The sequence below is a fragment of the Ambystoma mexicanum genome, chromosome 2q, assembly GCF_040938575.1.
Source record: "Ambystoma mexicanum isolate Mex_15411 chromosome 2q, UKY_AmexF1_1, whole genome shotgun sequence".
In the NCBI taxonomy this organism is placed as follows: domain Eukaryota; kingdom Metazoa; phylum Chordata; class Amphibia; order Caudata; family Ambystomatidae; genus Ambystoma; species Ambystoma mexicanum.
Genome location: NC_090924.1, coordinates 514,535,113 through 514,607,201, shown reverse-complemented (window position 1 = coordinate 514,607,201; position 72,089 = coordinate 514,535,113).

The window sequence follows — 72,089 nt, the reverse complement described above, 5'->3', positions numbered from 1 at the left end:
GAACACGTCAGCAGTTCTAGGATGTAGGTCTGCAATCCCTGTGCCTCTGCTTGTGCACACATGTGCATGTGGGCACCAACAAACGTGTCCAGAATTCCGTCATACAATGGGCCATGTCTGCTGGCAAAGGTGCTCTGGGGGCTCATCCCCCTGCAGAAAGGGCATGAAACACATGATTAATGCTTCAAAGTCATCTGTGTGTGTCTCTTCAGGCATCTCATTACTTGACCATGTCAGAGAGTCAAATCAGAAATCACACCATCAGTCCGTCTTTCACATCCAAAGTGTGGAACACTATCTACAGCATGAATTGCAACAAGCACGTGTACAGTAAAGATAAGACACATACTACACAATGCATAGCAATTAATGTACACATTAATCATGAAACACCCCATCTAGCAAAAGCTGAACAGTGGACAATAACACCAAAATCATCCCCACTAGGGGTGTAAACACAAGTCACACAGCACCAGACATGCCACAGATATGACAGTCCAAAGCCCTTGTGTAAAAGTTTGTGACACAGAACCATCCTTGCGAGCCCATGGATAAGGGAGGCAGTAGTGGCATATGTGAGTCAAGGACCCCAAGCAGCAAATACATACACAAGACAAGCCTGAAGGGCCCAGCTGGAACAGACAGTGGATGCCTTCAAAAGCCACAAAGCTACACTAACTATGGAAAACCTACATTACCTAATTAAACTAACTATCAAACAGAAACTTAACTAACTAAACTAACAGAAAAATCAAAAATGGCCACATACGACCCGGGGGGAGGGGAGGCACCCAGGAGGGGGGAGGTACAGGGTGCTGCTCAACATCCACATGCGATGATGCTGAGCCAAAAAAAAAACCTCCATGGGCTCAACGCCTGCACAGTCCGACCTATGTGGGAGATAGATGGTCGTCCGAGTCTGGCTCATCCTGTAAAGGAGGACGTGGCACAGTAGCCTGGCCACGCCTAGCCGCAGCTTGCCCCTCGTTGGCAGCAAGTCTGCCGGACGGGTGAGCCTGGTTCTGTGTGGCGATGTGACGTAGGTCTGCATGCAGAACCTCACGTGATACACGTGCTTCCTCTTGCAAGGTAGCACGTGTAACACGGAGTTCCTCCTGCAAGGCCTGGCTGGACAACTGCTGCACCTCCCGGCAAGCCTGTAGCTCAGCCGAGATGGTACGCTCAAGCTGTGCAAACCTCTTCTCTGCCTGCTGCCTCTGGGACATCATAAGGACACCCAGAGTGGATCTGAGGGAAGCATACTCCTCCCTCAGGGCATCCATGTGCGCCTCTGCGTGAGCAGCAATTGCTTGACGCAGAGATGACATTTCAGCCTGGCGTGCCCTATCTGAGACCGCCATGCCCAGCCTGAGTGAGCGGGCCGTGGACCGTGCCGCCTGCTGCTGGAGAAGCTCCTGCCTAGCAGGGGGGAGCACAGATCGGGCCACACGCTCCATGCTCTCAGCGATGTTCTCCATTGCTGCCCCCTGCCGTTCTGAATTGGCAGTCATGTCTTGCTCCCACTCAGTATACTGCGGTTGCGCGCGGCGACCGCGTTGCCGGGCTTGACCCCTGCGGGACCCAAGGACCGGGGGTCCTCGCTGTTTTGGCACTGCCCGCGGCTGCACGACTACATGCCCCCGTTGACGTGATGTCCCAGGCACATCAGTGACTGGTGTGGAGGGTGACCCTGCGTCCCGATCCACCACGGGCGGAGGAACCAAGAATGTCTGATCCCTCAGTGCAGGGGTCGCAGACAGAGGAGTGTCCACATCAGAATCACTCATCCCTGACACATGGACTTGATGCTCATCCAACTCAACATGGACGTCAGAGTCGTCATCAAGGCTGGAGTCATAGGCAGCCAGAGACAAGATGGACTGTAGCACTTGGGGGTTTTCGTGGCCTACCACCCCACGACCCCCACTAGTGCTGGGTTGATGTAGTGGTAACAACCCTGTGTCTGGCATGACAACACCATCCTCCGCCTCCATTGCGTCATCACCTGAAAAATAGAGAGAAAAAAGGTCACTACACATGTCAGAAACACACAACACACACACACACCGACAGCAAACGCATCAGGCAGACATGTGACACACAACATATAACCTGGCATGCATGCTGGGTCAACTTTGAATTGCTTCTGTGATCAGACCTGTTGAAAGGTGGCAGTTTACATGGAAGTGGGTCTATGCAGTGCAGAAAATGTGTATGCCACTCACTACCTACATGTACAAGGACTCCATGGTGTGTGCCAGGAAATGTGAAGGCAGTGCAATGTCAAATTCAGACATCACGTGCATTGTGCATTCAATGTGTACCATATCTAGAAGCCAAGCACCCCTCCACCCCAGTACCAAAGCAGGGATGCCTAGCATGGTATCAAAAGTCTGACCATACACCTGTGTATTGACAGGCAGTGTTGACTGGCATCAACAGCTTAATGTGATTCAAGTGACAACACTGCAAATGATGCTGGGACAGTAAGCAGGACACATGATGAAAACTCTGGATTCCACCCATGTGTGAAGAAGACACAACAACAGTCGGATAGAGTCATTGGCCATTGAACAGGCTGAGGCCTGTGAGCCACACAGATTGTCAGACCCTAAACATGTGTGCAACGCAGGACTGAGCCACAGTTGACATGGGAAGGCTGATGAGATGGCAGGCAATGTATGTAACCAAGAACCTGTATTACAGTGATCATCCAGTCAAGGACACATAGGGGCATGCGTGCAATGCACATTGAGCATGAATGGGCACTCATGTCCCTGCGGGACATCTGACCTATGCACAGTACAAGTGAGATACCCTGCATCAAGTACTAAGGCTGTACCACACGGCATATGTTTTGCAGATTCTACGCTGGAAGTTAGCATCTACACAGGACGCATGAACAAGAAAGTACACATTGGCAAGATTAAAGAACACCAGTGCAAAGGTGGAACTGGGGTGCAGAGTGGCGGAGGAGGGGCAAGGGAGCATGCCTACATGAAGTCCCCGCATGCAGGCAGAGGAGACATGCATGACGGAAGCATTGCATTACTTACACATCAGAACATGTACACGTCACATGTAGCGGCAATCACGCACAACACATCCCACAAGTGAAACACACACGTCCTCAACAAACACGCATCAACACTCCCTGGACTGGGCATCAAAGTCCAGCATCTCTCCCACTCCTTCGACCAATTCAGGTGGTATGAACTCTGCAATGAGTGCCTCATGCGGAGTGAGCTCTTCCTCCTCTGGTGCAGGCCCACCGCCAGTCATCAGAGTCAAGTTGTAATTAGAGGCACGCTTAGCCTTAGTGCTGCGTTTGATGTCATTCCAACGCTTTTTGCACTCTTGTGCCGTGCGCACCTCATGGCCGAATGAACTGACATGTTCCGCAACATGCTTCCAGTGGGTGTCACGTTGGGCAGCCATATGTCACGGCTGTGGCCCCGCACGTAGTCCACAAGGAAGTCCAGTTCCTGCTTACAGAAAGGCTTCTTCCTCGACGTGCAGGAGGTTGTGGCTGTGTGTGGGGTCCCAGCCTGTGCTGCAGGTGTAACCTTCATCCTCTTGGACTGTGGCGCAGACCCTGGCTGGCTAATGCTGCCCTGACCAGTATGGCCAGTGGGTTCGGTGGATTGAGCCAAGGGAGTGGCAGGTGGAGGGATGACCAAAGGCCTGACTTGTGTCAGTGGCAGCTGGGTGCCCACTAATGGACCCTGCGCAGCAACATCAGCAGTGGCAGGGTCATTGACCGCAACGGTCCTGGTTGGCAGACTCACAACCGGGGTGCTGTTGGGTGCATCTGCCCCTGCACTTGCCAACACCCGACTGTTCGGGGCAGCAGATGACATGACTGCCCCAGGGACACGTGTCTTGGCCTGAGCAGCCCGGCCTGCCCCTATGGTTTCCCTCCTGGCCTGTTGGAGATCTACCAAGGGCTCCTCAAGTGCCAACGCAGCCTGCGCTGGCAGACCATGAGCCTGGGTGGCAGTGTCCACAGTTGCACCTGCAGCTACCACTACCCTTGGGCCCGTGGCAGTCGATGGAACGGACTGCTGGGTCACACGGGCGCCAGTGCCAGATGCAGAAGCTGCATCCCCCGGAACCACAGGGGGTGGTGGCATGACTGCACCGACACATGGCACAACATTGTGCTCAAGTGGCGCACCCCTGCCTCTTCCCCCTCTGTGGCCGCCCTGGACACCCTGGAGTCCCCCTACTCCCTGGTCACCACGGCCACGTCCCCAACCACGCTCGCCACGAGGAGGACGCCCAGCTGAGGTGCCCCTCACCTTTGGTGGCCTCCCAACCATGGCACAGATGTAGTAGTGCCGGCACAGATGGAGTGGTGCCAATGGGAGGTGTACACCACAATTGACCTGGGCAATTGGGGTGATGGGGGTGGGAAGCAAGATGTTAACAGCCCCCCTGCACCTGCAAGGCTGTATGTGACCCCGGTGATGTAGTGACGGGTCACGCAACGCTCAGGCACCCCAAAACTCCAGTAAAACCGTGCACGCAACCCTGCAGCCTACGTGCGTGGATTCAACCTCCCGCAGTACGCGGTGGCACCCAGTAACACGAATAACGCGTACGCGTGGCACACGCATGCTACTATGACATCGAAAATGGGTGCGATACACAGGGGCACCCGCAGTGGGAAAAAGAGCGTGTGCGACTCACCGTCTGACTAGCGCGATGCAGAAAAACACGCGTAGCCAATACCCCCGCCAAAAGAAGAGATACGTCCTTGATAGCTGTGAAGTTGTGATGGCGCGCGAAACAACAGGAAGCAGCAACACACGTGGGTCTCCACGAAAGGCACGTACAGCGAACTGCTGGGCCCGCTCACCTTTAACCCGTGCTGAGGGAAACGCACGCACGCGTCACGTCACTTACGCGCATGGGCCCTTTCCTCGTATTACACGCGGACGTGCAGTTTTTCACGTGTGCTGAAATGCCCATGCATGCCTGTGCGCGTCACGTCACAGGGGCGCTTGCGCTTGAGGGGCCTTCTGTCCAATGAAATTGCGTATGCGTGCAGACGCGCTTACGCGCTAAGGGCCTTTCCTCGAATTACACGCTGACGTGCAGAATTTTCACGTGCCAATTCACTCCGTATCAAGCTGGCCAGGCGTAAGCACACGGAAGACCACGCTCCTGCCCAGAAGGCTGAATTACTGCGCCCCAGAGCCCCGAGCACACTCCCACCTGCCATCTGCTGCTGCCTGACTGCCTGCTGCCCACGTGCCCTGCCATTTGCTGCCTGCACATCAGCCAGGGGTGCTGTTGCTGTGACCACCCCTGCTGGAACCGAAGACTCCTGACTGGGATTCCATCGCTCCACAGCCCAGCCCCAGGACCCAGTTGCCCACCCACTCCTGCCTCTGGGGTTGTCATGTCGGGCACTGCAACATCTGGCACCACTGACAACCCCCGGCCAGAGAGGCAGAGGGGCACCAGCTTCAGTGCCAGGGAAGTTGGTGTCCTGGTGGAGCAAGTCCTGGGGCAGTATGATGCCCTCTTTGGAAGTTCCCGCGCCGACAATGAAGGACGGACTCGGATCTGGACTGACATCGTGACTGCCATCAACGCGGAGGGGGTGGCAGTCTGCGACTTCCAACATGTCAAGAAGCGCTGGGAGGACTTCAGGTCCAGGACCCTGAACAAGGCCCGGCGCCTCTTGAAGGCAGCGGATGCTAAGGGGCGCCGGGGCCACTTGTCGGAAGATCAGATGAGGGTCCTGGAACGCATATCCCCAGCGCTCCACGTCCAGGTCCTTGAGAGACAGACCCGTCTGGATTCGAGTGGTAAGTGTACATGCATCATGATTGTGAGCTGTGCGTGTGGTGATGTTTCAGCAGTGTGCAGGTTGCACATCTGTTTGTATGGGGTCGAGTATGGGTGGGTGTACAGGGCCATGAGGCTAACACATGCGAGGGCTGTAATGTGTGAGACATGGATGGTGCTTGTGTGTGTGGGCTTGCATGCCAAATGCAGTTGTGTGGGCACACATGTTTGGATGAATGTGTATGTAAGTAGACATGTTCGTGATGTCACGCATGTATGTTGTTTTCGGCTGCATCTGTCAGCACTGTGTACATGTGCATTTGTGTGTATTTGACAAGGGTGCAACAGTGATGCAACATGGATGCATGTGACAGCGTGATGTGGAAGCCTGATTGGCAGATTTGACATGGATGCCCATCTCAACACTGCGACACTTGGCAGAGGGGTACACATGCATGCAAGTGTGGTGGTGTGTGTACATGTGTAGTGCACTTCCTGTGTTGCATGTGATGTCTGGCTCAGCTTTGCCTGCTCATGCTGAGGTATGTGTATGGATGGTGCTGGCAGTTGCGATATGGCTGTGGTATGGCTCATGTGTGCGAGTTGAAATGACATGTGTGTTGGGGATTGTGATGGCATGTCTGAGGTTTGCCAAAGCCACTCATGTACAACTGTCATGTGTGTATGTGTCCATTGTACAGTGCCCTGATGCCTGTGTTTTATTTCTCCCTGTCTGCAGCGTCAACTGATGAAGAGCGCGGAGAAGGTGCTGTGGAGAACAGCGGCGGGGATCCCACCGCCAGCCGGAGACTCAAGGCCCGGCTCCCCTCCCATGTTGTCATCTCGTCGGTGAGTGAGGAGTCCGGTGCCACAACCCAGGCCGCAGCTGCCGGGGGGAGGTCGAAGAGGCGGAGGTTGGAGTTGGACTCCTCGGCAGCAGAAGGGACAGCTGGGACCCCACAGGGCCCAACGGGGGAAGATGGCACGGAGTGATCCAGGTTGGTGAGGGGTTTGGTGGAGGAGGAGGCCACTGGCGCTACTGGTGCAGTGCAGGACCAGGGACAGGAGGCAGCACAGGCCGCCGCAGAGGTGCCTGTGTGCAATCCTGTCCCTGATCCTGTCCCTGCATCATCTTGCACCAGCAGGGATGCCTACGTCCAGACCCGTTTTCAGGCAGGGGATGAGCTAACGACAACTGGCCTTCCTCTGCCTGCAGACGTGGCTATCCAGGTCTGGGTTGAGCCTGTCCTGACTGGTGTGGCGTTGCGTCAACGGGCCATGCGAGGTGACGTGCAGTCTTTTCATGAGGACCCTGCACGTCATCTCGAATGGCTCGTTGACCGCGTCGGCCTACTGGGACAGGTCACCCAGGCCGGATTCCTCCGTTTGATGGGGCTTGCTACGACCCCCTCCTCAACTGAACCCCCTATGCGCCAGTCGTCCTCCGTGCCATCTTCCCACCCATCAGTCACCTGGGTGCCCTGTGGAGCTGCCTCTGGCGGTGCGGCCAGGCTGGTGGAGGAGGCATCCCTGCCACAGTCGGGAGTCGGACGTCCAGCAGGGGTGGCCACATCAACGACTGCACCCCAGCCGGCGGAGGACGTGCAGGCAGCAGGAGGCAGTGCACGGGAAGAGGCACAGCAGCAGCAGCAATGTGGTGGGAGCCATGAAGGCTCGGGGCCTTCAACATCGGAGGGGCAGGCATCGGCCGGAGGGCAGGAGGACCCAGGACAGAGAGTGTCTTCCGTGTGGCAGCGGTTGGGCCACGCCATAGATGCGGAGCGGCAGCGGGCGGAAGAGGCACGGCTGACAATGGTCAGGATGGAGAACTCCATGCGGAGGGCCCTGAGGCGGGCCGAGTGCCTCGAGGCAATCCGCAGGGGGTTGGAGGTGGACACGTCGACGGACCTGCGGACCCTCGGGGCCATGGAGGAGGACCGCCTCCAGGACATTGAGCAGGATTTTGATGATGCCCTGGCCCGGGACATCCAAAAGTGAGCCGTCAGACTAGCCCGCTGCCCTTGTACATAGTTATGTAGTTAGTGTTAGGTTTCCTTTGTTTTTGAATTTATTTTGGACCTTTTGGACAATGGGCCACATTTTTGTATATAGTTTTTTTTTATTAGATAGTGTTGTTAGATAGGTTTTATTTCTTTTGTTGGCATAATGGACCCTGGCTAGTTCGTCTGTACATAGTTCACTGTAGGATTTTCTTTTTCTTTCTCAATTTACCCATGGAGCAATGGCTTTCAATTATAATTTTCCATTGGATTTTCTTTTGTGGACTGTGACTTTGGACACCATTCCTTTGGATTATGATTTTTGGTTTTGCTTTTTTTCACGGACATGCTCCTTTTCATTTTTGTACATTCCCATTTCTGTTTCTTTATTTTTGATTCAATTTATGTTTCCTTTAATACATATTTTTTGATCGAACTTCAATGTGTAGTATCATCTCATTGGATTAATGCATATCATGATATGGGTTTTGAGATTCACTGACAACCATTGGGTGTATGTGAGGGACATGTGTTTGTTTCCAAACTTGCAGTTGGTGTTCTGTCATGTTATTGCCATTTTTGAGTGGGTGGATGCAATACTCGGGTGGGTGTTTTGCATTTGGAGATTGACCATGGGGACCAGGGATCTAGATTGTGATGACATGTTTGCTGGGGAACATGAGTTGGACATGGGTGGGGGCCTGCTGGCAGGTGCCCCAAAGTGCTGGGGGGTGGGGATGATAGGGGACAGGAGTGGGGGCCTGCTGGCGGGTGCCCCACAGTGCTGGGGGTGGGAGTGATAGGGGACATGGGTGGGGGCCTGCTGGCAGGTGCCCCACAGTGCTGGGGGGTGGGGGTGATAGGGGCCAGGAGTGGGGGCCTGCTGGCAGGTGCCCCACAGTGCTGGGGGGTGGGGTGATAGGGGACAGGAGTGGGGGCCTGCTGGCAGGTGCCCCACAGTGCTGGGGGGTGGGGGTGATAGGGGACAGGAGTGGGGGCCTGCTGGCAGGTGCCCCATAGTGCTGGGGGGTGGGGGTGATAGGGAACATGGGTGGGGGCCTGCTGGCGGGTGCCCCACAGTGCTGGGGGGTGGGGTGATAGGGGACATGGGTGGGGGCCTGCTGGCAGGTGCCCCACAGTGCTGGGAGGTGGGGGTGATAGGGAACATGGGTGGGGGCCTGCTGGCAGGTGCCCCACAGTGCTGGGGGTGGGCGTAATAGGGGACAGGAGTGGGGGCCTGCTGGCAGGTGCCCCACAGTGCTGGGAGGTGGGGGTGATAGGGGAACATGAGTTGGACATGGGTGGGGGCCTGCTGGCAGGTGCCCCACAGTGCTGGGGGGTGGGGGTGCAGGGGAACATGAGTTGGATATGGGTGTGGGCCTGCTGGCAGGTGCCCCACAGTGCTGGGGGGTGGGGGTGCAGGGGAACATGAGTTGGACATGGGTGGGGGCCTGCTCGCAGGTGCCCCACAGTGCTGGGGTGGGGGTGATAGGGGACAGGAGTGGGGGCCTGCTGGCAGGTGCCCCACAGTGCTGGGGGGTGGGGGTAATAGGGGACAGGAGTGGGGGCCTGCTGGCAGGTGCCCCACAGTGCTGGGGGGTGGGGGTGATAGGGGAACATGAGTTGGACATGGGTGGGGGCCTGCTGGCAGGTGCCCCACAGTGCTGGGGGATGGGGATGATAGGGGAACATGAGTTGGACATGGGTGGGGGCCTGCTGGCAGGTGCCCCACAGTGCTGGGGGGTGGGGGTGATAGGGGCCAGGAGTGGGGGCCTGCTGGCAGGTGCCCCACAGTGCTGGAGGGTGGGGGTGAAAGGGGACAGGAGTGGGGGCCTGCTGGCAGGTGCCCCACAGTGCTGGGGGGTGGGGGTGATAGGGGAACATGAGTTGGACATGGGTGGGGGCCTGCTGGCAGGTGCCCCACAGTGCTGGGGGGTGGGGGTGATAGGGGACAGGAGTGGGGGCCTGCTGGCAGGTGCCCCACAGTGCTGGTGGGTGGGGGTGATAGGGGACAGGAGTGGGGGCCTGCTGGCAGGTGCCCCACAGTGCTGGGGGGTGGGGGTGATAGGGGAACATGAGTTGGACATGGGTGGGGGCCTGCTGGCAGGTGCCCCACAGTGCTGGGGGGTCGGGGTGATAGGGGACAGGAGTGGGGGCCTGCTGGCAGGTGCCCCACAGTGCTGGGGGGTGGGGGTGATAGGGGAACATGAGTTGGACATGGGTGGGGGCCTTCTGGCAGGTGCCCCACAGTGCTGGGGGGTGGGGGTGATAGGGGAACATGAGTTGGACATGGGTGGGGGCCTGCTGGCAGGTGCCCCACAGTGCTGGGGGATGGGGATGATAGGGGAACATGAGTTGGACATGGGTGGGGGCCTGCTGGCAGGTGCCCCACAGAGCTGGGGTGTGGGGGTGATAGGGGAACATGAGTTGGACATGGGTGGGGGCCTTCTGGCAGGTGCCCCACAGTGCTGGGGGGTGGGGGTGATAGGGGAACATGAGTTGGACATGGGTGGGGGCCTGCTGGCAGGTGCCCCACAGTGCTGGGGGATGGGGATGATAGGGGAACATGAGTTGGACATGGGTGGGGGCCTGCTGGCAGGTGCCCCACAGAGCTGGGGTGTGGGGGTGATAGGGGCCAGGAGTGGGGGCCTGCTGGCAGGTGACCACAGTGCTGGGGGGTGGGGGTGATAGGGGACAGGAGTGGGGGCCTGCTGGCAGGTGCCCCACAGTGCTGGGGGTTGGGGGTGATAGGGGAACATGAGTTGGACATGGGTGGGGGCCTGCTGGCAGGTGCCCCACAGTGCTGGGGGTGGGGGTGATAGGGGAACATGAGTTGGACATGGGTGGGGGCCTGCTGGCAGGTGCCCCACAGTGCTGGGGGGTGGGGGTGATAGGGGAACATGAGTTGGACATGGGTGGGGGCCTGCTGGCAGGTGCCCCACAGTGCTGGGGGGTGGGGGTGATAGGGGACAGGAGTGGGGGCCCGCTGGCAGGTGCCCCACAGTGCTGGGGGGTGGGGGTGATAGGGGAACATGAGTTGGACATGGGTGGGGGCCTGCTGGCAGGTGCCCCACAGTGCTGGGGGGGTGGGGGTGATAGGGGACAGGAGTGGGGGCCTGCTGGCAGGTGCCCCACAGTGCCGGGGGGTGGGGGTGATAGGGGAACATGAGTTGGACATGGGTGGGGGCCTGCTGGCAGCTGCCCCACAGTGCTGGGGGGTGGGGGTGCAGGGGAACATGAGTTGGACATGGGTGGGGGCCTGCTGGCAGGTGCCCCACAGTGCTGGGGGGTGGGGGTGCAGGGGAACATGAGTTGGACATGGGCGGGGGCCTGCTGGCAGGTGCCCCACAGTGCTGGGGGGTGGGGGTGATAGGGGCCAGGAGTGGGGGCCTGGTGGAGGCTGCCCCTGCACTGCTGGGGGGTGGGGGTGAAGGGGAACATGAGTTGGACATGGGTGGGGGCCTGGTGGAGGCTGCCCCTGGTGGCTGGGGGTGCAGGGGGACATGCGTTGGTGGGCAGTATTGCAAGTTGACATGTGGGTTGGCTGGGGGGCATGGCCATGGTGGATGGGGTGCCTGCAGGACATGTGCAGGGTAGGCCTCTGTGGTGTGGGCCACCTGCAGGGGCCGTGGAGGGTGTAGAGGGAACACCTGGGAGGACCCACACGTGCAATTCACGTGTGGTTCTCCCCGCGCACCCCTGTAATACACGTACCCTGCTGATTTCGCGTGTGCAACTTCCCGCGCACCCCAAGATACACGTACCCAGGACATTCGCGTGTGAAACTTCCCACGCACCCCGAAATACACGTAGCCAGGACATTCGCGTGTAGAACTTCCCGCGCACCCCTGATATACATGTACCCTGCTGATATCGCGTGTGGAACTTCCAGCGCACCCCGAAATACACGTAGCCAGGACATTCGCGTGTGGAACTTCCCGCGCACCCCTGATATACATGTACCCTGCTGATATCACGTGTGGAACTTCCCGCCCACCCCGAAATACACGTAGCCAGGACATTCGCGTGTGGAACTTCAAGCGCACCCCTGAAATACACGTACCCTGCTGAAATCGCGTGTGGAACTTCCCGCGCACCCCAAGATACACGTACCCAGGACATTTGCGTGTGAAACTTCCCACGCACCCCGAAATACACGTAGCCAGGACATTCGCGTGTGGAACTTCCCGCGCACCCTTGATATACATGTACCCTGCTGATATCGCGTGTGAAACTTCCCGCGCACCCCAAGATACACGTAGCCAGGACATTCACGTGTGGAACTTCCAGCGCACCCCTGGAATACACGTACCCTGCTGATATTGCGTGTGGAACTTCCCGCGCACCCCGAAATACACATAGCCAGGACATTCGCGTGTGAAACTTCCCACGCACCCCGAAATACACATAGCCAGGACATTCGCGTGTGGAACTTCCCGCCCACCCCTGATATACATGTACCCTGCTGATATCACGTGTGAAACTTCCCGCACACCCCAAGATACACGTAGCCAGGACATTTGCGTGTGGAACTTCCAGCGCACCCCTGGAATACACATACCCTGCTGATATCGCGTGTGGAACTTCCAGCGCACCCCGAAATACACATAGCCAGCACATTCGCGTGTGGAACTTCAAGCGCACCCCTGAAATACACGTACCCAGCTGAAATGACGTGAGGTACTTCCCGCGCACCCCAGTGATACACGTAGCCCGCTTGCCGTGCTGGTACAGGGTTAGCGCAGCCCTTTGCACTGGATTGGGGATTTTGATGGCTTTTCCCTGCGCGAGAGGCGTTCTTGGGGGCGTAACTGGCGCTGCTGCAGGGTCGCTGCGCCACTGTGCCCCACGGCTGGTTTTGGTAGCTGGAATCCATGAATACGCTGTGCGCGGAAATGGGTTTTGGCGCACGCGGCTGGCGCAGGGATTCGCACGCGCACACTGTGCGCCAGCCGCGTGCGCCACTTGTGCGCTAAATTCTATGAATTACCCCCTTAGAATCTTCATTGTCTTCTATTTTGTATGATAGGTCTACTGTTTTGTGTTACTTTTTAAAAAAGTTCTGCGGCAACATACACACATGGTTTTGTACTTCAGCTGATGTACTTTTAAATTTTAGTATTTATTTTTTGTATGTGTGTAGTAAAAGTTTGCCATGTGTAGAATTGTTACTAATTTGGTTTAGAGCTATTTCATTCTGTAAGTGGGTTTCACTTCCAAAATATTTTTTCTGAATATAGTCGATTTCTTCTAGTAGGTCTTTTGCTGTACCATGTAGAAGAATGTTATTTAAATTGGCTAGTGCTAAAGCAGGACTTTTAGCATAATACAGTTCATAAACTAGATTTCTTATAGTTGAATGATGTATTGATATCCTTTTGATATCATGGAAGGTGGTTTTGCAAGTAGGTCCTGTAATGCAGGCCAATGAATGTCCTTGTAGTCCTGTGTACTTGCGTACTGGACAGGTATCCATATTTTGCAGTAGTTTAATTTTGATTTTGTCTTTGCTTTTCACATATTGATTAAGGAATTGGCGTAAAGACTTGAAAAATTGTTTGGGAATGTTACACATTGACTTGCATGGCCATTTGTACACTAGACATTCTGATTCAGTTGAATGGAGGGGTAATTCTAAGTTTTTAGGGCATATTTTTGTAAGGAGTACTTCTTGTTCCATTATGGTATTATTAACTTTTTCATAACCTTGACCAATGCTATGTACGGCAATTGTATTTGTTTGCTTTTGTTTGTACGCTTCTTCATTAAAGTATGGTTCTGTGCTCGTAGTGTGAGTCCATTCACCTCCGCAGATACTTAAGAAGTTCTTTCTGTTGACATTTCGTTTATTGAGAATTTTTATTGTAATTTAGTTATTCGTTTTGTTAGTGGTTTCATTTTGTTTAACACTAAAATAAATAACTATGCTACTTTGGAGACAGAGCAACATCCAGATATAATTATAATTCATTGTGGAGGGAACAGTTTAGGACATGTGTCTGGAATTAATTTCTTTGCAATTTGCAATGAAGGAAGGACTTGGAAAGGTCAGGGAGATGTTTCCAAATTCTCAAGTAATTTTTTCAGGAATTGGGCAGAGACAAATGTGGCTTCGTTCTTCTTCATTTGGTTCACAAATGGAGAAAGCAAGGCGCAATGTCAATAAGGCTGTTTGTGCCTTTCTAAGAGATTTTGGCATGTCCTCTTTTCACAATGAAAATATTATGTTTCGTAGTACATACATTTTTCGCAGAGATGGAGTACATCTTATTTTAGCAACTTATGCTGGCAATCAGATTTTTCTAAGAAACATACAAAATGCATTGCGACCTTCTTTAGAATTACAGCATCCATTTTGAAGTAGGTGTTGAGTATTTATAATTTTTGAAACACAAACACCTCCCAAAGGCTCTTTTCAGAGCCACCACTTCCTCCCAGAGAAAATTACAATGCTTATGATAGGGTAGCACCCCAAAATTTTAGATGTCCGTGGACTTCTAAAAAATACAAAGAGCCCCGCTTCATTTATTTTTACTTCTATTTTTTAACTGTGAAAGGCGGCTCTGAAAAGAGCCTTATTATTTTTTTTATTTTTGTTATTTTATTTTTTTGGGGTTTTTTATACATGACACACTAGGAGAGGAGGGGAAAGGAGGGGAAAGGGGGGGACCAACCACAGGGATAAGAAAGGGCGAGCTGAGAGAGGAAGATGTAGAGTGGGTTTTATTTGGGTATTGAGCAGGTCTTCTCGTGCTCTGAGACGATAGTCTCAAAAGCACTACGAAATCGCTCCACCCTGCAGAGTACTGTGTCGCAGTACATACAAACAACTGTGACCCTCGAAAGGTAAGTGTCATCAGCATTATGTATGGCCTGTGAGGCAGCTTGAGGAAGACGCTGTCCCACAGAGGTGTTCCTTGTGGTGACAGGATCGGAAACGGAGGATGAAGTAGCGGAAATCAACCTACTACGTTCCTCGCAAGGTACAACCCTGCGAATGGCCCCAGAGTAAAATGACCTGAGGTGTCGCTTCATGGTTGTGGTCCCAAAGCTGTACAGACCATGCCTCCAGTGACTGAGTACCATTTTGCACTCATTGCAGGTGACTCGGTTCGCACGAGCCTTAGGACCATTCCCATGAATGGTAAATAACTGCCACACCCAAGATTCAAGCCTAGTGCGGGTAGTAGGGATTTCCACTACCTCATTCTCGTCATCCTCTTCTTCCTCCTCTGCATCCTCACTCCTCTTCCCCTCTTCAGGCCCTTGGGGAGGTGGTGGTGGTGGAGGGGATGGGGGTGGTGCTGAAGCAGGTGCAGCACCAGGTGGCAGTAGTTCAGCCATGGATGCCATCTCGATGATGGTGTAATCTGCAGGTGGCAGCAAAAATCGCTGTGTTCTGAAGAATAGCCATAAACACAATGAGAATAAGCGCTAGGGCGTGGTCTTTTATAGGGGTGCTTGTACGCGGTTTGCGGACATGCGCGCTGTCCGCGGACAGATCGAACACAATAAAAGGTTCAAAAGGTTTCAAAAAGTATGTAGAAACTCAGGATTAGTATGTGGGACTTGTGCTATGGTGAGTCTTTATTGAGAAATATTGTGGAATACTAGAAAATGTACTTTTAAATTGTTCGGGGACACGAACAGTGTCCGCATTCAGAACATGCGATCAGCGTGGGCGCGGTCACATGATCGCTCCGCGTACATGTTCGCGAAGGAAGCGGCTGTCCGCAGGACACCAAATGCACGGACATTGGTTAGCGCATGCGTGTTGATGTCCTACGGACGCTGTTTGGGTCCTGAAGTGATTAAAAGTGTGTCACACGTCAAACGAACAGTTACGGACAACCGTTTGTTCTTAGAACAGTTTAACTTCCTTGCGAACAATACGGACAGACATAGCGTCCTCAGGACACCTCCATTTTTGTTTATTTATGAACATTTCAGGACACCGCTTGTGTTCTTAGAACGTTTCAACTTGGTAGCGAACACTACGGACAGGTATAGTGTTCTTCAGGACACCTCCATTTTCGTTTATTTATGAACATTTCAGGACACCACATGTGTTCTAAGAACTGTTTCAACTTGCTAGCAAACAATTCGGACAGGTATAGTGTTCTTCAGGACACCCCCATTTTGTTTATTTACGAACATTTCAGGACATCGCGTGTGTTCTAGAACAGTTTCAACTTGCTAGCGAACACTACGGACAGGTATAGTGTTCTTTAGGACACTTCCATTTTCGTTTCTTGAAGAACATTTTAGGACACCGCGTGTGTTCTAGAACAGTTTCAACTTGCTAGCGAACATTACGGACAGGTATAGTATTCTTCAGGACACCTCCATTTTCGTTTATTTACAAACATTTCAGGACACCACTTGTGTTCTTAGAACAGTTTTAACACTTGCTAGCGAACACTACAGACAGGTATAGTGTTCTTCAGGACACCTCCATTTTCGTTTATTTACGAACATTTCAGGACACTGCCTGTGTTCTAGAATAGTTTCAACTTGCTAGCAAACAGTACGGACAGGTATAGTGTTCTTCAGGACACCTCCATTTTCATATATTTACGAACATTTCAGAACAACGGCGCTGTCCGCGGACACCTAAATTGTAAAAAAAAAAAAATGAAACTAATTACAACACAATATAAAAATTTACGTTTATTTAACATATATTAACAATTTATGACAGAGAAGGTGAGGCAGAAACGGAAACAAAAACAGGAGAATTAGGGGTTTCAACATGATTGGTATAAGGTGAAGAAGGGATGGAAGTCTCATCAAAACGTTTTGGCTTATGGAGAGGGTTTGGGGATAATTGACTGGCATATGGTGAGGGGGGACAAGTACATGTGGGACAATGGTATGAGGTTTTTGTTTTAAAATGAGCCTCAACAAAAGTTTTCAAATTATTAAAATTGGTCAACAATAAATCCATTTTTTCTTTTATGTTTTCAAAAGTGTGATCCGTAACAGTTTCTTCAGAGGTATTTTCTATTTTGGTATGCTCTGTACAAAAAAAAATATATGTTAAATATATATCAAATACTAATAATTAAATGGCTTATATTGTAAAGTGTGTACCATTAGCTTCACTATCTTCTGACATTTCGTCATGTGGGAAGTGCTCCTCTAGCCATTCCAGAGTACTAGACATTTCTACGAGAAAAAAAAAGATAATCTATTTTTTTTAATCTAATACAGAAAGTTTATAAATATATGAGTAAAAAATGAAGTACACTTACTATTTCAGGTAATATATGTTGTGAGTACTCTGTAGGTCTGGTCTTGCTCTTAGTTGTGGAGTGTCTATGAGGTAATTATGATGGAAGCCAATTTATCTTCATTTGGTATATTCCATTTTAGAACATATTGTATTTGAATGAATGGTTAGTGTGTTACATATATGGGTTACATTTCTTATGTATTAGTACATATGATATGTATGTGTGCTACTTTGTGAATGTTTTAAATGTTACTATATTGTAATATAACAATTAAACATACCCCCCCAGACTTTTTAGGTAGTGGTACTGTTGTCCGAACCTGTCCGCGGACATCAAAAAAGTTCGCAGACATCAAATTCAGTAGAAGGGGTTCAGTATGTTCTATATTACATGTACATAAAGTCCAAGTTTTTATTGTTAAGCTTTGCTAGTAAAAACCTATGAAAGTCAGTGAAAAAACTTTGTTAAAGGGACGTTATGGTTAAGTTGCACTACTAAAAACCTATGAAATTCAGTGAAAAAAACATTATTAAAGGGACGTTATGGTTAAGTTGCGCTACTAAAAACCTATGAAATTCAGTGAAAAAAACTTTGTTATAAGGACGTTATGGTTAAGTTGCGCTACTAAACATGCACAGTTAGTTACATGTACTAACAAAAAAACCTTGTTAAAGGGACGTTATGGTTAAATTGCACCACTACAAAACCTATGAAATTCAATGGAAAAACGTTGCTACAGGGACATTATGGTTACAGGTAAAAACACAACTATAACTCGCGCTACCACTGTGCACTGCAAGGACTAACATTCATGATATCAAAGATGGCATGACAAATGTCATCGCTGATGAGATCACAAGTCTGGCACCCTCTTTTTTAGTTTAGTGAGATATGTACAATAGGTGATTTTTTTGAATAGCAGTGAGGAAATTAAAGTGAAAAGGTACTACAATTGTACACCTTACCGTTCTCATATATTCTTACACTGCTTTCCTTAGGGTCCAGTGACATCATATGCTACATATATATAGGGGAAGAAGGATGCCTGAAATGCAGCCCTTATCTCTGTGCATTAAAATAATCAGTTGGGTAACAAACACTTTGTGGTAGTACTGCTACGTTTTTGCTTACTTTACTTTCTTTGTATATGCTGTATGCGATGTGCTGTCTTTCATTTTTGTGTGCAGCAGTATATTTACATAGTAACTGAAGTATTGGTAGCTACTTATCACATGTTTAAAAGTCCACAAAAGTCTAACAGCAAAGCCTACATCATTTCACTATGCAACATGGGAAAAATGTGCATAGTGCACCTGTATTATGCATGCTGCAGACACTGCTTACGTTTGTACATGGGTTTGGTCTTGTAATGGAAAGAAATGTGTAATGCAATACTGTTTATAGCAATGCCTTGTGTAATTACCTTCTTATGTAATGATAGTTCTCCCTGTGATCTCTGATAGTTTTATGGCAACATAACAAAGACAATCCCTTCTGGAGGCTTCTCATGACAACTATATATACATGTGATGTCATCAGTGATGTCATCAATGACATTTGGGATGTCATCTTTGATGTCATGAATGTTAGTCCTTGCAGTGCACATTGGTAGCGCGAGTTATGTTTGTGTAGGGTACCATAACTTGCGAACTTCTGTTTTTTTTAGGTTTTACCTGTAACAATAACGTCCCTGTAGCAACGTTTTTCCATTGAATTTCATAGGTTTGGTAGTGGTGCAACTTCACCATAACGTCCCTTTAACAAGGTTTTTTGTTAGTACATTTAATAGGTTTTAAATAGTGCACTGTAATCATAATGATGCTTTAGGCTAGTTTTTTGCAATAAAGTGGCAATGGTTTTAGTAGTGCAACTTAACCATAACGTCCCTTTAACAAGGTTTTTTGTTAGTGATTCCATAGGTTTTTAGAATGGCACTTTAATCATAACGTTGAGATGTTATAGTTTTTGCAAGAAAGGTGATAGGGTTGAAGGTGCACAAGTGAACCATAGTGTCACTGTAATAATGTGTCTTTCACTGAATTGCATTAGATGTGTACAGGATACGGTTAGTGTGTAAAGATGTACTGTGCAACATACTGAAGCCGGAGGCTGTGTAGTAAAAGGCACAAAGTTTGGGAACACTGCGTCCATTTGCAGAGATTGGGTTGAGTCCAATGTGCACCAAAAGGGAGGGGGTCATAAAAATATGTAACATTCAGCAAACACAAAAAACATAGGCAAACAGCTTCAAGCCCGTCAATTAGAATGGAAAATGCCATACCTATACAAAATGTGTACTTTGACAACAAAGTGCACAAAGGCATAAAGTATGCAACATAAAGGAAAGCACCAACATGAAAAGTGACATTTGCCTTCATCAATCTTACCGCACACCTGCTGCACAATCAAACAAAGAAGGAAGAGGCAGAGGAGCAAACGGCAACTATTGTGAACAGAACATTAGAGCAACATGGTAAGGAGACAAAAGTTTTTGTTGTAATTGCACAGATCCGTTAGTGTACAATAGTAGAAAAGCATTATGTTTTCAGGTTGTGTGCAGCAATGGCTTCCACCCTAGAGTAGCTTGAGGAGAATTTTCCACATGAAGAAATGAGTGATGACGATAAGCCTATTGTCACACGCCGCACTGTGAAAAGGGAAAGAGTTACTGGAAGGGCAAGCACCCTGCAATGGCTGGAGGAAAATGTTCTGAATGACCAAATGAGTGAGCATAGTAACCCCATAAGTAGGGAAGGAGCTGGCAAAAAGAACACAGTCACAATGTAAAACTTAATTTCAAGTAACCACATTTGTTCTCTTTCAACAGAACATACAGGAATGCAAAGCTGTACGCCGGAAGCGGCACCTTTTGCACAGGAACATACGGCCACCAAAACTGAACTGAACGCTGGGCATATCAAAGTCGATGGCCTGGACGCCAAATCGAGCAGTTGCTCCTCCAATTTGCTGCCTTGAGAACATTTGTTGAAGATCATATAAGAGGCAAAATAAGATATCACTGCCCAACTTGCACATGTCCGCCTTCCCCAATTCCCAGCCCCCCTTCCCCGCAAAATCAGTGGCATGAAGAACGCTTTGATGAGAGCTCAATCCCTTCTTACCCTCATCAGTAGCTTCTTGAAATGTAAACATCCCCAATATATGTATCTGTTTCTTGTCCCCATTCCCTTTCCGATTAGTCGCTGTAAATGTGTGCTAATAAATATTGCAATGTTAATTTGTACAGATTGTGTATGTCTCTTTTTTCATTTAACAAAGCCATTGTAAGTGAAAAGGGCACAGCAGTAATGGGGATGAATACAAGTGAGAAAAATGGAGGAGGCGGACGACCGCTGCACCTGGCTGCCCCATGCGCAATCACATTACAATCATCCTTAGGACGCCAGTACGGGCCGCATGTTTGCATGCACACATCCGTCTGGAAATAGTAACAGCAGCATCCGTTTATCTGTGGCACACCTGTGCACATATGTATATATCATGCTGTGACACCTGGTAACACTTTCCCTGGTGAACATAACGGAATAAACATGTGGTATAGTCGTAGTAGCTGGAAGCGCACACCCTCGATCTGCACATATTTTTCCACGTAAACATCCCACATACTCTAGAGTTCTCACTGCAAGCATAGGTAGAAATATGCAATGTACGTGAACCATGTGTTTAAGTAGGCCGGGGGTGGGAAACGTATCGGTAGTACAATTATGCACAGGCGACAAAGTGTAACGCGCAATATACGTCTGGCAGACAAGCTTGCAAATGCAGAACAATGGTAACATCACTATAGTAATGTAGCAACGTTACACGTCATCCCTTATTTGACAGACACGTGCCAGATGCATACACATAGAAAGAGAACATTTCTCTGCAATATACAGAGTGTTACAGTGATAGTGCACCCTTACAGCGATCCTCCACTTTTCTTTCTACATGTAGATATTGTAGGGAATGAGTTAATAGCACTTTGCGATGTCACATGCTCCACATGAGCCCTTTCAAAGAGCACACCCTACAATTGCTCTGTTTGGCTTTCTATACAAGAGCACCGTTGCACAGTGCGTGGGGCAGAAATAGCTTTTTCACCAAATATGTGCTTCAAAACAACTTCTCCAAGTAATGGCCACCAGAGCTTCTGATAGTACCTCAGACTCAGAAGCACCCACACCCTCACCACCAACACCTGCTTCTAAAAGACCTCAGCAAATGGACAAGCGTCATAATGGGGAGGGACATTGAAAAGGAAATGAGAGTAAAATAGAAGGAATCCCCATTGCCTACAGCCAGCGGTAATCCTGGTTTTGGAAACTGTTTAGGACCATTTGAAATGTGCCTTAATATCCTACTAACCAGGTGCAGTGCACTTAGTGCAACACAGTACTTAGTCGTGGGAAACCTGGCTTGTACAGCTATGGCACCAATTCCATGCAGCGGCACCTTAAAGTGTACCACCAGGCAGCTATTTGCAGAGTTGTCATCTTCCTAGCAAGCAGTACGTGATTGTCCACTGCAGCATGCTCCGCATCTGCTCCTACCACCACTAGAGACACTCCAGTGGGCCATCGTGCCCTGCAAGCAACCTTGCAGGACATACACAATACAGCAGACCCCTACCTTTCAAAGGTCACTATATTGTGCATATACTGCGATGCAGTACTGTGTAGGGAAGAACATTGTCGAAGTGCTTGTGAGTCAGCGGTCCGGGACCATGGCAAACACTGTCCTCTACCCAAGTAAGGTGCACCTTACATCTTCTACTCTCCACTTACCATTTCATATCCCTGTGCTTGGTACGCTTAGTGAAATCTCCCTTCCAGTGCTGTCTTTTCTGGCATCTCTCATAACAGGAAAAAAGCTACACAGCCAGAAAGCGGGGCGAACAAAAAGGTTCTTTTCAGAGCCACCTTCCAGTGTTCAAAAATAGAACTTGAAATGAAGGATGCAGGTGGTGACACAGCCTATAAGTGCTGCGTACAGAGATAGCAACAATTAGCGGCGAGACGCCGTCAAAATCATTGTACGCATTTCCACCAAAAAAGTAGTGGCTCTGAAAAGAGCATTTTTGGTAATATTTGTATTTTAAACATTATAATTGAGGAAAGGCCACTGGGAAAATGCATCCTACACTTGCAGGAAGCACTGTACGGCATTTTGGATATTAGGCAGAAAGATCTCATTACCAGCATCAGTTAGATGAACTCCATCTGAACGAAAAATGTTCCTTCTATGAAAGGTTATATTTTAATTGTGGAAGGAGAACATGCCAAAGTCACAGAGAAAAGTGCACACAGCCTTGTTCACATTGTGCCATGCTTTCTCCATTTGTGGACCACAGAAGGAAGAACGCAGCCACTTCTTCCTCTGGGCAATCCGAGAAAAGATTATGTGTGAATTTGGAAACATTTCCATTAGTTGGCAATATTCATTGCAAACTGCAGTGAAATGCCGGTAACATGCCCTAAACTGTTCCCTCCACAATGAACAATAATAAAGTCTGGATGAGGAAGCATCACCAAACCAGCACAAAATGACCACATGCACCCACTGCATTCCACATACTTCGTACCAGTGCACAGCAACATTATCGAAACCAAGATGGGCTGTTAGTGCACAGCGCTCTGCGTAAACTCTGCGTAAACTTGTACCCAATGTATCCACGAGTCTCCCAACAGCCATATAGTCCGCCTACTTAATGGTACTCCCATCCCCGTAGCCATGTCCACTCCTATTGGCAAAGAAATGTTATACCACAATCGGTTCCTAAACACCACACCCACAAATTCATATTGACCTATTCCAACTCCTGCATAGTCCCATTTCCATTGCAGCCACCCTCACAATAACTGGATGTAACACATGCGCTCCTCCAAAAGGCCAGCTTTCGCCAGCATATGGCCCTGTGTACAGGGCTACACAAACAAATTGGAAGCGTAATAAATAATTGGCATCTTCATAGAAGTTATGCAACGTGTTTATTTCTAATTTTGCTAAAGGGACGTGTCAAGAAACACCTTCTTCTGTGCTCCTTGTTATGGTTTACTCTCGGCTTGTCCTCCTTATATTACTACATGTGTGTCTGCAGTGTACGTAGGATGTACTGCAACAGATTACTAATTGCAATACAGGGGAAAAAAATTCACTGCCACTAACAAAAGTCACACTACAAGCACTAACGTTATCATGGGCACAAAATGACATCCTGCCATGGAACTGAAAAGCATACATACACATGAATCGCTCAACCGTAGTCCCATTTCCATACCAAGCATGTTACAAAGAACACCATTTAGCACGTGCGATTTCCCCTACTACCGTGAGGGTCGTGGCCCAGTAGAGCAGGGCCAGTCCTTCTTCCTTTTCAAGTAGCCTTTCAGCAGAGCTCCCTGTTGGCTACTGTTAAACTATTACATAGGCATGAACCAATTGCAACCAAGAAGTGTGCATGTAATTATAACACATCTAATGAACAGTGTGTAACAGCTGTTACTCATGCAGAGGTGACATTCTAAATGAAAAGCACCTACACAAGAAAATACAGGTGAACAATCTATGTGTTCTGCACCCACAAGCATCAGCATCACTACCCATCAGCACACCCAGTAGGTATTACCATTTTTTTGACAGTACAGTGCCAACTGTGTTATTAGTCCATATACCACTCAAATCACACACTTTTGGCGGCTGTCACCCACCACTTATCCAGTTGTCTCGCCCGCAAAGCTCCCTAAACATTCATACCAATGAATGGGTTTTCATATGCCAATTATGACATCAGTTGTTTTCACCCACACAAAAGCCATGAAAGGTTGAGAAGTCACTATGCGTAGAGACAGAGTACCTAGGCATAACATACAAAAAATCAGTACTATTTGGTACGTGGTGGCAAAGGTTCCATTGGCCGCAACACGCATTGATAGATGAAAAAAGTTACTGTGTTCTTTTGTCTTTTTTACAATTGTTTCCCCCATTACACCACCTCCTAGCATTTTTGTACAAATCGCAAACACAACTATCAGGCAGCCTTTCCGATCAAACTATGCAAACATGCATACATTTCAAGCATAACAACAGTTTCCACCCGTACGTCATCCGTAACAACAGCAGTTAAGCACTAAAAAAAGTTATCGCCACATTCTAAAAAGTAACATACATAAATGTGCATATTCAAATTAAAATCCCTAAGCAATCACTGCACTCAGGTACTGAGCATACATATGCACAAAACTGCATGCAAATGGATGCCCAAAAACATTGTACTTTCCACTCTGTACATCTTTCCGCACCTTTGTCTCATCCTCACACACTGTGCAGTACTTCATTTGTCAAGTAAATAGGCCTAGACTAATACACACACATTTTCCATAACCTGTCACACACTTAACTCCCAAGTAGGCCACCTCATCCCTTAACAAACATGATTTTACGCCCAACTGCCCTTCATAATGTAGACCTTCCACTTATACAAACACACTTCATCTTCCTGCCAAGACATCCCCATTCAGTTCTCAAAAATGTAATGTACAAATGTAAGCGGTATGTCATTAGCCAACATATTTTCTTACTGTCTTCTTATACAGGAGCAGTACCCACCAGTCTCTGGGAAGCTACTGGAGTGTACACTTCAAAATACAGCCTAGAAGACACCTACACTCTGCAATCAACAAAGTAAGTACAATAGCAGCATACACTTGTATGTCTTACTAAATCAGTGCACTCATTTTCTACTGTAGCATATACATGTTTGCCCATCCAGCAGTATGTACTTCATTGGTACTAATCACACCTCTAGAGATGCTAAGTGTTTCTTATGTCGCCACCATTACATTACTACCCACATACTAACATAGTGCCCCCAACCTAACCTTACACACCAGTACACAGCCACACACTGGCACCTAAAAATAGCTGCCTTCCCTCCCATTCACCCACTGCCGCACATTGTAAACATGTGAAAATGTGCACACCCACACTTCCCTTTCTTCCCCAACAGCTACTACACAATGCTTACCAAACAGCAATTCCGTAGAAAGCAACGCAGAAAGAGAGCCACGCAACCTACAAACACAGAAAGTACCCATCCAATGCAATCTGAACGTAAACAGAAAGGTTCAGGAGAAGAGTTAATTCAGGCATTAAGGAAAACTAATCAATCTACCAGTAAAGACAGTGTCAGTGTTCTGGCAAAATGTGAGAATGTATAGGAAACCACAAGATACAGTCCAACGCAGAATACTCCTAAAAGAGCACGTACAAATAGTAGTGTAATCACAAGCAAGCTTTCAAGAAAACAAATTTTACAAAAAATGTTCCACCACAGAGTGGTCACAACCTTACAAGTAGAGGACAGAAATTGCGCTCAACCCTCAAAACCTACCGCAGAAAAGTCATCTTGGAAGCTCTTGTAGACACTGCTATAAGTGTGAAGCGGAAGTTGTTTATAGATACTTTAAAGAGAATGAAACCACTAACAAGATTAATTGGTAAATTACAAGCAGTACTACGAAACAAAAGCAATTTCACCATAGATATCTTTGGCCACATATGTGCAGATGAGTGGAATCACATCACCAACATAGAGCCATACTTCAATGAAGAATCCTACAAACAACAACTAACTAACCAAATTGCCTTACATCACAGTGGACGAGGATATGAAAAGATAGCCAATAACATAATGGAAGAAAAAAACCTTCTTTCACAAATATCACCATCAAACTTAGATGGCACTCTCCAATCCACCAAACCAACATGCCTCACCTACAAATGCCTTGCACATCAATATGCAACATTCAACCATGCCTAATGCCTAATCAAAAATGTGCAGCAATTCTCCAATCAGTATGTCAAAGGCACCAACAAAAGAAAAATGAAAATACTACAAAGTATGGACTCCTGTCCAGTGTGCAAGTACACTGGAATACGCGGATATTCCTTAGCCTGCATTTGTGGAGCAGCTTGCAAAAGCACCTTTCACCGTATTTCTCCAGCTTCAGCACTCCAACATTTAAATTATATTGTCCTACAAGGTACAGCCAAACAAGTACGCGATGAAGTTGAGCATATCCTATGGAAATACTGTGAAACTGAAGAGCACTTACCCACTGCAACATTGTCAGCCAACAATACTGACAACAGTGCAGCTATCAAAGTTTTACATCACACATACACAAAAGAAATACAAAAGTTCAAATGCACTTCTGTTGAAATGCCAAACCAAATATGTGTGTGCTGTTGTAGAACTTTCTATAAAAAGAGCACCAAAACTGTTCATATAATTCAGAAAATAGAAGGCAATGAGGAATCCCAATGGTTTCAATTAGCTCTGTACCCTCTAGCAGAAAACAAATACGACATTACCAACACCTCCATACTGTGCACATACTGCACTTCAAAACTTGACAATAACCAAAGGCCTTCACGTGCAATTAGTAATAATTTGGAACTTTTTTCAATGCCAAACACACTACAGCAGCTTACTTTGTATGAGAGCATTATAATACAAACAGTGCACCCATTTCAAGCAATAATACATCTTCAACCAAAAACTTCAAAATTACCTCCCACTGAATTACTCAAAGGCATTTGCGGTAAAGTCATTTATTTACCGTTAGATCTGAAAGAAAATGTAAACACTCTATGAGTGCAAAGGCCAATACACACATCTTTGATTATCCTGGTATATGGTGTACCTACAAAATACAAAACAATTTGGCAACACCTAGTGTATGTAACCAAAGTTAGAGAGGCATTGCAGTACCTTAAAGAGAACAATTAATACTACAAGGAAACAAACATTGAAGAAAACCTGAGAGAAACAACCGAATTAATGCAGGACTCCTCAACAAGAGACCAATTTGAATGCCTACATCCTAGTTGTAAGGATATTTGGCATGTTACAGCACAGAGTACAGCACTACTGCACAGGTAGCAAACAGCACAGAGTACAGCACTACTACACAGGTAGCAAACAGCACAGAATACAGCACTACTGCACAAGTAGCACATTTTTTTTGCAGCACCACCACAAGGATGCGGTGCATTGCTATATGGGTCACCAGATTAACAAGGAAAGACAGGCTATTCAGTCAAAAACGATTTTAAATATAAAATGCAAATCCAGTTCCTCATTGTAAAAGCACACATTTTTACATTAAAAATGCATACTCTGCCTATATTGCTAGAGACACATTTGAAAATTAACAGCTAACCTATTAACCATTAACCTGACTAATAAAACCTTATTTAACATAACCCACTAATAAAATGTGTTCTCCACTGCAGAATTAGGCATACTCTGAAAGCCATTTAAATGTGTGTGCAGATTTTTTTTCTCCGTGTTTTTGTGCACAGTAACTGCAGGAAGAAGGAAGTCAGATTTGCAACAATTGCAAATGTATAAGCAAAGCTATTGTTGAAGAGTAGGAGGATGAGAGATGATGGATTTCATTGGGACACGTCATACAGAGGGAAAGTTTTAGTGGGCAGTAACGGGGAAAAAGACAGGCAGACATTTTTCTGCACTACTGGGGAGAAGACCTGGCTGTGGGACTCCTGACTGAATGCAGATCCCTGCGTCCTGCTATAGTCAAGATTTGGCAGTCGAGATTGGGGAGAGCTGAAAGAAGGACCTTTCGACTGGCTGAGGCGTTCCTATCTGCAAAAGCTGAGAATTCCAGGCAATGACCCCGGTTTGAGAAGGCAAGCGTTCCTTTTTGCTGGAGTTAATCCAAGGGAGCCACATTCACAAAGAGAACAGCCAAAGAGAACAACTAAAAAGATAAGGTAATGAGAAGTGTGGGAGCTGAGTGTGTACGGTAATATGCAGTCAGTGTAGGATTCCTGTGCATGCCTTAATCAAATGCTAATGTTGCAATTTGGGTTCTGTTCTCCGCCACTCTCTTTGCAGTGTGTCATAGACAATGCTTTTACTGTACCATTTTATTTATTTCTGTAAAGAATGAGATCGTGTTTAAATGCAACTTTTATAATACAGAAAAATATTTGAAAACAGACGGGTGGTGTATTGACTATTTACCATTACAATGCCGATGATGTGGGGAGATTTTTAAACAGTGCAATGGTCATTTTAAGACAGATGTGTGCATGTCAGAATCAGTATGAATAATTGTGAGTGACTGTAGCATAGCTTGTTGGAGGTACATGAGCCAACGGGAAGAGAGACTCTCTGAACATAGCTCCCTACCGTATATAAGGTAGTGGAAATTACCACAAGACTACCATATATAGCTCTCTGTCGTAAAAAAGTCAGTGAGTTCGCCCATGGTGGCACACCAACACTATCACTGAAAATGTGGTATTCCTAAAATGTAGGTCTGAGGTCTCTCTAGTGATCACACGAAAAATCTAAGCAAAGATAAGGGATTCTGGACATTGGGGCCACAAATAAAACAAGGGAATTATGCTCACCAAAATACCACCAACCACGTATACCAAATATGCAGGTCTGGGTGCTGAAATAATGCATGTCCATTGTATTATTGTTGCACATGGCCAAATCTGAATACAAAGAGTGATTATTGCTAAGTTATTTTTCGGCGGTAATAAAATACCGTCAGGCCCCAAATCTCCACAAAATACCCTACATATTTATGGTGCGTTGCAGGCCGGGAAAGTGATCATAGAGTACCTACTGGGCGTGGCAAGCGTGTCTCACACTGCCATTTGCACATTAAAGGGAACCCATTTTATAATAGCAGTGTGCCACTAAAAACGAATTTCAGAATGTCACAAAGGGAAACCACATTCTCAGATCTAGTGCAATATTTAGAGGCAAAGTTATTTGCACATGGGAATTGGTCTTCGAATAGCACGTTAGAATGGAGTAACCGCATTCAGGGTGAGGTGCAGAAAGAAAAACTAGACAATATTTTTGCAGAAGGCAGCATAATTCAGGTCTGCCTTACAAGATTATTGAATGCAGCCGATAAAAGTGCAGAGAAAGACTGTTTAATACGGCTATGCGGCAAAATATGGTTTATTTTAAACAAGTCCCTGCGAATGCAAGAGAATGATACTCAGCTAATTAACAGGTTAAAGACTGAATTAGAGGGGGCAAGTAAAAATCAGGAAATGTTGAGAGCAGAATTGGATGTATGCCAAAAAGACATGCAATTAAAATGCAGAGACTTTGATACTCAGTTATCCAAAAGCAAGAAACAATTTGAAGATAGTGAGCAAGAATTGGCACACTTAAAAGCCTTAGTGGATCACATTAGGCAGGATAAAGATGAGGTTGTTTCAGAAATGCAGATTTTACAAAAAGAACATTGCGAAAAAGAAGGTGATCTCCAGAGTGCAGAACAAGAAATGATTAAAATGATTCAAGAAAGAGACAAGAGAAATAAAGAGTTCAATGAATGCCAAATGCAAATGTGCGAAATGCAGGAGGTGATTAATAAAATGAGTGATGAAAATAATTATTTGCATGATGAAGCCAACAGACTCCTTAAAAAGTGTAAGGACTTAGAACAGCAAATGTGCATTCCCAGGTCCCAGGAGAGGCGGCAGGGTACCACATTCAATGGAGTGGAGGTGAATTCTAGCTCTGCCCAAAGAGCTAGTGCCCCAGTGACTGGGCCGGTGACTGAACTTGGTTGCAGCGCCCTTGGGGGATTTGATACTCCCATTGGGGGCAGCCACCAATCTCATACACCTGAAAACAGGATTGAATCACAAAATAGTGCAATTCCATGCATTGCAACAAGTAGCCCCATAAAAATAATGAAATCCATTAAAGCCCTGATTAAACCATTTAAAAAGGGAGGTGAATGCTGCATTGAGGATCACTTAGAAGCGGTACATGACATTTTTAAAGCACTCCAGATACCTAGGGAACAGTACAGACAATATTTTCATTTAACTTTAGATGCCCCGATGGCCAGCATCATAAGGGGATTAAATGAACAGCAGAATATGACATGGCTGGAGTTTGAAAAAGAAATTAGGCGTCATTTTTCTCCTTTTCAGTCATTGCAGGAGGCAAAGAAAGTCGCGTACACAATTACTGCTGGACCTAATACATCCCCTCGCCAATTTTTACAAGACTTAAAAAGAGCATTCTCTCGCTTTGATGTATCTTTTGACTCAAATTCCAATGAGTTTAAAACCGCATACTTCTATGGGCTACAGAAAGACATCATATCCCAATTGGTCCGTGAATTTGACCGTGACAAGTCCCTTGAATGGATTGTACATCAAAGCACAAAGCTATATGAGGTACTCTATTGTCAGGGTAGAGAAAGTGATAAAATGAAAGATACCAGGCCTAAATCTAAAGAACCCTCAGCCACAGTAATGGAAATCAGGTCAGCCAAAATGTCCCTTGAGTCTGCTCAAAGCCAAGGTAAAAATAATGTGACACCTGAACAAAGGGGTAATCAACAAAGATCGCCATTTCCTGTACCAATGTTCCAAACACATGATCCTAGTAATAGAGAGAGCTACATCAGCCCTAGATATTTAGGGGATAGACCCCGGGTAGGATATCGGCCTGATATGGCAGGTATGAACAATAACCAGAGACAAAATCAAGATCAAAGAAATGATGGTCCCTACCAGTCATTGGGGACACAGAGTAGGTTTGATCCCAACACCATGATATATGGTAATCAGATAGGCCCCGATATGTGGATCGATTTACTGATAATGGAAATCAACATAGGGGCCAGTACCCACAATCTGAGAGACAGGACATGAGGCAAAACGTGAACTACAGTCCACGCCAGTACAATGATTCCCCACCAGGGGACTATAATCAAAGGATGGGTGCAACCCGCTCCCCTCCACAAATGAATCAAGAGTTCAGAAACCATCCCAACCGGTATCAATCACCTGAGAGGTATCAGAATAGATCCACTCAGGGGGAAAACAACCAATATCGACCTAGGCCACAGAAAGAGGATCCTAGAGAGATGGAAAGGTTCCAGTGCCTTGAGGCCCAAGTGAAAATGTTAGCTGAGCAAATAGGAAAGCTCTATACAGCGCAAAAACAACCTTCCAAAGAGGGGGCTGATGGCCATAGCAATGACCGGGGGGCTTCCGAAAAGTGACTAAGTACTCATGATAATCGCAGTGCCAAAATGACAGATTGCTCTGATATAATTTTGCATAACGACTCTGAGATGCCTAATGGATTAAAAATGAAAGTACCAGTAAATGAAATTGTGATAGAAAGTGCAAATACTTCTAAAAAAGAGGTACGGTTTAACTTAGAGCTAAATAAAACAGTAAAGATTTGCACAAATGAAAAAGAAACATTAGGAATTCCAAAAGAACAAAGGAACAGATTTAAGAAAAATGACTCATGCATGGGGAATACCAGTGAACAGGGAGTAAGTGGGGATGCCATAGCTCCTTCCCTGGGCAAGCAAAACAATGACCAAACACAGACAGAAAAAGGAAATACTCACAAGGAGGGTACAAGTCAATCACCTGAAGAATTCTTTGAGCCACATATTTTTGAAGAGGTTGAAAGGGCTGGTATTACACTAAATGATCACAAATGCACAGAATTAAAAAATGACAAATTGCTGAATGATGTTGTTACACATGTTCAGTTGGAAGGTTGTAATGTGGTCTCTGATGTTACCCAGATGGATGGGCGAACAGTGGCCACACTCCAAAAAACCTCTGAACATGGAGAAATGAATAAAATATCTCACACAGAAATGGGTAAAAAGGAGGGAAAAATGTCTTTTCATTTACCAATGTGCTTAGCCAAAAGTGAAAAAGATCTGAGAAAGGTGAGCCCTGAAATCAGTAAGAATTCACATTTCTTATGTGTATTAGAGGAAGTTGAGGACAGATATTATGCACCCATCACTGTAGAAGAAAAATGCCACACCTTCGCTATGATTGACACTGGCGCACAGGCCACAATTATGTCCAAGGAGCTGGTAAAGAGTATCAATGAAGGGAGGCATCCACAGAGTCAGATCACAGTGAAGGCAAATCAAGGCCCAGTGCATAACTTTAATGGGGAGGAGGTGCCCATCGTAGGTGTAACTGAGGTTGACATAAAAATAGGAAAGCACAGAATGAAACAAGAGGTATTGATCACATCTATTTGTGAAATTCCATTTCTGATGGGGACAGATTGCCTGAAAAGATTGTCTCCTCTCATAGATGGGGTGAATGGAGTGCTGTGGTCCTTAACCAAAAAACCATTGAGGCCTAAGAAACTAAAATCACAAAACAACAATATAAATGAATGTCACACCGTTGCCAAAACAAATGATGCTGTGGAGGTATATCTCCAGAATAGCTGCATACCTAGTGTCACTGTTATATTAATGTGTCAAGACAAAATGCAGAGCGACAATGATAAACTACCTGTACAAATATACTTGGACCCAAGGAAAGATTGGCAGACTGCCATAGATGAGCACACATTACGTTTCTATTTAAAAGAGAAAACATGCAAACAGAATATTGCTCCTAAAACAGATTCAGAAAAACACATTACCACTCTGGCAGAAATACACATGGAAGATGAGCAACCATGGGTTCATGTTGGTATAAATGATTATCTTAAAACAATAAAAGCCACTTTAGCACTTGAACATGAAAGGAGTTTCATTAATGAGAAATTGTTGCAAAAAATTATGGAGAGGGAAGAAATCCCGAAATTTAGGATTAAAAACCAATATGTTTCTGGGTTGGACAGTCCAGACTTTGAAAACCGAATTGCAGGCAGATGCATGCTTAAAATTAGCATTGGGCAGAAAACAATTTACCATAATGTATGGATAGTGAGTGGAGCACAAAATGAATTTTACATGGGCAATGACATCATGCACAGAATGTGTATGGTGTTAGATTTCCTTAATCAAAAAATATGGTCACGCCTAGGTGGTCCGGCACCTGAATTTGAAGACAAAAGAAGGGCTTATCATTGTGCACAACTGGTTCCTTATGCAGTCGAATTACAAATAAGGAAAGATACTATTATTCCTGCATTTACAAAACAGTTTGCAATAACACTGAAATGCAAAAATGGGCAGCAGATGAAAGGCTCTGATGCATTTGTATGCCTGAATGAATCCATAAAACAGCAAGGCCTGGATTATGAATACATTCCATTGGTAGACATTGGTGAGGGATCTGTAAAAATCATGGTAAATAATAAAGGTTGTCAGGATATTCATTTAGAGGAAAACTCCCCATTAGGAATGGCCATACAAAAATCACATTATACGGCAGATTTAAATAACATGGTGATTGGGAATATTCCTGAAAAATATGTAGATGCCAAGGGCGAGTTGCCAGAACACCTGGACTCTCAGCCCAAAGGAATATTTAAAATTCATTCTGTGTATCCTTATGATTCAAATGAGACAGTGTGCTGCCATCAAGAGGATTGCATAATATTTAATTTAAATGAAAATGAAACAGGAAATCAGCCCATTGAAGTGGAAGCTGATATGCCAAAATATTTAAAAGTGGCAGCTCTACAAAAAGACACAGCCACACAGTTAGAGGAAAGCGCTGAGATTCCTTTACCAGAAGAGTTTCCAGAATTTTCCAGAATGGTAGAAGAGCAGATCTCCTTAGCGGATGCTTGTGACAGCGATAAGGATAGAGACGACCTGAGGGAAATATTTATGGAGTTTAAGGATGTATTTGCAAAAGATGCTTATGATTGTGGTTTAACTGATTTACATGTGGCCACACTACCAGAAGGTTGTAGCAGAAATCCAGTGTTTGTACGCCAGTATAGACTACCGCTGGCATGTTTAGAATCATTGGCAGAGATTATTAAAAATTTGGAATCACGGGGAATAATCAGGCCCATTCATAGCACATCCAATACGCCTATTTTAGGTGTGTTAAAGCCAAATGGTCAATGGCGGCTGTGTGCAGACTTAAGAGAGTTAAATAAAAGAGTACCAGTATCTAGATGGCCACTACCATTCATTGATCAGGGCCTAGCTCAGATACATGGTTCAAATGTATTTACCACATTAGATCTCACATCTGGATATTGGTGTGTGCCATTGGCAGAGGAGATACAACACTTATTTTCCTTTACCTTTGACAGGACTCAATATGCCTGGCGTAGAGCTCCGTTCGGGTACATCAATAGTGGGAGTGAATTTGGCATATTTTTGAGAAAGGCCATGCCGGATGCAGCGGAAAGAGGAACAATAGTTTATGTGGATGATGTCCTGATAAAAAATGAAAGCCTGAAAAGCCATTTTGATGAAATAAGACATGTACTTGGCCAATTGCAGAAAGCAGGCGCCAAAGTATCTTTGCAAAAAGCACAATGGTGCAAGAAAAAAGTGAACTTTCTAGGGCATGAAGTGACTGAACATGGGCTAAATCCACAAAGGAAGAAAATAGAGGCCATACAAAGATTAAAAGATCCTAAAAATGTGAAAGGAGTAAAAAGTTTATTAGGGATGACAGGCTATAACAGAAAGTTCATTGAGAATTATGCAGAAATCACTCAACCATTGACTAAACTGCTTAAACTAGATACTCCCTGGAGATGGCAAAGAGAGCAGTCTGATGCAGTGGCTAGATTGAAGGAATGTCTTGTAAAGGCACCATGTTTAGCATACCCCATAAAGGACAGGGATTTCTTTATAGAAATAGGTTTTTCTGAACATTGTATGTCAGCAGTATTATCACAAAAACACGATTTGAATCACAAAACCATTGCATATGCAAGTAAGGCATTTTTCCAAGTTGAAATGAAATTTAATGAATGTGAAAAGGCCCTATTAACCACTGTGTGGGCGCTACAACATTTCCGCCCCATTGTTCAGGGAGAAAAGGTGATTATTGAAACAAATCATCAACCTTTGCAATTTTTAGAGAGTAAAAGAATTAGATCAGGCAATCTAGCGCAATCCAGAATCACTTCATGGACGCTGGCATTACAAGGTTTTCCCGTAGACGTGAGATATGGACAAAATAAAAAGAGCCCAATTGCTCAAGGGTTAGCTGACTTACATGACTGTGCAGCTGAACAAATACCAAATGAAATGGAAGTGGAAACTAGTTTGCAGGAATTTGAACAATCATCACACAAAGCTTTTGATGAAAAAACATGCAAGGATTTGCCAACTGTATATGTGGATGGTTGTGCTTTTCACATTGAAAATGACAGTAATAAACAATTAGTGGCAGGAATAGGAAATGTCTGGTTGAAATGTGAAGGCGTTCCCAGTATAGGGATGAGGATTGGAGATAGGAGCAGTCAGGTGGCGGAATTGGCAGCCATTTATAAAGCAATTGCTACTGCAGTTGATAAAAAGTTCAGTGAAATTGTCCTGGTGACTGATTCTGACTATGCACGGAATAGCTTTGTGGAGTATTTGCCTGGTTGGAAAGCAAGAGGCATGGTTACATACAACAAAAAGCCACTTAAACATGGAAAAATGATACAAGCCATAGACAAATTGGTGTCAGAAAATAATTTAACAATATACTGGAGAAAAATTTGTGGGCATTTAAAAACACCCGGAGATGATAAGGAGGGAAATGATAAGGCAGACCATCTGGCTAAGATTGGGGCTGTGATGGGAGAATTGCTACATATTGATTATTTAATGGGTGAAATACAAATTGATGCAGTGACACGTTCTAAAGCACCAAAGGAGGTAGATCAACCGGTGGTGCAGTGGAGTCATGACACGCCAGACCAAGATTTGATTGAGGCACAAAAGAATGATCAAATTTTGGGAATCTATTATAATCATTTGATAGATCCTGAACAAAATCCTTTAACAGAAAAAGATTGTATGGGAAAAGAAGAGTTGAGGGTGTTATTAAAGAACAAAACACGAATTAGATTACAGGATGGACTCATGATTAGAGAGTCCATAACAGGGCAAATACAGTGGGTAGTACCCCTTTCATTCAGAGGACTAATGCTACACCATGCACATGATGCCATAACTGCAGGCCATAGAGGTTCACAAAAAACATTAGAAATACTAAAAGATTATGCTTACTGGCCACATATGTCCCAAGATGTGGAATTATATACTAGAGGATGTCTAGTATGCGCCTAATTTAAACCTGCTTCACCAATGCATAGAGCACCATTGATGAAAAGAGGCCTAACTCTCCCATGGTCAGATTTGCAAATAGACTATGTAGGTCCTTTAAAAAGGTCGAGCAGGGGACACCGTTATATTTTGAGTGTGGTATGTTTGATGTCAAAGTGGATTGAATGCATTCCTGCACCAGATTGTAGTGCGCAAACAGCAGCCACATTGCTGGTGAACCATGTGTTCTCAAGGTTTGGGTTGCCGCAAAGAATTGAGTCAGATAGAGGAAGTCATTTCACAAGTACTCTAATGAGTAAGGTATGGCAAATAGGCAAACAAGAGACCAATTTGAATGCCTACATCCTAGTGCAGCCTACAGTATTTTAGACCACTATACAATTCACCCACTGCACTCCAGAGACACCATAGAAGATGCACTAGAAACATATCAAATGCGGCAGGCCAAAGGAGTCCCAGTCAGTATATGGGAAAAAAGTGTGGAAGCACGAGCCTTTCCTCTACTCTTCCCCACTGGAAAAGGTGGAAGATATGATGAAAGAAGCACAAAAATAACAGAATCCGAATACCGCTGTTTATGAATGTATGCTGAAAACCCAAGATTTAGACAGAACGTGGAGTACATATTACACCTGCTCTTTGAAAGTGAACTAGCAACCCTATGTTATGGAGTTGCCCACACATTAAAAACAGGTTCCCATTTCCAAAACATGTCTGCTACACAACTACTTCAAAAGGGGCAACAAAAGGACAAAGTTTTACAAAGTAGCGTTACAAATGTCTTGGCAAACATGCGTGGCACCAAAGAGTACTGGTTCCGATGGCACGCAGATGTACAGTGTATGCTACACAACCTTGGCCCACCCACATGCTTTGTCATTTTAAGTTGTGCTGAGTATGCATGGGAAGACTTGCACACTTTCCTACGCATAGCAAACCAAAACAAAACAGTTATAGACATGAAAACACCAGGAGAGCTGTGCTCTCTCGATCCAGTAAATGTTTCACGCTACTTTCATCATTGCTTCCTTGCGATGCTGCACTTCATTTGCAATAAAAGACTTCCTCCCCTTGGAGAAGTACAACACTTCTTTTGGAGAAAAGAATATCAAGCCAGAGGAGCAGCACACATCCACATGCTTTTGTGGATTAAGAATGCTTCTAAATTTGGTGAGGAGAGTGATGAAACTGTTTTGGAGTTCATTCACGAATATGTCACTTGCGAAAACCCTCCGGAAAGTACCCATAGTGACCTACGAGCACAAATTTTGCAATTCCAACGACACAAGTGTGGCAAGTATTGTCCACACAAAGACAAGAACATAAGGAAATACTACACCAAATGCAACTTTGGTTTCACTAGACCAGTTTCAATAACAGGCCAAGTAAACAGCTTCATGTCTTCAGTTCGACACAGTGTAAAAGGAAAATCTCCTAAAAACACATATTACATAAAAAGGAGCGAAACATCCAAGTACATCAATGATTACAATGCTATTATTGCCCTCTTATAGAATGTCAATATTGATGTACAGTACATGGCAGACAATTCCAATACTGTTGCACGATATGTCACTGCCTACATAACCAAATCAGAGAAAGCAGAGCTCAAAGACCTCTGGGATGACATATCCTCTGAGAAAACACTGGCACAAAAATTGTACAGCTTTGCCATTAAAATGCTCTCCCATAGACAATTTGGGAGCTACGAAGCCGCTGGCTGCTTAACCGGCACAGCCTTATATGGGAAATCTGACAACATAGTGTGGCTGAGCCTTGGGCCTGCTGCATCCAGAAATAGAGTACATCAATTGCACGAAGAAATACAAAGAATAGCCAAAAGTGATCCCAACAGCCAGGACATTTTGAAAAACAACTTATTGAACACATACTACCCAAACAGGAGTACTACTTTAGAAAACTTGTCCTTGTACCATGTAGCCCAAAACTTCTTATACAAAAACAAGAATACACCAAATGAGGAATAAGGTAGATACAGAGTGGAAAGTTGTGAAGGCAGCCTCGTGATACTAACCAAAAGAAGCCTAATTGTAACACTCACCTGATATCCACGGGGATGTCACTCAGCCTGTTCTGACCTCTTACGACCTTGAACCCATCCCTTGAGGCTATTCGACTGGAGACTGGGCCTGAAACACAGGATTGGAAGAGTTTAACTCACTATTGTCTCTGTGTGCTTGAACCCCTTCTTCCCTGGGGTCCAACCCTTCCCTTTGATCCATAGTTCACCTTGTTTTCTTGGATAGTGTGCTCTCCGTCCTGCCTTCAGCGCAGGTGCACGTTGATTGATGCAGGCTCGTTGCTGCCTAGTTACTTCACTGGCAAGAGTTCGACAGGTAAGTATGATGAGTCTTTTGAACAGTTCTCTAACTTCGTTCCTTTCCTTCCTTAGATGATGGCCGGCGTCCATGGATGGCGGCGTGCTGCTGAGATGAGTAGCGCTGAAGGTGAGTGAGAGCGCGATGCGCGATGCACCCATTTCGTATTTGCAAATGCAAATAACAAATGCGGTGGGTAGAGCGGTATGTGGTGCCTCTAGATGTTTCCACGCTAACCTGGAGTGTCTTTTCCCTCCTGCAGATGGATGAGAAGTTCCGGAGAGAGAGTTCCCCCAGAGCGGCTGGGATTCAGGTAAGCGTTTGAAGCTCGTACAGTATTTAAAAATAAGCAAAGATTTGCAGAATGCTTACTAATGCATTTTTTCTGTTCTTTTCCCTTTTCCTTAGGAAGCGGCGTTCTGGGATGGGAATGACACCGCCGAAGATGCCCGCAGAACAGAAGGAGCGATGACTGACGGGCAGAAGCGCCGCAAACTAAGGCTGTTCCTAACAGTGTTCTTATTCTTGCAGGAGCTGAGCGCAGAAGAAAGATGCAGGCCTACTGGAGACCGATCCGAACACGGTGAGTGTCACGCTGCAGGTGCAGAAAATGCAAAGCATGTTTCTCAGCCTGGGTGTGGCTTAAATAGTCTCTCGGTATGACAGGTGCCTCTGGGCTGAACCACACCCAAAAGACTAGACTGCACATGCAGTTCTGAGAACCGAAATATGTGGGGGCATCCATCTTGTCCCCATCAATGCACTACAAGTCCAATCCCCAATGTTATCCTATTGGAGTGAGTGAGTCTGGTGCCACAAGCAGCAAGTCTGACTCCAATTGGGTCTTTGGAGGGATGGAAAGGCCCTTGAGGGCGATGTAGGTGATCGTGGCCTTGCTCCAGCCTGACATCTTGGATGGCTGGGGACCAAAGAACTGCACTACATGGCTCTACAGCAACATTTTAAACCATGGAGAAAAGAAGATGTATTAGCCACCTAAACATGCTATGTAGATGCTTTCAAAGCCACTGAAAGTACCATTACTGATGAAAACGTTACACGGTACAAAACCAAATTGGACAGAGAATGCCAACAAGAAGAAGAACTTCGAGTACAACTAAATGGAGACACTTTTGAATGCAGTGAACCTTCGCAAACAGGCAGCCAAGAACTACTTGGAGAGCCTCACATAGCAAATGAGGCAGAATTAGCCATGACAGAGGTAACCACCACTATTCTTCAGTATGAGCACTCTGCAGAAGAGTTTTCAGTACTGAAATCCCAACTAAACAATGAACAGCGTACCATTTTTGAAGAAGTAAGTAAAACCATTTACCATAGTATACAGCAAGAAAGTACAACTTGCACCTCTAAGAACTACAAACCTATACTACTGTATGTAAGTGGTGAAGCTGGATCAGGTAAAACTTTCTGAATAAAACATTATCAGTCAATATGTTCAACAAACAACAACCTTTCTGCGGTTATAACTGCCCCTACAGGTTTGGCTGCGTACAACATAGGTGGAGTCACCCTACACCGATTGATACTCCTTCCAGTGGAACACCAAAACAAATTAAACAAATTAGAGTACTATAAACTTTCAGCACAAGCTGCTATGGAGCTACGCGGAGTTTTGAAACAAATGAATATATTACTAATAGATGAGGTCAGCATGGTGTCCAACCTAATGATTCACCTCAGAATGCAAGAGGTACTCAAAACAGACTACGAAGAACTCTTTGGAGAACACATGTCATTGTTTTCGTAGATTTCCTTCAATTGACACCAGTCAAAGGTGAACCTATCTTCAAAAATTTGTGACCCAAACAGTGCCGTAAAAATCTTGGAAGCCTCGGCAATGTAAATCTTTGGCAACATTTCCAATACCAAGAAAAAACTCAAAACATGTGTCAGTCTGCAAACCTCACATATGCCAACATTTTAAAAAGCATACAGATTGGTGTACTATCAAAAGAGGCGCAGTCTAACCTCAATAGTAGACATAACTGTGAGCTATACAGGCATGACACATGTGCTACTGATGTTATGTAACAATTAGCTCACAAAAATGTCAGTTGTATGGCCTTAATGCCAACTCTAGCAAGATGTGCACAATTTAATGCAACAATGCTGCAAAAAGAGAAACAACCAATAGTTGAAATTCATAGCACAGACAAACTGGACATACATGGTATGACAATACCTATGTGTCAGCAAGGCATAGCACGACTACAAGCCTTAGATAACTCCATCTCCAACACAGCTGGTTTGGAGAAAATTCTAACATTATGTGTCAACTGTAGAGTTATGCTAAAGAGTAACATTGACGTAGAGCAAGGTTTAGTTAATGGAGCACTTGGTACAGTTGTTACCTTCCACACATACCCATGGGACAGCAGCATTCAGTTTATAAACATCAAGTTTGACCAACATTCAGAATTCAAAAATATAGAATTCAAAAATATCCTTCTTTTCAAAGACATGTATGTAAGCAGAGAACAGTTTTCTCTGTCGCTAGTTTATGCAGTAACAATTCCTAAATCGCAAGGTCTCACCTTAGATCAAGCATTGATTGATATTGGCAACACAGTCTTCAAAGAAGGCATGAATTACGTAGCACTGTCACGACTACATACATTGGAAGGACTGTATCTAGTTTATTTTGATGCAACTGCAGTCAGTGCATATATTAATTGCATCATAGAGTACAATAGACTATGTGCATTGTACACACCCCATCTAAAAATATTCCCTATTCCTCAAAAACCAAAAGCTTTGAAAAGAAGGCTAATTCCATCAGAAGTACTAAATGATTGGGCCACAGTACCATCAAAGAAATTCAAAGTAAGTCATACTACAGCAACTACCAAAAGCACATACAAAAAAAAGTAAGGAGTAAAATAGACAAACCAAACCCAACGCCACCGACAAAAAAGCCTCTGCTAAGAAACCACGTACCCCTCCATCAAAGGGCTCAGACACAGAAGGACCTGTCCCATTCAAATTTTCCAATACAACATGTGTTACTTGCTATGCAAATGTAACAATACATTTTCTATTCCAAATACCAGCAGTTGTTGAACACATTTATTCAAATGGTGCAGACCAATTGTGTTTGCAAATGCTCATCCTTCACAGAAATGCAGTAAGCAATCCTGACACCATTTACAGTGTCTCAGGAATAAGGCAAGAATTGGACTACAGTACTGGAATGGTGAAATTCACTTTAAACCGACAAGAAGATCCCCAGGAATTTCTAATGTACTTACTACAAATATTGGAAAAGAAAATCATACTTATAATGGACATTTTTCACATTTTCTACATGTGGAGGCATACATGTACTCTTTGCAACCATGTCATTGAGGAGCAAGCCCCTAACAATTCCTTCGTGTATATACCAATACGTACCTGTGACTCCATTCCATTTCAGCAACTGGTGCAAAATGCAAACCATAGCAGGTTCTCCACGTCGTACAATTCTGATAATCGTTCGATGCTACATATACACTCACATAGCCAATATGTGATATTAATGCTTTTAAGGTACAATGCCGACGGTACCAAAAACAACTGCAAACTTACTGCCTTCACACACGGACAGATCTCACTTGGCAGGAAAACCTTCACAACTGCAGCCATAATCTAACACACAGGGTACTCCACCAATGCAGGCCACTATACTGCATACATTAGAAAGCAATGATGCTTCCATCAGTGCAAAGCACAGACTACCTGCAAATCTTACAAATGCCCAAATAATATTCTTGAGGCCAAAATGTACTCATTAATGTACAAACCTAGTATACCTTACTCCCCAGAACCAACCAGTACCTTCATAAGTGGACAAAAAATGTTTTCCCTTCCACACTATCGACTTAAAGCAACGTTCCATACATGAAGCATTGCAAAATGGACTACAGTGCATATTTGCCAATTTCATACCCAATGTTTTCAAGGAGTACAGGCGCACAAACAGTATGTCTACACAGAACACAGTACCAGTATTTTTCACTGTATACATGAAAGGGAATTTTTTAAGTGTGAGGGTTGAAAACTATCCTCTGTAACCTCTAAAATCACCATTAACGCAAATCAGTCAACAGCTCTCCAAGATTAGTCCTACAACTACCAACACATATTTACTTATCACCACGTAAATACGCAAATGGACAGTACCACTTCAAAATGTACACAGATGTCCAAATAACCACAGGAATGCACAAACTTCTCTACATACCCTTTACAAACGGGTCACTGCAAACAGTTAGAATATGCCACCTGGTGTCTAACTGCAACCTGAATACAACAATGTTATTTGCAGCATCACAACTACCCAACTCAACCTTCAACAACTACTCTGCTACAAACATAGCATGAAACACTTCCAAAGTATCAGCAGTTAAAGTACGCCAACAGGTACGTAACTACCATGCAAATTCTCCACTAGCAGGGACTCCCACAATGGAGTCCACTGTACTGTATACATTAGAAAATAGTGGTCATGGTAGGAATGCAATTAAACCGCCACCAGTCCAAAGCACATACTACCTACAAATCTTGGAAATGCCTACTTAATAATCTGGAAGCCAAACTTTACTCAGTGATGTACAAAGTTACTAAACCTTATTCCCCAGCACCAAGCACTACTTTAATAAGTGGACAAAAATATTATTCTATATATACCCTTTACAAAAGGGACACTGCAAAAGGTTAGAATATGCCACCTGGTATCTAACTGCAACCTGAATACAACAATGTTATTTGCAACATCACAACTACCCAAATCAAACTTCAAAAACTACTGTGCTACAAACATAGCACCAAACACGTCCAAAGTATAAACAATTACAATACGCCAACAGCTACATAACTACGGTCATAATACTGCATAACCACTGAACAATATCATAATACTTGCAAACCACCAGCAGAAACCAAAAGCATAAAGAATCAATGGTACAAAAAGGAAGCAGTGTATAGTGCACATGGCATAAACCATTATGTTTCCTCCTACTTCACCAGTACACCTTAAAAATTGCTCCAAACGTCACTATCACTCATTGTGCAATATATTAGCAACTACATTTTGAAGGTTTTTTTTTAAATCCAACATGGATTTTTTTCTCCAGAGACCCAATGATTATGAAAAGAACCACAGGAACTGTGCTGATTGCACAGTACACTGGTTCAAAGCATAGTACTTACAAAGTGCTAGTTATGAGGGTCCACAAAATAAAGAAATATATGCTATGTAGTGTACTTCAAAGTAACAAAATACTAACTAAAAGCGCTAACATATTGTGTTCTCTTTTCCCACAGATAAAACAGCATCCAGTACGACAACATTTTACACTCCATACCCAAAACACAGTGCAGGGCTTCCTCAATGCAACCAGTAAGTCTTTAACGATTGCTATTATACTTCTGTACAATATCTACAGTGTAATAAGTGGACTTATTTCTGCTATACACATAACAATACACATACCAATAGCACCACTGACAATGCACAACTATATTACACTATGCAGCCAGTGGCCATGCCTTACACGCTTCACTATACCCTCTACATTGTAGGGTCTCCAGCCATACACTAAACAATTTACACCCTGGCCACTATTGCCGCTGCACTGCAGAACCAAACATACAAACATCTATGCACGCACAACGAATTTGTCGCTGTTGCGGCATTCTCTTGTTTAAGAGTTGAGCTGGGTGGTCTGCTTCAGCGAGCAGCTGATCCCCAGACATGCACGCTGAAGCAGACCACCCAGCTCAACTCTTAAACAAGAGAATGCCACAACAGCGACAAATTTGACAATTGAGCCTAATCATCCAGATGTAAGACTTTTGACAAGAGTACTCCCTCCGATATAAGCCTCAGATAAAGAGCAAGGACTGCTCGAAAAATGTGTCAACTGTTTCAAACCACAAAAAATGTGTAATTTAAGCAGTGTGTATGTTTTTTGTGTGTTGGCGCAGTGAGACTGGAAATCCTCCTTTTGTCTTCCATTACGGTGGTGTACCTGGGCAAGGCACCCACAACTCCCAGCCACCTGCTGCCTTCCTAGCACGTATTACACGGTGCAAGCATGGGGTTCCACCTTGCTTTTTTTGCTCACACTCCTTTTGCATCAAATGCGTTGTATTCACAGCGGTCAACAGACACACAAATATGTACAACTCACATTTCTTTCACGCGCTTCTTACCAAAGCAGCTACTCGATTCTCCTACAATCCAAGGTTACCCCCATTACGTTTCTTATTGTATTACTTTCTTTGTAAACACACTGACATGTTGTGCCATGGGTCCAACTATAATCGCTAACACTGTCAACTTTTGTAAAAAAGCAACACATAAAAAAATCATCTTGTCACAACGGTTCCAACACCTTTTGTTCTGTGCACCCATACAATCACTGTATTACCTAAACCAGGCACCAAGGCAGTGAGTTCAGATATGGCGCTACGCACTAACACACACGTCATTGTTTCTCAGTCATTCAGCTATTAATACATTAACCTTCCCGCAAAGTTTTGTCCTGCACGCTACAACTTATAGCCGCTACTTAAATCTACTCTTATTCCTCTTTCCACTAAGATTTGTTGCACCCTACCGCCCATGCCACCCCTTCCACATTCTAAAAGACGACTGGTGGACCAACCATTGTAAGATTACCATAAGCAATGTATTTTCCATCGTTATTATCTGGGCCGAACACTATGGGTCGGTATGTCCACTTGGGGTTCCTGCTATATGAACCAACCTGCAAACGTTCATTCTATAAGCCATCCCAGAGGCACCGCATGCTACCATGGCTACCTTTCAAAGACAATGGGCCTCATTACAAGGTTGGTGGTAAGGTAAAATAGATGCCTGTATGGTAATACCGGCATCGTTTACCGGACCGGAGCATTACGACATGCGATGCCAGTGTCACTGGCATCATTAGGGACCCACTGTGACCGGGCTACTCCTTGCCTGTATGTGTGCGGACACACGGCAGCCATGCCTGTGACAACGGTGTGCCGCAAGGAAGACCAAATTATGAGTTGCACGGACCTGCAATCACCGGCATAGACATGCCAGTAAGAACGGATACCATGATGCCGTTAACACTGGCATCGCAGGGCAGCCGTAATTATCAATCTGCAGTGGAGAAACCTGCCACAGGTGCACACAATCAGCACAGGTGGAGGCAATGGAGTCTGGCACAGCAAATAAGGAGCACTCCCACACACCACAACCTTCTCAAATCCACAATGCTACCATTATCAGTTGCAAACCTGGCGCTGGAGGACATGCCTGCACTGCTACTACTTGAGCAGGCAATGAACCAGAGAATGCAGCGGAGGCGCAGGAGGAGAAGGAGGGTGACACTGGGCCTGCACATACCACCAATGCAGACAGTTGTACCCCACAGGCAGCCACTAATCCCCCGGCAAAGGGCTAGTCCATTTTACCTAACCCCTGCACAGATCCACACACTGTACCGCCTGGACAGGGACACCATATGCACAATAGTGGACCTCATTCATGACGACCTTGTGAGCCTCATTAACATATGGACAGCCATCCGTCCCTTGCTGAAGGTAGTGTCTGTGCTACACTTCCTTGCCACAGACACTTACCAGCACACAGTGGGGCAGCTGCATAGCATCTCACAACCATGTTTCTCTCGTGTGCTCAACCAAATACTAGACGCCCTCCTGAAAAACGCAAGTCACCACATACATTTACAACGGACTGCAGAGGAGGTGATTGCAACCAAAATAGCATTCTATGCACTGGCAGGCATGCTAAACGTAATAGGTGCCCTCGACTGCACCCATGTGGAGCTGGTAGTCCAGCATGCTGTGGAGGTGGTGTACCGCAACAGGAAGCTCTGCCATTCCCTGAATGTCCAGATGGTGTGTTATGCAAGCAGAATCATTACGCACTGCTGTGCAAGATTTCTGGGCTCCACACATGATGCCATGGTGCTGCGCAACTCCACGCTTCCCCGCTACATGGCACGACACACTACACAATGTACCTGGCTGCTGGGTAAATCCAACCACTGCGCCATCAGGGGTGTCGGTTGGGGGGGGAACCACATACACAGGCACCCTGACTGCTGGCTGTGCCATGAGGGGTTGGATTGTGGTGGGGTGTCCACAGCGTCCTATGTGCCTAAAACTGTGAACCCAATGAATTTGACAGAATGTAGGAAACAGCCAATGGATGCAGATGTGGAATGCCAACACAGCTGTGCATAAATGGAAGCAAGATACACAGTGCCCACACCAGCACATGCATCTGGAACAACATCAGACATGAACGAAACGTATCACAATCCACCACTCTGCAGTCACAATGCATGAACTAAATGAGCACAACAAAGTGAATCATGGGTCATGCAGCCAGGCCTGAGATGATTCCAACCTCCACACAGGGGAATCTCTGTAACTGCACCCACCCCACTGGTACACCGCAGACCAGAATACCTGTCCAGCCACAGTGGTCAGGGCTGCATCTGTACGGTGATATATATGTGTGTGTGTGCGCATGCAGATGGTGCATGTGTTGGCAATTGGGGACTCCTGTGGGGTTTGTTGGGTGTGTTCATGGCAGGGACATTGAGGTTTTGTAGGGGGTAACTTTAGGTGGGAGGTGATGGGGCATGTTTTTGCTCACTTCTACTTGCCATTTTGACTTCACCATTGGAGTTGGGGTTGAAGGTGTGTGTTGTGACTTTGGTATTACGCTAAGGGTCACTCATCATCATCGGCCGATGTTGGGACTCCCGTCTCGGCGTCACCCACACACTCGATTGACTACATGTCCAACATTGTGTTGTACCTCTCCTCCCACGGTGAAAGCTTTATTGGGGATGGTGCTCCTCCTGCGGCAAGCCCCTGGCTGCAATTTGCAGAGAGGATGTTGCAGACCCACAGCCGCAAATCATCCCACCGCTTTCTGCAGTCACGTACGGTGCATGGTGTTGTCCCCACTGCAGAGACCTTTTGCGCCACCTCCACCCAAACAGCTTTCTTCTGCATTTGTGCGTCCCCGCACAGGGCTGCGCAGAAAACGACATCTGCGTGTTCCACCAGGGTATCTGCAAGCATTTTGAGCTCCACGTCACAGAACCTTGGCTTGTGCTGACAAACTGTCCCTTGCCTCGAAGCCATGTTCCTCAGGATATTTGCTGCTTACTCAATTCTCCAGTTGTACTGCTGTAGACCACTATCTTCCGATACACCATGGTGGCGTCTCCCAAAAACTTTGACGCACAGCAAGCTTCACTCCAGCCAAATACCGGCTGCGTCCACTGTTTGCTGACAGCACGGCGTATGGCAACCCAATCACACATCGGTCCGCGGAGTGAACTGGGAAATGGAACAGCGGAGCAGACCCAGATATCACACATTTTTTGGGACATACATTTCAATGTTTTGCAAAAAAATTACCGGTCTGATTTCCATCGAACACACAAAAACACACTTTCTGGCCCAAGCCCCAGCTCCTGGCAGCAATTTTGTGAAAATCCATCCAGCCTTACGATCTGTAGCCATGCGCAAAGTTGAGTACAGTTCAACACACAAGAATCTTCCTTATTTTTTCTTTATTATTCAAACAGCAGTATACATTTCATATAATCTCGTAGATGTTGCTCAACGCGTTTTGGGGACACAATCCCCTTGTTCAGGAGCTAAATTCAATGCAAAGAGATCAACTTTATTTATATATTCAATAATTCACAGAAACCTACAAAGTCCACCACCACAGTTTGTGAATAAAGTCCAGTAATATACCAAGGGTTCACAATCTAGTTTGTCGACACCAGAGTCACTAGCGAGTTTGCTCCACCACCGCATCAAAGTAATTTGAATACCAGCTGTGATACCTATTAGACCTCAGGTGGCACCTGGGGACACCACAGTGACATAATCTATCTCATTAACCGCTGTTAAGCAGAATAAATGTTAATACAAAGATGAAGATTGGTTTCTTTTGTTGGGGAGAATCGCACTTAATGAAGTATTTGTAACTATCTGCTAATTATAATGTAAGGGTTCCTAAGGTTGGTTTGTCACAATGGAATGCAAGATAATGCCCAGAATTTAGAATGTCCAACATGAAATCAATGTAATCAATGCAAATTAATTGTAGGATTATGCTTGTTTAACAACATGCCTCGGGGGCAGATTGAAAAATTATGCATTTGTGTGTGTTGCATTACACAGCTCAGGGTAGGCTATATACCACCTTTGTTGCATGCAATTAACTATCTATGTAAAGATTGACTACCCAGGTTTACTTTGAAGCCACACGCTTCCTGGGTACCTTAACTAACTATAATTGTATCTCGGACCACTTAGCTTCACACTAAGTTGATACCTTATCATCCATGAAGCACACTACTCTGACAAGTAGTGCCATAAATATATATATAAAGAAATATATATAGAGAAGGAGATCATAAGATATATACCAGGACAGGAGGCCAGGTGGTAACAAACATGTGTATTTACGAATAATGTACATAGCACTTGAAATACTGCCGTAGAATGGTAACTCATGTAAATTTAGATATCCTGGTACACTGATTTGAATGAGCATTAGTACACCAAAACCTTGGTACAAAAGTTAATTGGTCTTGTATAGAGGGTGGAGGTTTAAGATGGCCACTGTGTTTCCTGACCCGGTAGAGGAGGCTGATCTTTCAGTGTAGAGCTATCACGTGAATCACCCCCGCGCTTACGAAAAAGTATGCCGCGACATCCCTCCCACTGGAGGTTGAATGCGGATTTAATCGTTTTCTCACATTAAAGAGACAACATTCATTGTTAGAGATAAGAAAGATATATATGCCAGTCCAGATTGACGAGAAGTACGCATCTATTGAGGCTAGGAGATTGAACCTTCTATCTACAAACCTCCATGTTTCTTCTAATTAAAGATTCAAGACATGGATGCTGGACACACTATAGCCTTTTGTCATTTTGTCTGTGTGGACAGTAATAAAGGTAGACTCCAATGACAGATGCAATGAGAGGATATGGGGATAACAGAAGGTTTAGTCATAGAGTTGTTCTCTTTATTCACAGTTTTTCACAAAGAGGAAGTTTTCACTCAGAGTTGAAATCAGAAAATGATGCACTGTGCATTGCCTCTTTCCCATGGGCATTTGAAATAGGTATGTTGGCATGATGGGTGATTTAGAACTGGACGGAATTGTTTAGATTTCCACATTCTAATTTCCTATTGGTTGTACACTTTATCAAGGGTGGGGTCTTGAATGCAGTTATTGAAATAGATGATCTCACTGTGGTGCCCCCAGGCACCCCTGAGGTCTAATAGGTATCACGACTGGTATTCATAGTGACCAAAACGCGTTGTGCAACATCTACGAGATTATATGAAATGTATACTTCTGTTAGAATAATAATGAAGATTTTTGTGTGTTGTTCGGTAATGGAGTCCTCATGAAATTTTGCTCACTGTCACTGCAAACTAGTAAGCTGTCCACATACTGGATGACCGTGCTAGGCACATGTATGTTTCCTAAATCTTTGTGTCATATTCTGTTGAATTTGCTTGGGCTCTCGCAATACCCTTGGGGCAAACAAGTGTGCTCGTAGCGCTTTACGCTATGTGTGAAGGCAGTGAGGTGCTATCAGTTAGGGTGCAGGGGTATCGAAAAGAAGGTGTTCTTTAAATCAACCACTGTGAAGTAAGTTCTTTCGTTAGGGGTGCTACACAAGATGGTGGCAGGGTTCGGAACTACAGGAAATGATTTCTCATTTAAGGGGCGAAGATCATGGATCACTCTCCAATTGCCCCCCCGTCGCTTTTTTGACAGGGTATATGGCAGTATTGCATGGTGAGATAGAGGGCACTATTATCCCTTGGTGTAGTAGAGCCTGTATCGTGTCTTTTATTCCCTCTTCTGCCTCTCTTGATAATGGATAATGTTTTACTGCTCCAATTTTTAGTGTATTTCGCACTGGGGTCACTTCGTTTAATAGCCCTACATCATGCCTGTTGGTTGTCCACAATTGTGCTGGCACATACTCTAAGTCAGCCTGGATGAAGTAAGGTGGTGCGACAACAGCCATTAGGGGGCACTGCACTCTTCTGTGTACTGCACAATGATCTTGCAGGGGATGCACATGTCTAGTATTATCTCCCTGTCATTGTAATTGTCTTCGAAAAGTTCTGCATCAGTCACTTCCTTGAGGGGCACAGTGGGATTGATACACAATACAGTACACCACTGATACCCCTCCCTGTCTGTCCCAAGGACAACCACTCTCCTTGAAGACACTAGAAACCCTTGTAAATCTAAGGGCAGTATTGTACCTGCTACCAGTTCTGGAGACACTGAGGGTGGAAAATTAAATCTGTTGGAACCCTCCAGCAAGCTTTAGCAATTTGTGGTACTGCTTTGACAAGCACTGTTATGCAGTAGATGAACAAGTCTGGGTCAACGGGTATGCCTTGCACCACTACGACACGTGTCATGGCGTGTATTACAAGCATTGCTCTCATTGCATGCATTCCTGGTGTGGCACAGACAATGCTGTTGTCAGTAAATGAGATTGTCATGTTCAACTTGCTAAGCAGATCCCTGCCGAGAAAGCTGACTGGCGAACTCTCTGAGTTCAATAGGGGAGCGTGGACCACTCTTCCTCCCACCTTCACATCCAAATCTTTAATGTATGGAGCCATAGAAATAGCCCCAGACAATCACTGAGTGTCTAGAGTGTTACCAGATAACGGGAAGTCGCCTACACTCATGTATGATTTCTCAGCTCCTGAATCCACCATAAAGATGAACTGCTTATTTCCTACCTCTGCTCCAACCAAGGGTTCCTCTTCTGGGTTGCAGGTCATTGACAGGACAGGACATGCAAGTGCTCTCTGTGGGCTGTCCTAATCAGGGTACTAATTTGTCCCTGGGAACGAGAAGGGGTTTCCTCCGACCACTGTTGTGCCTTGGAACAGGGCTACTGTGCCATTAGGTGCTCTGTAAAAGGGGTCAATGTTTCTTGTCTGTTGGGAGGTATTGTGAGGCATGTACTGTTGCATCACCTGCTGGCAGTATCGCTGTGGGGGAGGGTCTGGTATTTGCGGGGCAACTGAGTGTAAGCTTGGTGTATCTCATAGGATGTTGAGGTCATTCTGGGAGTCAGCCCTTAAGGGGCCCCTTGGGGTGGCACCCTATAGTTCTGTTGACCCTAAATGTATCCCATCCCCTGCCAGCTCCTGAACTCTCTTGAGAAATTCTCCCACTTTCCACAGTTCCAACATTGTGACGGGCCCATTCCCCCTTGTAAAGAAACCAAAGAAACCAAGGGTGTTTCTCCATCAAACCCCATGGAATCCTTTTTTGGGGTGACCAGAGAAGGGTCATCACTGTTGGGTCGGAGCCAAAGAGGGAGAAGGAGTCTCAAGGTGAGACATGGGATGGCTAAATCAGGCCTCCCTTTTTATACACTCTACCTGACTTCACTTGCTTCACTTGACTCTCCCAGGAATCATAAAAGGCGGAGCAGGAAAGCACACAGGGAGCGAGTTGGGGATGCTGGAAAGCTCCCAGGAAGCAGTAGAAAGACCTAGCGAGCTGCAGAGACCACCCAAACACTGGCCCTGTTACTTGAGAGGAGACTGCAGTGTGGAGCAGGGAACTGTACCTCCAGAAGGCAAGACCAGGGGCAGCTGGGTTTTCCTGACACCACCGACAGCAAAACTCCTCCCCTGGGCCAGACAGACAACCCCAGGTCTCTGAGGGGCAGGTGGAGAGACCCTGACCTCCAATTAAAATTCCCTTTTTGCTCCTGCAGCTCCCAATGCCAGAAAATGCCATTTCAGGGAGCTGTGAAGTGGGAACAAATTTAGCCCAGTGCATTCTGTGACTAGAAGTCCCAAACCCTTGTTTGCGAATTGTGAACTTTGAAAAGAGGCTTGAGCCCGGCTGAGGGAAGCCTTTTTAGTGAGCGGTGAAGCGTGAAGAGAGGCTCAAACCCGACTGAGGGAAGCCTTCAAGGTGAACTGTGGTGCATGAGAGAAGGCTCGAACCCAGCTGAGGGAAGGCTTCAATTGTGAACCTTGAGAGCGGAAAAGGAGGTGAAGCCTCCTGATTGAAAACCTTGCCCAACAAAGTGGCGGCAGAAAAGGAAGCTGAGCCGGTGAGTAGGTTCAGACTGATGGCAGATTGGCTTATGTTTGAACCAAGGTTGCAAGCAGCAACATTGTATCAAGAAATCCACAAAGGACAGTGTTTGAAGTGCATGTGATGGGCAGAACGAACAAGTGGAAATGAAAGGAGTGAATGTACTTTGAAAGTCATAAATAAGATACTGTGTACAGAGTGGTCCTGTGCCACATGGGAATCCATTCAAAGGTACCTGGTTAGGTATCCAAATGAATGACCACTATATGGTGAAAAAGGAACTTTATATTGAAGTGGTCCTGCGACGGGTCAAGCTAAACCCTGTGCACATTCGAAAGCCTTACTATAAATGTAAAGTGAACTGCAATTGGTCTGAACTCAGCTGAGGGAGATTCATTGAATACAAAGAAGGGATCTGAGCCCGACTGAGGGGGATCCAGGGTGAACAGTGAGTCACCCAAGCAACAAGGGGGATCTGAGCCTGGAAGATGGGGATCCAACGTTGAACTTTTGGTTTTGAAAGGAATCTGAGCCCGGCTGAGGGGGATCCAGGGTGAGACACCTGAATCAGAAAACTGTAAGATGAAAAAATAGCTTTCTATATTGTTTTGTACATCAGGCCCTCTGAATCAAGAGACTTTGATGGGGAAAGAGACTTGGCACATGCCAGTTGAGTATTTCTTTTATGTTCATGTTTTTTCCAGTTCCTCGATTACACCCATTTTATTTTCATGACCCGTCTATAGTACTTGATAATTATTTCTTTTGCAATTTGACTCTGTATTACTGTATTAGCAGTGATCAGTCCCCTTTGCACCGTAACGCGCCAAACATTGACGCAATGCGAGTATGAGGCTTTAACAGCACCGCTACCATGGCAACGGCTTTACATAGCGTTGTGATTGACCGACTCGGCGTCGGCCGCAGCTCTGCAAGCAGCACAGACACGACAGGTATGCATTACGCAGCTCTTTTCACTTTTGAGAATCCAGCATCCCGCACTGGTATGCTTTATTGATTCAGACTCCATATCTACCCACAGAACGTTACACGTGTTCCTGCCCTGTGTTGATCTGGCGTTCTCCCGAACGCACTTTGTGACTACACGTACGGCATTAGCACTGATTCTTTACCTACGGGCTGGACACTCTTCAGGTAAACGGCATTCTTATTTGATTTGACACTGACCAACAGGTAAACTGTCTTTCATTTTCACTTGTGTGTATTTCTCTTCTATGTTCTTGTCCTCCGGTATTCCAAACTTCACCTGAATCTACCTACGTTTGGTATGTTACCATGTTTATTTTTATTTTATTACATTGATTGTTTTTACTGATGTACACATTATATGTTTGCAATAACATAGATTTGCCCTGACGAAGAAGAACACTCTCTGAAATGCATTGGCGCAATAATTCTGTTTAAACAAGAGATGTGCTAGCTGCTTCCTCACTAAGAATCAATTAGTGACTTTGCCTTGAAAGAATTGTTCTCGATAAAATATTATCCTTTGAAATACAATATGGACTCTGACAATTTTTGAAATTTGCCATGTTCCATTTATATATCAGGTTCCAATAATTTTGAACATTTCTATAATTATTTCATAACCCAGTTTGGGTACAATGGAGTACGGCTGTGTGACTGGGTTTGCAATTTAGTCTCTGTCCTCACATGTTTTTTGAGTCAGGGTGTCTCCAGACTCATCACAGCCAGCTCCTGGAAAACGTTTTTATTAATTACGAAGCAGAGATGTTTTATATATGAATTACTCGATTTGAAGTGAATATACCAGGTGGCGCCCGCTTATTCTTTGTTTGTTACTTGGCACAGAAGGCCCTGATGCTGGAAATAGAACTGTATCCTTGTGTCGGAGAAGCCAGAGTGTGTGCTTGGCTCGAGTGATCCGCCTTGCCTATGTTGAAAATGTGGGGAAGGGAGGCCAACGGCCCGAACATCCTAACTTATCATTTTGTGAACACTTCTTTCTTTTTCATGAACATTATCCCACACTATTTATTTTGACGGGACTCCACTCGGACAACATTATTATTATTATTATCATTTGATGGTATTAGCTTGCTACCATCTGTAGATTTCGGTTTAGATAGGCATTTTCCAATCCTTGAGAAAGGTCAATAAACACCCTTGAACTGCCGTCACTTGTGTCTGTCTTACTTTGATACCATGCCTTCCTTACACCCTCCTTTGGGGCTTATTCCTCCTAATCCCCCTCCCCTCGGGCCTCCGAGCCCACTTCTTCCTCTCTGTTTTCCTCCTTGTCACTGTGGTTCAGGGTATTGTGTGTTCCTGTCCCATTATCCTTGCCATCCTTCTGTCGACATTTCTGCTATTATGGTGTTTATGAGATTGGGTGTGTATCCTGCCACTTCTGTCTGTGCTGGCTTCTATACTGACGTCACCACACCTACTTTAGCTAAGTTGTTTTATACTAGTTTTGCTTCCTCTGTCTGTCGCCTCTGGGTTGTTTCCTTTTCACATTCTTTGAATCTTCTGCAGTGGTGTACTATTATGCTATGTATTTCAGACCACCCCTTCGGCCCTGTCCCCCACAATTTTGTCTAGTGCCTTTTGCACTTCTTTGGGTAGGCCGTGTTTGACAATAAATTAGAAAAAGGGTATTGACTGATCCCATGCGTTACCCATCTGCACTCTCCACATCTCTTGCACTTTAAGAATGAATTGAGCGGCATCTTCATCATCGCCCATGGTACATTCCATAAAACACTGCAGGTCAGGGGTGTCCGGGCAAGCTTACAGCAGCACATCTCATTTTTTCGCTCAAATCTTATTAAAAGATGCTCCGATAGTAGAGGGATCTTCTGCCATTTGTTTTTCAAAAACATATATCCATTTCCCTGAGCCCGCCGTAAGGGCCTGAATTGTTTTTATTAAGTTGTTTTGTCCATCTGTGCCCATGGCACATAGTGCAGCCTCCCAGTACCCTTGTGTAGTAGGGGCATATGCATTTTTATTTTACTTCTGTCACCCTTCTTTGCACTTACTTTTTCCTTGCTACTGCCATCCAGCCAAACCACTCTCTTAATCTGCCATCCCAAAAGCTCTCCACTCTAGGGATACATTGAGGTGCTTGCTCTGCCTCCTCATCTTCATCATCCTCAACCTCATTGAATTTACTCCACCCATCTTCCTATCCCCAACAGGAACCAACATTATTATACCCTAAGATATCTGTTTCACTGTCACACTCTATGTGTACAGTTTGTATGGGTGTGCTGTCTATCCTGAACAGAAAATGTCCTGACTTCCACTCATATGTCCCCTGCTCTACTAGTTTTTCTACCTGAGTCATGTTTTGTGCAGCTCACAGTCTGTTTAGTTCTGTGCGCGTCAACACCAGTGCTGCCTCTAAATTGCTTTTCTTGATATCTGCGTGCGCTGCGACATCCGATGGGATATACAAAGGGGTGGTGGAGCTGTCACCAATATTGACAAATAAGTCGGGTTTGTGTATCCCAGAGCAGGGCAGTCTGCTAAGGGATATATCCCCTTGTGTCTTGTCGATGTCTCCCCATCCTCACTTAAACCTGCCCCTTTTTTATCACAGTGTGCCACCGCTCCTCTCTTGCGCTCCTCTGTATCCTCAAACATCTTCCAGGGTTCAATATTACCCTCCTGTTCTGAAGTTATTTACCTTTGTACTTTGCTGTCAAAAATATAGACATATGTTCCAGAATACTTCTGTCATAGGATCCCTGCTCTGGTCATGAGCGGGGCATCACCTCTCCCCTTGTCTCTGTCACCCACTGTTTATGATATTTTTCAATTCTGTCACGGTGCAATGGCAGGGCCTTCAACATGTATTCTATGGGCGTTTCTCCTCCCATAATCGTGTTGGACATGCCCTTGCTGTTTCCACGCCTCTGCTAATGCGCTACACACAGTTTTATTAGTTGTCAAAAAACACATTCAATTCCCCCTTTTGTCACAAAAATTTCAAAAAATGTTCTTTTCTTTCCCCACCCCATTTTCCTTCTTTCAGTTTACCAACTGACACAAACCACAATCTCCACACACAATACAAGTTATACAACGCCTCACCTGGGCCTCCACCTACACAATAAAAAACGTGAATAAAACAAGCTAAAATAACAAGCTAAAATAACAGCCACTACTATTCCTGAGCCCTCTATTTATACAGGGCACCTCTGTATTTCCTTTTTTACTCTGTTAAACAATATGAGTGTTGCCACCTTCTCCCCTCACTCAGGGAGGCTCCCAAACATTCTGTTTTCCTTTCCTTAATATACTCCTCAAAAGGTTATTAAAAACAAAAAACAAAACAGGCCACATGCATGCGACACTTCCAACTTCAATCTCCACGTGTTCACACTGTTCACACTTTCCCATACAACTATCCCCTACTTGTTATCTCTTGCAAGGCTATACTCATGTGCGCACGTTCACCCAAACTCCTCCGTCATGGGATTCCAACAACACCGGCCTGCACTGACAGGAATTCTGCAAAGACGGCACCTGTATGGCCACTCTGGGATACATGTGTTTTGGACTAGTTGCTGTAGGTGGGCATGGCCCTTCCGTAGAGGCAGCATGGACACCTCTGCAGGTACGGGGCGCTAGGATCATGATGGGGTCACCAAATGAAGGCATGCCCCTGAATGCTCACGTCAGAAAAAATACAACCCGCTAGGGAAAAAGGCCAAAAGATTCTTGCAAGGATAACAACTTTTAATCACACCAAAAAGTAGGTAGGCCAGCAAAGAACTCTGCTGCTCGAGAACGTTCTGCCAAAACATAGTAGAAGCAGAAGGTTATAAGGAAACACATGGTCACTAATGATGTCACATATACAGTAAAAACCTACGTGGCTGGTTGGTGAGACCCTATACATGGGCGGCCTGCTCCATAGGGGATGCCAGGCTGCTATTGGTACCAGGCCCCTCTAGCTATCTTGTATCACGTGGGGTCAGCTGGGCTCATCATCTCCAGGGAATGAAGTTTACATTCTTTATTAGTTACTATTGTAAGACAATACTATTCTATCTTTATGGTAGGAATCTGGGAAGCTCAGGGACTGTCATAGGGTAAGGGTTAAGATCATGCTGACCCACACATTCTTCTCTCATTCCATATCGCACCATCCACACCCAAGATTTCCACTCTCGCTTTGACTATAATGTATTCCTCCCTGTACCTCGTATTTCAAAGTGTGGCATTATGAAATAAGGTGGAATGGCTGTGTCCCTTTACATCTTTTACGACCACTGGGTTTATGATTGTTGGTTCTGGGGGTCACCTACTATCATGGAAATTAGGGGTCTTGTACTGGGTCAGTTGTGGGAGTCATACTTCCTGGTGGGCTGGGTGGGGCTTGGAGGTCTGCTTTTGGTATGGATGTGATAAATGTACATGGTGAGGCGCCTGGTGCTGTCTCGTGGCCTTGCATGGCGCATTCCTTTGTGGGATAACAAGCATTTTCAACAGTTATAGAGCAAAGAGAAGTTTCTATGGGAGTTAGCATCATTGGTCTCTCTACCCTCAGTGCTTGGGCCTGTTCAGGTTTCTTCGTTGGGCCTGTGTTACTGCGCGGCCATGCCGGCCGACTGTTTCTACCATTACTTCAAAAGATGACACTTTCATATATGCGCGCACTAGGTCTATACCTCTATAAGATATTGTGTTTGTGCAGGATTTCTTAGCACGCCCCCATTCCCCTTGGTACATGGCAAGTGTATCTTTGGGGTTCGCTCACTCTAAAGCACGTAGGGGTGTGGGAGAGTTTAATTTCCTTCCCAACAGATGCATCAGGGTCAGAGGTCCGGTAGTGTCATGAGTCATATGGCATCACTTCCTGTGATAAAATCATGTGTGTGATATTGCTTCTGCCACTCTTGGCAGTTTGATGAATTGATATCCCAGTGTGACTTTCAGTACCTTAGCATCAACTGAATGCCACAGCTACATTTTTGTAACAAGAAAACATATAGGGCCTCATTACGAGTTTGGAGGCAGCCATGGAGCTATTAGCTATTAGCTCCATGGCTGCCTCCAAACCGGGCTCCTTTTCCGGGTTCCTGCAATGGGGACTTACCGGGTCATTCCGACATAGGAGGACCCGGTAAGTCCTCCTTGCAGGAACCATTCCCCATTCCCGTTTGAGCCCCCATAGGGCTCAAACGGGAATGGGGAGGGAGGTAACAACAGGCACATTATAAGTGTCCCGTTGTTACCTCCCTCTTCCCCTTGCGGGACCCGGAAAGGAGGCCTGGTTTTACCAGGCGTCGATCCGGGTCCCGCAATGGGAAGCTCGTAATCAGCCCTGAAGGAATGAAGGGGGACGGTCCCGTACCGGCCCCCTTCATTCCGTCAGCGCAAGCCTCGTAATGAGGACCTATTCAGACACTGAAAGCCACTTGTAAATGATATTATAATTACATTGGCATCGTTATAAGTTTGCCGGTACCCTGCTGGTAATTGCGGCGGGATACCAGCAAACTGACCTACCGTTTCTGCCGAATAATAACCCAGGAAGGGCAGTAAATCACCATTCCATGGAGTCCCACAGGACTCCATCGAGGGGATGGCCTGTATTACCAGCACTGGTATTAGCGGTATTAGTGGTGCTTGTAATACCATCATTTTTTGCCAGTGGAGGTAAATCACTTTCACCGGCACTTATCCCACACCGCAAAACTTGTAATGAGGCCGAAGTCCATTTGAACAGAACAAACAATTGCTGACTCCTTGTTGATTCCTTGCTATATACTGGACACACCTTCTGTCAGGGCAAAACATGTAATGAAGGTCGGTTCCTATCTAGAATTACTGTTGAGCCATCAGTAGGCAGTCAGCAAGAATTAACCTTGCTAGGCTCTCCTTTTGAGCAGAAATGTTTTTTAATGATCTGAGCAGTAACTGTGGGCAACAGCCGCTCTTTGGGAATTGCAGTTACTGCGTTTTACTATTTTTAACTGGAGTCAGTGGTTTGCAACTGACAATATTTTCTGTTCCAAATGCCTCGACTCATTCCTCATCCGCTGGCACTTAATGACTGGTCTTGCAGGCAGGTTTATGATTTAATTGAAACACTAAGGACAGGAGAGGATATTTATGGTCGTCCGGGCGATTAATCATGAGATCTCATTTTGAGCCATCAAGTTCCCCCAAGTATTGATGATGTCATCAATCGCGGCCATTGATTTCAAGCACAACAAAGCGAGGCACCTTTACATAATGTGTCTCGGTATTCATTTCACGACGCTGCAAGCTCAGGCATGGGGATTTACAAAACCTTTATTTAATAACCTATATCCAGCCTCAAAGGCACGCAAAAAGAATTAAAATGCCTCCACTTGAGATGTGTTCTTTGGCCTATGTTTTCTGAGCATGTGGCCTTGCTTGCGGTGCCTCTCGGCATGCCCCAGAGTCCCCTCGAGGCGGGCAAGGCCATGGTGCTCTCCCTACTGGGGTTTTTGGTGAGCTCTGCAGGGGCAGGATAGCTTGTGTCCATCTGCAAGTGAATAGGGCTGGTTTTGCAACTGTTCATTAGGAAGAGCAAGGTTTGGGTCTGAGGTGTCAGCAGCCCACCTTGCAACAACAGCAAGTAATGATGGTGTGTGTGACTACCTTGCTATGTATTTACGGGATTTATAAAGAGCAAACCTAGCTGGAAAGCACAGAGCATTGTACATAGGGCAGGCACCCAGGGGGTTACACAGAAGCTTGTTGGGGTAGGAGAAGAGCAACCAGGGGGTGCATGGGATTGTAGGGCGGCTCCAGAGGGGACAATAGAATTGAGGGGTGAGATCAACAATTAGCAAAATGTTCTTTGAAATGTAGGGTCTTCGGGTCCTTCCTGAAATGTAGGAATAGGGGCAGTCTTGCTAGGAAGAGGGGCAAGGGACCAATGCATGTAGAAGAGTGAAAGATAAAAAGGAAGATGAAGTAGATGTTGAAAGGGTTTGCGGGTGTCATAATATTATTTTCAAAATAGGAAGATAGGGGGCACAGAGATTATAAAGGGGGGGGCACAGTGGGAAGGAGTCCAGACCTGTTGGGTTCAGAAGTGCAGGAGACAGCAGTGGCAAGAGGCCACTGGAAATTAGGGAATATTAAGAGGTTGATGTTCTGACATGATTGATTACCACCCAGTGCGGGCACGTGGATGGGAGCAATGGGACTTCTGGCAGCAGGTCAGAGCATAGCGTGGAGTTAAAGGACGCTAAGTCAAGTTTTATTAGTGGGAGACCCATTAAGGACAACAGCGGAAGACTGATGAGCAACTCTTAGGGCAAGTACAGATTGGCTGGAGTCGGTGGCCGGCACAGGCAGACAGAGGAGGAAAAGAAAGCTGCAGATAGATTAGTGGGATCAAGTGGTGATGGAGCGTCTAACAAGGAAAAGGGGCAGTGGCAATTAAAAAGGATTTTGGGAGATTTCTATTCTGTTCGGTATAGGTAAGCGTCTTACACTGCGGGAATCGCTCAGGCATTACCCCATCCAGGAAATGGTAACATAAAGGAAGAGGGATCAGCACAGGGCTTTTGGATTAAAGTTCAAAGGAGATGGTCAGGGAACCTGTGATAGGCACTTTCTTTTATTCTGGAGGTGGATAAAAAGAGAAATTGAGCTTGCAGCACATTGCAGAAGATTTGTAAAGGAATATTTTGCTCATTCCTTGCAACCTGGACTCAAAAATTGACCACTTTCACTCTAATGTCTGAAGGATAAATTGCTATGTCACCCCCGGTGCTGCACTGTCCCTATGGTGGTTTACTGAATATTTACAACACTGTCTAGTCTTATTGACTAGTTTTGGGGCCCCCCTTTCAAATGTGTGGCTAGGAAAAGGCAAGAACAAAAATCAAGGGATATAGAGATGTCTGTACCAAATCCGGAAATGAGTGAGGCAAAGGAGCCTCTGCCTCATGATTCCAAAATAATACTGCTACTACTTCTTGGCCAAATCATCCCAAAACCAACTACTTTTCCAGTAGTCAACCTCGCTTGGTGATTCCCCCAAACCCTGTCAGTTCTGCAATAAACCTTGGAGTTTTCTGATAAATCACAGGGCTTCATCACTAGTTGGGTGGTATCTCGGCTGTAATACCACCCAACTGTAATAGCATTAACGCACACTGGTTCGGCGGTATTACCACGGATTGGGCCATAACTGTAAATCTCCATTGGAACCAATGGGGAATGTTCGGCACTAATACTGTGCGCTAATACAGCTGGTGGTAATACATGGCACTAAATGGTATTTTCACCTCCAGAAAAAAGCTGGAGGTAAAACATCCCATTTAGTGCCCAACTAGTGATAGGGCCAGCCCTTAAATGTGGCGGTAATACAGTTGCTGTCACATTTAAGGGCTACAGCCCAACTCGTGATGAGGCCCACTGTCCTTTCTTCACAAATGAGCACAGTGACTGACATCTGCTTCAGTCATTTTGTTCTTCATCTGTTTTCCCTTGAAAGAGATAGTGCACATATCCCGATTCTGCGTAGAGGAAGCACATGGGCTTCAGGGGGTACTTGTCAAAGCGCCATATAAAGAAGGGCCACAGGGTTTGGTGCAACCTGATTCAAAATGGTCGAAACACCTTCACAACATGAACCAAACGATGGAGCAGGTACAGGGACCGAGCACAATAGTACATAATCTGACCGATGAGATGCAATTTTCAAGAGTGGAAATGTTTATTTAAATGTCATGTTTGTGCTTCTATCACTTGCAGGTACTGAGATGTTAGTATCAATTTTTCATCTGCTAAAATTCATGTGGAATCCATCAGAGAAAATAATTTCCTGACTCTTCTGTAGTTCTGTCCATATTCAAGTCGTAAGAGTTTAGCTACGCTCTGATAAATGGTGGACTTGTGATTGGCAAACGTACAAGTCCTGTTCCAACCTAGCCTATGCCTTGTGTGACCATACAGGCCCAGGCCTGGGGGCACTAATCATGCTTTTCTGGCAGCACTTCACGAAATGTTTGTGAGTCAGAATGTGGATTTTTCTGATCTACTGAAACGCAGCATGGTTCTTCTTTCTTATGTTACCCACTTTAAGCAACAATCTACTGAAAAACAGTGTTTAGAAAGGATAGGGTGAATCTTGTTTTGAAGGTAAGTCAAGGATGAAAATAAATGATGCAAAACAAAGGGGGTTCTGGGAGTCCCTCTACCAGCATGAACACAGCCTATTGACCTGTTCTTGGGTGGATGGCCCCCAGGAAAGTCTCAACCAAGTATTTAGCTCACTGTCTCTTTCACAGAGAAGAAATCTCCCTGCATTTCAGTCTTTGTCCTACCCAAGACCTGTTTGAGACTCTCCCGGGGGCCATCAACCCAAGAACAGGTCAATTGGCTGTGTTCGACTCCCAGAACCCCCTTGTTTTGCATATTAAGTAACTTTAGGTCTCACCCTAAGTTACCAGAGGAATCCAGACATGGACCCCATGCTCACTGTTCTTAGAGAGGCACAGCTTCACCTCACTGATGAGGCTGGACTAGGCCGTCTGGGTTTGCTGTTGGTACTCTTGTTCAAAGGTGAATTGCCAAGCATGTCGGGGCTGGACTGCTCCTGGGCAGGACAAAGACTGATATGCAGGGAAATGTCTCCTTTGTGAAAGGAGCAGTGAGCTAAACACTTGGTTGAGGCTCTCCCGGGGGCCATCCACCCAAGAACATGTCAATTGGCTGTGTTTAACTCCCAGAACCCCCCTTGTTTAGCATATTAAGTAACTTTTGGTCTCAACTTAAGTTACCAGAGGAATTCAGACGTGGACCCCATGCTCACTGTTCTTAGAGAGGCACAGCTTCACCTCACTGATGAGGCTGGACTAGGCCGAAACACGTCTGAGGTTGCTGTTGGTGCTCTTGTTCAAAGGTGAATTGCCAAGCATGTCGGGGCTGGACTGCTCCTGGGCAGGACAAAGACTGATATTCAGGGAAATGTCTCCGTTGTGAAAGGAACAGTGAGCTAAACACATGGTTGAGACTCTCCCGGAGGCCATCCACCCAAGAACAGGTCAATTGGCTGTGTTTGTGCCAGTAGAGGGACTCCCAGAACCCCACTTGTTTTCAAAATAAATGATGGCTTGGTCCGAGTTGGCTCCACTCCTTCATTCCACTGTTTCGTTGAGGTGGCCATGCAGATTGCCGTTCCCGTTCAGTAGAGGAAGGAGAGGTAGAAATGGCTGGGTATCCGAAGCCTCACTTTCTCATGAGAACGCTCCCAGAAAGGGAGGTGCCTCAGTGCATCATCATGTTCTATCACTAACTACAAAGAACGTATCGGGTTGGCACCATTTGTGCGAGAAAAGATGAAGGAGGCGACAGTTAGGCCCGTTTCTACATTGGGTCCTAAAAGGGGACTTGAAAAGTGATTGTTCAGCAGATTTTGGGAAACAAGATCACTCACTTTATTGTTTGAGGTTGAATAGTTCAGGGGGACTGTTTTTCCTCATCAGTTGGCTAGCATGATACAAATGTAGCCTTTTATACCCCTACAACGCAGCCTCCTCTAAGAGATAAACACCTTGCATCTTTCACAACTGATATTAACATTGAGTGGAATAGGCTCATGAAAGTTGCATTTCCTTCAGTGTAGCATTGAGGAGTAATTCCTGTTACTGTTGAAACATAACTTGGCTCTGCAACCTGTGGCACGCCAGATGTTTTGGACTACAACTCCCATGATTCCGCATCATTGACTGTGCTCACTATGGCTTATGGAAAGTGTAGCCCAAAACATGTGGAGAACCGACAGTTGCAGACTCCTAAGACATAACATTCTAAGGATAATATTCTAGAAAACGAATATAAACATGGTATAGTTTTCCAACGCCCCCCCCAAGGAAAGCATTAGGAGGAAGAGGAGAACATCTGTTTCTTTTCTGCATTCAAGTTCCAGCTGCGACCTGATATGAGCCCACCTGGATGCGGATTCTTCCTCAATTAGACAGCAATGCAGACATGTCCCCTACGCTTGTACTGGTAAAACCAGTCAGTAATCGTGAAAATGTGTCATTTAATTTAATCTGTTATTGATGTAAATACTCTCATACATACACATGCTCATTTCTTACAACATTTATAAATTGACCATAGTTTTACATACACAAAAGGACTTTTTAATACAGTTGTGTATACACTAGTACTTTAGGTTCATAATACAGTGAGCTCACTGCCTCTCGGGATGTGATGATCCCTTCTTCAGGAGCAAATTACAGTACAATAAGCCTTATTTATTAATAAAATGTCTTCAAACTTCAAGGTGGTCTACAAGGTAAGAGAAAAAGGTGTATCCGTATGTTCCCAAATATAATATGTGATAACCTCTTTGTGTTTGAATCATTAAAGTATCACACAATCACCTGTGTCTTGGGCTTTTTCAAATCAGAATTCAGCTGATCTTAGTGGTTCTTTCCCATTCATTCTAATCTTGTGATTTTTGAAGACACTATATGAGGAAAATAAAGTATTGAGACTAATGTGTATTTTTAAAATTAGCTTAATTCAAATATCTAGCCTGGACGTCAATGGATACACTGATTGCTGGTAATTGTCTGAAGGACGAATGTGTAGATCTTCTCTCGGTGTGACCCATGATAAGCGGTTAAGATGTGATCTATCAATAAAAAGCGGAAAGTGCCTCGTGCGTAGCCGGTATTAAACATACAATACTAGATTGTAAATGGCTCAAAAGGTGCTTACCCTATTGTGAAAAGTGCAATTACAATTTGTCCAGATCGCTAAAGTACCGGATTGTTATTGGCGTCTTTATCAGATCCGAAGGAACTTGTCGTCCGGGCTATCCTTGGTTACAGCTGCACTTGCAGAGTCTGGTAACCATGGGAACATATAAACTCTCTCTGCAAGCGTGACAGGCGCCTATTAAGTGCCTAAAGGAAACACGAAGAATAAATAACCTGGTCCATAACGGGTTATAGTGTGATTTGATATTAAACTAAATGTAATAAATAGTACATGTGCATGGAGTAGTTCTAAGAGTGTGATAGTAAATTTATGCTTAGCACTTTCCATTTTATATCTATGGACACTTTACTTTCTTTGCAATTATCTTAACGACTTCTAGTGTCAAAGTCGTCATTTTCTCCCCTCCGCCCTTAAATAATTTCAACAATTGCTTAGTGCATTTCAATAAGACACTAACAGGCCGATTCATGGAATAATTAGCGCGGCGCAAGTGGGCAAAAACGTGCGAATCGCAGTGGAATAGCGAAAATCGCAGTGCAAGTGCGAAAATCGCACAAAAAGCAGCGCACATCGATTCATGGAAGTACGTGCGCGAGAAAACCAGCGGAGCGCCAGGTCACAGCGAAAATCGCACAGGCCACAGCGAAAATCGCACATAGCGCGGCGCACGCAACAAAAGTAGGCGGAACACGGGCGTAACACTCGGAATGGGGAACAACTTGCCAAAACGTGGGCGTCACGGGGGAAGTACAGGGCACAAGTGCGCGGAACGCCCACACGCTCGCCTACAACACGTATTCATGGAATAGAATAGGGCAAAAAAGCGCACGCTCAAACCAGCGCACAGGCACAAACACGACCGCCACAAGAAAGCAGGCGGTAGTGTCTCTGCGGCTGTAAGAAATGTGCGCCAAAAGGTGCGCCAACAAATAGCACCTATATACTGCCATGATGAATGTCCTATACTGTGGCCCTCCAGGACAAATGACGTGCAAAGGGGTACCCACAAACACGGACCCGCTGACAAAAAATACATATGCGTGTATACCTGGGTGCGCAGGAAGTGTCACATGCGATTTGGCCGGGTACGTGGATTTCAGGGGTGCGCGGGAAGTTCCACACGCGATTGGCCCAGTGCGAGCAGGGTACGTGTATTTCAGGGGTGCGCGGGAAGTTCCACACGCGAATTCTGCAGGGTACGTGCATTTCAGGGGTGCGCGGGAAGTTCCACACGCGATTGGCCCAGTGCGAGCAGGGTACGTGTATTTCAGGGGTGCGCGGGAAGTTCCACACACGAATTCTGCAGGGTACGTGCATTTCAGGGGTGCGCGGGAAGTGCCACACGCGATTGGCCCAGTGCGAGCAGGGTACGTGTATTTCAGGGGTGCGCGGGAAGTTCCACACGCGATTGGCCCAGTGCGAGCAGGGTACGTGTATTTCAGGGGTGCGCGGGAAGTCCCACACGCAAATTCTGCAGGGTACGTGCATTTCAGGGGTGCGCGGGAAGTTCCACACGCGAATGGGCCAGTGCGAGCAGGGTACGTGTATTACATGTGTGCGCGGGAAGTTCCACACGCGAATTCTGCAGGGTACATGCATTTCAGGGGTGCGCGGGAAGTTCCACACGCGATTGGCCCAGTGCGAGCAGGGTACGTGTATTTCAGGGGTGCGCGGGAAGTTCCACACGCAAATTCTGCAGGGTACGTGCATTTCAGGGGTGCGCGGGAAGTTCCACACGCGATTGGCCCAGTGCGAGCAGGGTACGTGTATTTCAGGGGTGCGCGGGAAGTTCCACACGCGATTGGCCCAGTGCGAGCAGGGTACGTGTATTTCAGGGGTGCGCGGGAAGTTCCACACGCGATTGGCCCAGTGCGAGCAGGGTACGTGTATTTCAGGGGTGCGCGGGAAGTCCCACACGCGAATTCTGCAGGGTACGTGCATTTCAGGGGTGCGCGGGAAGTTCCACACGCGAATGGGCCAGTGCGAGCAGGGTACGTGTATTACATGGGTGCGCGGGAAGTTCCACACGCAATTCCATCAGGGTACGTGTATTTCAGGGGTGCACGGGAAGTTACACACGCGATTGGCCCAGTGCGAGCAGGGTACGTGTATTACATGGGTGCGCGGGAAGTTCCACACGCGATTCCATCAGGGTACGTGTATTTCAGGGGTGCGCGGGAAGTTACACACGCGATTGGCCCAGTGCGAGCAGGGTACGTGTATTTCAGGGGTGCGCGGGAAGTTCCACACGCGAAATCTGCAGGGTACGTGCATTTCAGGGGTGCGCGGGAAGTTCCACATGCGATTGGCCCAGTGCGAGCAGGGTACGTGTATTTCAGGGGTGCGCGGGAAGTTCCACACGCGATTGGCCCAGTGCGAGCAGGGTACGTGTATTTCAGGGGTGTGCGGGAAGTCCCACACGCAAATTCTGCAGGGTACGTGCATTTCAGGGGTGCGCGGGAAGTTCCACACGCGAATGGGCCAGTGCGAGCAGGGTACGTGTATTACATGGGTGCGCGGGAAGTTCCACACGCGATTCCATCAGGGTACGTGTATTTCAGGGGTGCGTGGGAAGTTACACACGCGATTGGCCCAGTGCGAGCAGGGTACGTGTATTACATGGGTGCGCGGGAAGTTCCACACGCGATTCCATCAGGGTACGTGTATTTCAGGGGTGCGCAGGAAGTTACACACGTGATTGGCCCAGTGCGAGCAGGGTACGTGTATTTCAGGGGTGCGCGGGAAGTTCCACACGCGATTCCATCAGGGTACGTGTATTTCAGGGGTGCGCGGGAAGTTACACACGCGATTGGCCCAGTGCGAGCAGGGTACGTGTATTTCAGGGGTGCGCGGGAAGTTGCACACGCGATACCAGCAGGGAATGTGTATTTCAGGGGTTCTGGGGAGTACTACACGTGAATTGGCCTTGTGGGTCCTCCCAGGTGTACGCTCCACAACCTCCACGGCCCCTGCAGGAAGCCCACAGCACAGGGGACTACCCTGCACCCCTGCTCATGTCCCGCAGGCAGCCCATCCACCATGGGCATGCCCCCAGCCAACCCACATGTCACCTTGCACTACTGATCAACAATGCATGTCTCCCACCACCCCCACCCCCCAGCAGTGCAGGGGCAGCCTCCACCAGGCCCCCACTCATGTCTCCCACCACCCCCACCCCTTGCCACCATGGGCAGCCTCCACCAGGCCCCCACTCATGTCTCCCACCACCCCCACCCCCCAGCAGTGCAGTGGCAGCCTCCACCAGGTGCTCACAATCCCCAATCATGTGCGTAATGGACAGCCTCCACATCCAAAAAGCCCTACCAAGTAACCCATTCACCCACATGGAAATGGAAATCACATGTTACACCCCCAATGTTCATGAAGCTAATGAACCCATGTCAGTCACACACAATGGTTGCAATATAATGGGAAAACACAAAACATGACATGCATGAAACCAATGAGATGATACCACACAGTGAAGTATGCAAACAAAATTGTATTAAAAAATAAATAAGAATGCTAAAGAAAGAAAACTAACTACAATGTGAATGAGAAAAAAAAAACATGCATGTCCGTATAAAAAACTACCAAGGGTCCATGAGCCCAACTGAACAAAGGAAACCTACTAAAAAACCTACCTAAAAATCAACTATATACAAAAAGTGGAGCAGTGTCCGTCGACTCCAGACTCCAAATCATAATTAGAAAGAAAGGAAACCTAAAACTAAAGAACTATATACAAAGGCGGCGGGCAAGTCCAGCGGCTCACTCCGTGGTGTCCCGGGCCAGGGCATCATCGAACTCCTGTTCGATGTCCCAGAGGCGGTCCAGTTCCATGGCCCCGAGGGTCCGCAGGGACGACGCTGTGTCCTCCTCCAACCCCCTGCGGATTGCCTCGAGGCACTCGGCCCGCCTCAGGGCCCTCCGCATGGAGTTCTCCGCCCTGACCATTGTGAGCCGCGCCGCCGCTCCGCACCTATGGCGTGGCCCAACCACTGCCAAACGGAAGACACTCTCTGTCCTGGGTCCCCCTGCCCTCCGGCCGATGGCCGCCCCTCCGATGTCGAAATCCCCAAGCCTTCATGTCTCCCACCATGTTGCTGCTGCTGCTGCTCTGCCTCTGCCAGTGCACTGCCTCCTGCTGCCTGCACATCCTCCGCCGGCTGGGGTGCACTTGTTGATGTGGCCACCCCTGCTGGACCTCCGACTCCCGACTGTGGCAGGGATGCCTCCTCCACCAGCCTGGCCGCACCGTCAGAGGCAGCTCCACAGGGCACCCAGGTGACTGATGGGTGGGAAGATGGCACAGAGGACGACTGGCGCGTAGGAGGTCCAGTTGAGGAGGGGGTCGGAGCAAGCCCCATCAGACGGAGGAATCCGGCCTGGGTGACCTGTCCCAGCAGGCTGAGGTGGTCAACGAGCCATTCGAGATGACGTGCAGTCTCTCCATGAAAAGACTGCAGGTCACCTCGCATGGCCCGTTGACGCAACGCCACACCAGCCAGGACAGGCTCAACCCGGACCTGGATGGCCACGTCCGCAGGCAGAGGAAGGCCAGTTGACGTCAGCTCATCCACTGCCTGAAAACGGGTCTGGACGTAGGCATCCCTGCTGGTGCAAGATGATGCAGGGACAGGATCGGGGACAGGATTGCACACAGGCACCTCCGCGGCCGCCTGTGCTGCCTCCTGTCCCTGGTCCTGCACTGCACCACTAGCACCAGTGGGATCCCCACCTCCAGACCCCGTCTCTGGTGCTTGCGCGGCCCCCTCCTCCACCAAACCCCCCACCAACCTGGATGACTCCGTGCCATCTTCCCCTGTTGGGCCCTGTGGGGTCCCAGCTGCCCCTTCTGCTGCCGAGGAGTCCAACTCCAACCTCCGCCTCTTGGACCTCTCCCCGGCAGCTGCGGCCTGGGACGTGGCACCGGACTCCTCACTCCCCGACGACATGACAACACGGGAGGGGAGCCGGGCCTTGCGTCTCCGGCTGGCGGTCGGATCCCCGCCGCTGTGCTCCACAGCACCTTCTCCGCCCTCTTCATCAGTTGACGCTGCAGACAGGGAGAAACAAAACACAGGCATCAGGGCACTGTACAATGGACACATACACGCATGACAGTTGCACATGAGTGGCATTGGCAAACCTCAGACATGTCATCACAATCCCCAACACACATGTCATTGCAACTGGCACACATGAGCCATACCACAGCCATTTTGCAACTGCCAGCACCATCCCTACACATACAACAGCATCAGCAGCCAAAGGGGAGCCAGACATCACATGCAACACAGGAAGTGCACCACACATGTACACACACCACCACACTTGCATGCATGTCTACACCTCTGCCAAGTGTTGCACTGTTCAGACGGGCATCCATGTCACATCTGCCAATCAGGCTTCCACATACCGCTGTCACATGCATCCATGTTGCATCACTGTTGCACCCTTGACAAATACACAAACATGCACATGTACACAGTGCTCATACATGCAGCCGAAAACAACATACATGCCTGACATCAAGGACATGTCTACTTACATACACATTCATCCAAACATGTGTGCACGCACAACTGCATTTGCCATGCAAGCCCAGACACACAAGCACCATCCATGTCTCACACATTACAGCCCTCGCATGTGTCAGCCCCACGGCCCTGTACACCCCCACCCATACTCGACCCCATACAAACAGACGTGCAACCGGCACAATGGCGAATGATCACCACACGCACTGCTCACAACCAGGATGCATGTACACTCACCGCTCGACTCCAGACGGGTCTGCTTCTCTAGGACCTGGACGTGGAGCGCTGGGGATATGCGTTCCAGGACCCCCATCTGTTTTTCCGACAAGTGGCCCCGGCGCCCCTTGGCATCCGCTGCCTTCAAGAGGCGCCGGGCCTTGTTCAGGGTCCTGGACCTGAAGTCCTCCCAGCGCTTCCTGACATGGTGTAAGTCCCGGACTGCCACCCCCTCCGCGTTGATGGCAGTCACGATGTCAGTCCAGATCCGAGTCCGTCCTTCCTTGTCAGCGCGGGAACTTCCAAAGAGGGCATCATACTGCCCCAGGACTTGGTCCACCAGGACACCAACTTCGGTGGCACTGAAGCTGGTGCCCCTCTGCCTCTCTGGCCGGGGGTTGTCAGTGGTCACATATGGTGTTTGCCCCGACATGACAACCCCAGAGGCAGGAGTGGGTGGGCAACTGGGTCCTGGGGCTGGGCTGTGGAGCGATGGAATCCCAGTCGGGAGTCTTCGGTTCCAGCAGGGGTGGTCACAGCAACAGCACCCCTGGCTGATGTGCAGGCAGCAAATGGCAGTGCACATGGGCAGCAGGCAGTCAGGCAGCAGCAGATGGCAGGTGGGAGCATGCTCGGGGCTCTGGGGGGCAGTAGTTCGGCTTTCTGGGCAGGGGCGTGGTCTTCCATGTGCTTACGCGTGGCCAGCTTGGTACGGAGTGATTTGGCATGTGAAAATCCTGCACGTCAGCGTGAAAACCGAGGAAAGGCCCTTAGCGCGTAAGCACGTCAGCACGCATACGCGAATCCATTGGACCAAAGGCCCTCAGCGCGTAAGCGCGTCTGTGACGTGACCCGCACGGGTGTTTCCCACACAGCACGTGATGACAGACCACACGTGGAAAGACTGCACGTCAGAGTCTCATCGCGTGTAATTGGACAGCACGTCAGAGTCTCATCGCGTGTAATTGGACAAAAGTGCGTGTACACGCGATTGGCCTATGTACATG